The sequence below is a fragment of the Panicum hallii genome, chromosome 7 (assembly GCF_002211085.1).
Source record: "Panicum hallii strain FIL2 chromosome 7, PHallii_v3.1, whole genome shotgun sequence".
Taxonomy (NCBI): Eukaryota; Viridiplantae; Streptophyta; class Magnoliopsida; order Poales; family Poaceae; genus Panicum; species Panicum hallii.
In genome coordinates this window covers 32291597-32363398 of record NC_038048.1, presented here as the reverse complement: position 1 = coordinate 32363398, position 71802 = coordinate 32291597, and the positions used below count along the sequence as shown (strand labels likewise).

The following is a 71802-nucleotide window of genomic DNA, read 5'->3' as shown; positions in this document are numbered from 1 at the left end:
ATGGATCTCCAAGATCCGAGACTACCTGAAAGACAACATCCTTTCTGAAGACCATGTATTCGCTGAGCGCATAGTGCGATTGGCTAAGCGATACGTGGTGGTAGAAGGGGATCTCTACCGCCGTGGCGCCAATGGCATCCTCATGCGGTGCATCATCCAGGAAGAGGGCTGTGACTTGCTCGCAGAGATCCATGGAGGCGAGTGCGGAAGTCATTCTTCATCCCGCACGCTGGTCGGTAAGGCCTTCCGGCATGGCTTTTACTGGCCGACAGCGCTCCAGGATGCAGCTGACCTGGTGAAGTCCTGCAAACCATGCCAGTTCCATGCAAAGAAGATACACACTCCAGCTCAGGCTCTGCAAATAATTCCACCCTCTTGGCCTTTCGCTGTATGAGGGTTGGATATCTTGGGACCTTTCCCCAGGGCCGTCGGTACCTGTATGTTGCCATCGACAAGTTTACCAAGTGGCCGGAAGCTACCCCTATGGTCAACATCACCAAAGCATCTGCTATCGCATTCCTCAAGTCAATTGTGTGTCGGTTCAGGGTCCCGTACCGAATCATCACCGATAATGGGACCTAGTTCAAGAGCCGGCACTTTTAAGAATATTGCGAGGACATTGGCATCCAGCCCTGCTTCACTTCTGTGCACACCCCAGAAGCAATGGCTAAGTAGAGCGAGCTAATGCTGAGATACTCAGGGGACTCAAGATTCGCACCTACAACGATCTTGAAAAGCATGGCGCGAAATGGGTCGACCAGCTTCCGAGCGTACTATGGGAAACTGGACCACACCCAGCCGAGCAACCAGGGAGACCCCTTTCTTCCTGGTCTACGGGGCCGAAGCATGCCTTCCCCTGGAGATCACTATGGGCTCGCAACGAGTCCAAGCTTTTGATGAGGAATTGCAGGAGCGGCAGCGCCATCAAGATGTAGACCTCGTCGATGAGCGAAGATGGCAAGCAGCGGTCCGAAATGCATGGTATAGCCAAGGGCTCCGGCGTCACCATCAATGGTTTGTGCATAGTAGGGAGCTTCGGGTCGGGGACCTAGTCCTGCGGCGAATCCTAAACAGAGAGGGGCTCCACAAGCTCTCCCCCAGCTGGGAGGGCCCCTTTAAGGTGTCAAAGGTGTGCCGACCCGGTTATGTTCGCTTAGCTACAGAGGAGGGCGTGCAACTACCCAACCCATGGAACATTGAGCACCTCCGTAAGTTTTATCCTTAGGGGCTTAGCCTAGAAATGTTTTTTCCTTTATAATATGGTAGCACCTCCGTGCGGACCAGGATGGTGGAGGTCCACCCTCGTAAACCTGGCCCCTGGCGTTCATCGCACATTCTATCTGTACCAACTTATCAAGGAAAATTTATTCTCAATCTGTCTTTGAGGTTGATGCAATTCAGTTCTTTTTCTTGCCTCCCGCTTACCTTAACCCCCACGTGGTCCCTTATTCCTGTGCTGTGCTTGAGCCCCAAATTGAGTTGCTGGCTTGTATCTCCGCCCAAGACCCCTCCTTCACAGGAAGGAGGGGTCCGGTCTTCTGGGGACCAGCTTCGGGGAAGCGTACTTGTCCTTGGGGGGTGGGGGGGCGGAGTCATGTGGCCGCTTAGCCTAGTTCTGTACTCTAAGTCTGCACACTCTACCTCCCTAGGATAAGCACCGTAGTAACTAGAACTATGGATCCGAAAGTCCGGATCCCTTTGATCCTAAAGGATGGGTCCTGGCGCTCTGATTCACTAAGTCCAGTTTTACATCTCAAAGGACTCTTGCTACAGCGAGATCCGGGATCCCGTGGGAATGTTGCTAAGCGCCGATCCTAAGTCATGTGCAGGACTAAACCTCATTTTCGTGGTAGCTAGCCCCAATCCCTTACCACTACCTCCCAGGGGGCCAAGGGACCTCGGATCAAGAGAGCACATGACAGAAGGGAGAATAAGCTAATGGAAAAACAGCTAAGTTTTTTATATTACATATCATACACAGAATATTACATATCATATAATGTGTACAAAAACTACTCTTATTCCTTCGGCAGTCTGGAGGGGCCTTCTCCCTTTACAGGTCTAGCTCCACGTTTCGCTCGAAGCGGGAGGCCATGATCTTGTAACACTCGTGTTTTTATCTTATTTAAATTGTATTACCAATCACTTGCTTAAAAATCTTTTAAACCTTTTCCGCCGCTCGAGCTCCCGAAGCCCATCTCCCAATTTTCCGCCGTCCCGACATCGCGCAGTCTCTTCCTCTTTTTCCACGGAGCCGCCGGTCCCTTTTCCTTTTCCACCGGCCCCGCCATCCCGTCGCATCACCATCATGTCGCGGTCGGCTGCATGCGCCAGCCCGGCCGCGATCGTCGGTGCCGCGTGCGTATCCCCTCTTTTCTTTTCTCATATTTTGTTCAGATCCATTTTATTTCTCTCTTCTAATTCTTCCGCTTGTTTATTTAAATTGTTGAGTAACGCAACAATTAAAATTTTATATCTTTGCTTATTTAAATTGTTGAGCTACTGTGTAAAAATTAAAAAAAAATCTTTTTCTTTTTTCTTATTTAAATGAGCACATGCGTGCTGCCTGCTCGAGCTGTAGCCCGCTTCTTGCGCGCACGCACGGGCCAGCGCACGACTCGCCGCTGCCCCCATTGCTGGCTGTGCACGCGCGCTCGCATCGCGCGCCCGCGTCACGCCACGGCCGCCGCGGCCGCCGCTGCTCGCTGTGCTGCTGCGTGCTTGCTGCCCGTGCACGCCAAACCGACGTGCGACCCGCTGCTGCGCCGGCCCATCTCCGTCGTGTCCCCTCGCTCTCGCAGCTTGCACCTTGTCCCCGAGCATCCCGGCCGCCATTAATGGCAAGGTTTCTGTACTTCCCGTGACCCTCCCATGCCGGCCATCTCCCCTCTCCCTCTTGGCCTATAAATCAGCCCCCGAGCCGCCCCTCACTCCGCCCACGCCGCCCCAGCACCTCCCCTCCGCTACCTCGCGCTGCAGCTTGACGCCGCCACTCACCATTGTCAGCCACCACCCATCTCCGTGGACAGCCCTCCGTAGACCGTCTCCGCACGAGGTGAGGGCCGGAATCGGACCCCCTCGGCCTCCTCTCCGGGCGTCGCCATGCACCAGGGGGCCGGCGCCCATTGCCTGCCCCCCCATCCTACCGTTCCCCTCCCCCTCCTGTTCTGTCTCGAGGAGAAAGAAAAGGCAGACTTGTGCATAACCCCCTCCATTTTCCCTTCTTATGCAATCCGCAGCCCTCCACCTCCCTCTCTCAAAGATTTAATCAGAGCTCTTTCTATCTCTTTATTTCATTACAAATAGGTCCTCGTCCTTTTAAACTACTCCCTAAATGACCTTTAACTCATCAGTTCATACGACATTTTGTTCTGAATCGATTCCAAACTCCACCACGCATCATCTCCAAATATTTTCTCCAAGTCTCAGGATCCACATTCGACAAATATAATAGTCTTCTATATTTTTTTTATCAAAGTTCTCTATTTTCCTCTCTTTTCTAAGCTCATCGGCGAACTTTATTTTTATTGTGTGATTATTTGTGTGTCGTAGCCGACGGTGTGACCGAGGAGGAGCAGTACCGCGAGCTGGATCCCGAAGACCATACCTCGAGGAGGAGCTTCTGGAAGGCTTTGAGGACGGCAAGTCCAATTCCATTCTTTGATGCATATTTATCCTAATTTTATAAAAACAACCTATTGCCCTGTTTTATAAAATGCATTGTTTTATTGCAAGATATGGTTGGATAGCCACCCCTTGATTGCTATGACTATTCCTTGATGACTTAGGTTAATATCTATATAGGATTTGCTCTGTTGGATGTTAACTACTGCTAGAGATGGTTAGAACCTTTTATTCCGTTTATTATATTTTAATCATGACCACAACGCGCTTTATCGAAAATAAAGGTGTGAGTGTTTTAAAAGATAAAACGGGATTTTAGGAAAATAAAAGAAAGATATAACCTGATGAGATGGATGGTGTTTCCTGTGTGAAATGCCACTGGTGAGCTTGTACCTTTGTGGTTGAGCATGGTTGGGAGATGCCCGTCTTGTTAATATAAGGATGAACTGAGGTGTCATCTTGCCTAACCCACTTATCGTACAACCACTCGACCGTTGTGTGGGCAACGGCTTAGCTTAAACCCCACTAGTTGTTCTGCTAGCCAAAAGGAGAGCTGGTGAGCAACGAGAGATCATGGAGAGAGAATACGATCTGTGTGAGTTATATTCCGGTTATGACTTTGTTGACATGTCATTAACCCCATAGTTGCTTCCGTGTTGGCTAGTTAGATTCAGCTAAGGTGGGTAATGGCTTTGTTAGGATCCGCAGTGACACTAAGGTGTTCGTAGTGCGGTACCCTACTTGTGGGTAAAGTGTACAACCTCTGCAGAGTGTAAAATCTATTCAAATAGCCATATCCACGGTATCGTACGAGTTACGGCATGGTCACTTCAATAGATATTTTGGGAAGGTTGGTTTTGTGGCATGAGTTGTTTTGAAAGTGTCCGGCAGTTGCACCGTGAGCTACTGTGGATGTGGAGTTCGGTAGCATTAAAAATTGGATCCTTTGTGTAGAATCAACCACACTTATTATTCGATTATTACAGAACTGTTTTGAGAAAACTCTTTTATTAAATGAACCCTTGCATGTGTAAAACCTTATTTTATCGCAAATGAACCCTAGCCTTAGCCTTGATATATCCTGTGCATGATCTTTATTATCCCCCTCCGTGGGTGTGGTTGGACTTGTTGAGTACGTATGTACTCGCTCTTGCTTAGTTTTTATAGTGGAGGATCCGAACTTCGTTCCTAAAGACATCGAGTAGGTCGTCGTCCTGCACCCAACCTTGCCTGTGGTTTAGGGCCTCCACAGGAAGCTTACCATGGCGCAAGACTCTGATGTTATCATAGATTTTGTTGGCACTTTAGTTTGGCTTTTAGTCCTTATGTTGTCTCTCGTGATAGTGGTGCTTCAGTGCTCGCTACCTCGACGGTTTGTACGGTAATGAACCATCTGATGTAATAAATGTGTTATCAGTCTCCTGGGAGTGATATTTGTATCACATTTAGTCACCTCTAATGAGGGGACGCTTCAGATCTCCACCACCTCTTGTACTCCCTCCCGGGTGGCGGCCTCCGCTTCTGGCACTGGGCCCTCGAGGACTGGAGTTATGGAGATGGCGGGGTCGTGGCTCCAAAAGCAGGTCAGGCCGTGGCCTACCACTATCTGAGCAAGCTCCCGCCCTTCGGCCTCAAGGTGTGCAACCAGGGTGGACTCTAGGCATTGCAGACGCTCAGCAGCGGAGTCCAGCGCTGGAAGAACGGAGCCGATGGAAGAAGGGGCCTCTGCAACCTGGATGGGACTTAGCGCAAGGGGTTCCAGGGTGGTACTTGCTTCACCGATCCACTTGGCAATCCGCTGGACCCCGGTGTGCTGCTCTTCCAGGAGCCCCTCTACCTCGGCCTCGTGGCGCTTGAGGACCTCAAGCCGTTGGGAGAGGGATCGGCTCTCCTCTTCCTGGCATAGTCGCTGGCCCTCGAGGGCTCGGGATCGGGCCTCCAAGTCTGTCCGGAGGGCTGAGAGGCGGTCATCTTCCTCCTTGACGGCCACCTCCTGAAGGGATAGGTTCTGCTCTCGGTGGTTGAGGGCGGCCTGCTCGTCGTCGATTGTCTTTGCCATGGCCTTGGCAGCGTCAATGGTGTGATGAGCCGTCCGCCCCTTTAGCTCCACCTCATTCTCTTTCCGGGCCACCGCCCTTTCCCGGAAGGCGACCGTGACCTCCCGGTCAAAGGTCCTACCGATCTTCTTGTGGAGGGCCTCACGCTCCTGCTCGAGCTTGGCCCGTTCCTCGGTGGCGCGGGAGGACACCACCTGGATGCGGTTCCCCAGCTGTCGCTCCCAGTCAGAGAGCCGAAGACGCTCCCCCTCGAGCTTCTCCCACTCCCGCCGGAAGCCCGCTTCGGCCTCCTCCATCACCCGATGGGCCTTGACCAGGAGGCGGGGAAGAGGTCGGGCTCGGGAGGAGGTGCCTTCCATGCACCACCTCCGGCTCATCCCCCTAAATGGACTGGGGGGCGGAGCTGGGAGCGCCCGCGTCGAGTCTCCGACCACTTGCTTCCTCGACCTCTGCTGCGGCTGCCCCCACAGTAGACACCTCCAGTGGCGTCTCCGCGACGAACTCCTCCACAGCTGGCTCTACAAAGGGCGCCCCCACCGTGGCTCCCACTGGAGCTGCCAGAGCAGCCTCTCCGCCCGTCGTGGCTGGAGGGGTCGCCTCCATTCGTGGTGTGGTCTCAGCCACTGAAGCTCCGGCCTGAACCTCCGCGGCCGCGGGCGGGGCTGGAGGTGCTGTCGGTGGAGTTGCCAATGCCCCAACAATGGTTGTGGAAGAAGCCTGCTGGGGGCCGGACCTGCCGGCCGAGGAGTCGCCGATGGAAGGAGAAGATGAGGCAGGGCGAGTAGTCCTAGCAAGCATAATCAAGATAAGGATTTAAAAAAAAAAGAAGAGGACAAGGGGAATTAACCACTCACGTGGAGCTCTGCACCCCCCATCCGGTCTAGAAGATTGGGGATTGCCTCCTCCCTGAGGCTGGCACCCCGGGCGACTGGCGGGGTAGCTCCACCATCAGCGTCTCCGGTGGCGGTGGCGGGGCCTGCTGGGGCGGTGGTGGCGGTGGGGCCTACTGCTGCCGCTGGGGCGGTGGCGGTGGCGGCACCTGGCGCTGCTGTGGGGGCTGAGGCGGCGGTGGCAGTGGTCGCTGCTGTGGCGGAAACCGCCGCGGCTCCTCAGGCCTCCCCTGCGGCTGCTGCTGGCGATGGGGTGGCGGTGGTGGAGCCCGGGAGCTACTCTGCCCCCTGACTCCGTTGTCTTCTGGCGCTTGGGGGCCGGCTCCCCCACAAAGGATCCGTCGCCGCGGCGGAGCCTCCGCGACCTATCCTCCTCGCGGTCCCGGGTGCTCTGAGAGCTTGCCGCCTCTGGCTCCTTCCCTGTGCCGGAGGTTGTCGGGGCTTCATGGCTGGACTGGCCGGGGCTTGGATCGGTGCGCCGGGGGCTGTCGGGCGAGGCGCCAAGGATTCGGATGCCGCGATTGGGGTCACCCCTCACCTGCCGAACCGCCAAGCCACCATCGTCGAGGGTAGGCAGTGATGCCAGGATCGCCGTCCGCATCCCCTGGTCTTCACACAGAGCACTGGTCCCTCTTGGGAGCACTAGCAGCTCCGGGGCATACGCCTCGCCGGTCATCCCCCGGATCAGGATCTCCAGCTCCGCGTCAGACAGATCTGTGCCGGCCCCGCGCTCAATCCTGCTGCAGTCGTTCACCCCGGTGAACATGCAGGCCATCCTGGATCGCTGTTGCAGGGGAGCGATGCGGCGCCTCAGGAAGTCGCCCAGCACCATCATTGATGTAAGGCCGCCCCTCGCTAGAACCTTGACCCGGTCCAGTACTGGGTCAAGCTCTGCCGGTAGGGATGGCCTGGCTTTTCAGCTGTTGCGGTCAAGGAGGAGCCCTCCGGTTGGTAGCTCGAGGCGGTCGTTGGCGTCGGTCATGGCGAACCAGTCCGTGCGCCAGTCCTCCCACTTGGCGCTAGAGAAGGCACTGATGTAGGAGCTAGACATCCCATGCCATAGCTGGAAATAGTAGGTGCCGATGGCGCACCTGCTCCTCCCAGACCCGACCAGGGCGTAGAAATGCTTGAAGATGGTGACGCAGGGGCGGACCCCCACGTACATCTCCATGAAGTGGAAGCACACCGACACGAGGAGAATGGAGTGGGGGGTGAGGTACTGCAGCTGAAGCCCGAAATCCTCCAGAAGTAAAAGGAAGAAGGAGGAGATCGGAGGGGCCAGTCCGCAGGTGATGTACGAGTTGAAGAGGACGAATTCCCCCGCGACCAGGTCGTTGAGGGAACTCAAACATGCCCGGATCTTCCCGACATGTCAGTACATACAGACAGGGGTACCTCCTACTAGTGTACCCAGCCCGAGGGGTGCGAGGTTATCCGTAACCTCGCACAAAGCTTCTAGGCGACAGGGCGTAAGGCCCGGGCCTGACACCTGGGGGCACAGTGTCCGGACCTCCCCCCACGTACTAGCAGGTCCGGTACCTCCACGTGCCCGCAAGGACAAAGTGCTCATGAACGGCTACCATGGGCCCGGACCACCGCGGGATGGTCTTGGGCCTCCACGTGTAGAAGTCGGACCCCCAGGGGGCCTGAGCGCCTGGGCCAGTCAGGGGGGCCCGGACCACCCATCCCACCTGGGAGGGGGTCCGGTGCCGCCACGTGCCCCTGAGGAAGCGGCCGCTAAACCAGCACCACCACATGTCCGGTGGATTCCAGCCTTCTGTAAGAAGCCAGCATAACTACCACATTAAATGCGGGTGGTTGGGGTGCGCGCGCCCAAGACAGGGCATGGGCTGCCCTCTAACACGTTGGGCAGGTATGGGCGACACCACGGTAAGCCCGCCAGTTACCGAGGCGGCACGTCACATCACAGTGCCGCGTGCGTGGGCAAGGGACGTATGGTCACATCACAGCGCCGCGCGCATGAGCGAAGAGTTATTATGACCTGCTGCAGGAAGGCCACAACGTGCGCTGCTACAGTGCGCAAAGGCTACATCACGGCAGGTCAGTATAGCCTCTTCGCCTATCAGCGGGAGCTGACTCTACATCGACGGCACGACTCCCTCCACGCATGTCAATGGCAGCAGACCCTATGCTAGCAAGACAGCACAAGACCATATCTAGACGGAGGATATGCACGAAGGCTGATGAGAAAGATCTCCGGATCTGAGTCATTTAAGGTTCTGATGTGTACACTATTTAATATTTCGCCGGGTCCACCTGTCGGGGCCCCGCTCAGTGTACGCGCTCCCCTTGAGCCTATAAAAGGGAGAGCGCGCACGTTAGAATACAAGTTTTACGGACGCAGAAACTCACACACACAAAGGTTCACACCCACGCAAGGTCAGGAGTTCCTCCTCCAAACCTACAAGCTATACATCACACAGTGGACATAGGGTATTACGCTCCGGCGGCCTGAACCACTCTAAACCTGTGTGTGCTTCTCGTGTTCATACGACTCTAGATTGATCATTCCTTGGCTACCCCCAAACTCATCCGAAGTTAGGATTAGGCGGGTGCACTCTGCCACCCGGCTGGAGAAATCCTCCGACCAGGCTCTTCATTAATTCTATAGTTTACGCTTTAACTACGTATGGCAATGCCTAATTCACCGCCAATTAGATATCAAAATAAGATGCATCGTATAAACTACAGTCTTACATAGCTCTTCATAATTCCGAAGTTCACACTTCAACAACACATGGAGGCCATTATTCACTCGTACCCAGGTCGCTAAACATCCTTAGTTTCCACATTTCCTTTTGGTAACAGCTGCCGAAGGCCTCTACGCGCGCACGGCTACTTGCACAAGTGCACGCCGCCCGGTTCCACAGTTATGCCAACTCAGGCATGTTGTCAGTTGAGACCCAATGTAGGCCCGACACAAAACCTGATCATTTGTGGGATCGGATCGATCGATTCGAATTGGGTCAAGGAATACCCGTGGTTTCTTCCTTCGGTCCGAACCTGATCCAACCCAACCCGACCTGACCATGAGGTCAGATTTTGTGGTCAGCCCAATAGATCTTTTAGGCTGAATCCGGCCTGACATCTGGTCAGCTCGGACATGTTTATTTAGATCGGGTAGGGTAAAATTTTAAAAGGGGAGAGGGTGAATTAGGCAATTCTAAAATTTTTAATCTATGACTCAAACTAGTTAGCATAAAATATAAGCTAAAATATATTATCTACATGTGCAACTAGGGTTCAACTAGTGTAAAAATCTCATCCTAAAAAATTTTGCAATCTATAGTCAATCTAAAAAAATACTACACTAAGAATGTAAAGGCACATAAGATTGCAATGATAATTGCGGAAACTTAATGGAAGGGGATAAGGGGAAGCAAACTCTCGATACGAAAATTTATCCCATGGTATCTGTAGGCAGAAAGCCACTCTTAGTCCACGTTGTTGAAGCACTCACTAAGAGTATTGCTTCCCGGTGATCGAATTTCTTTCGGGACTCTTCTTGACTCGCCACCAAAGCTCTCGCCAAGTCCCCGGTCATCTAGATGCCATCTCCGCTAAGAAGTTTCTCCATGAAGGAAAGAGGTCTCCACGTCCTCCACACAAAGCCGTCGTCGCCACTCCACACCAAGCCGTAGGGTCGATGATTTGCCGGCGAGCCACCAAGACTCCAAGGGGCCGGCACACCGATATACAAGCTTTGGTTCACTCAAGAACCAGCACACAAGGCAATTACACCTTGCACTCTCACTCTAACTAGAGTTAGCCTAGCACTCTCACTTTCAAAGCTTGTGCTAAACCTAAGAATGTGATCAGTGAGCTCTTTGGTTGGCTTGAAAAATTTCTTAAGAGTATGGTGCTTCACACGAACTCCAGCCGCCTCAAATAATCTGGGGTGAGGCCTTATATAGCCTAGAGATCCACTCCTAGCCGTTACTTACTTTTCTGCCAAAAAGCTTAAAGCATCGGTTAACTGGTCACAGCCGTCGGTTTAACCGGTCATTCTAAACTTGCATACGAGCCGTTGCTCTCCTGTCTGTCACGCCTGTTTTTGCTTGCATCATTACACCGACGTATGCATCGACACACCGTCGGTTCAACCAGTGCTGAAGACCTTCTTGCCCCTTCAGCTCCAAAATCTCTCGGGCAAACTAAACGACCATTGCACTGACAATCTATACCATAGCATCGGTTCAACCGGTGCTTCTGGCACTTCTCCACTTGATCGACATGCCTTCTCCTCATTGCACCTTCGTATTCCTTCTTATAACATCGGTTCAACCGGTGCTACTAAATCTTCTTCACTTGATCGGTGTTGCGACTACCAATGCACCGACACGTTATATTATAAGACCGTCGGTTTAACCGGTCCTTTAAATATTTTTGCCACTAGTCCAAATCATCGCTACGATCATTTGGACACCCCAAATATATTCTTATCCAAATCATCTCTGCACTTTAACTTCAACTTGGACACCTTGACAGTGAATTGGACCATTTGGTATATGGATTGGACTCCATCAATTGGACCTAAAAATCCTAAAAACTTGAGCTCACAAACTCGTTAGTCCCATTTACTATGTTGTCACACAATCAGCAAAATCACAACCATAGCCTAATGGGGCCATGTTTTTTATAATCTTCCTATTTTTGTGATTGATGACAACACAATCAAAGCAAGAATAAAATTGTAAGAATTGACAAATTGAACCACTTACACTTCCTTGGATGCTTACCGCCATCCAATTTTGAACTTGGCCTCCCCCTAAGGTCATGATTTCCCCCTTTGCTTCTCCCAACTTTTTTAATTTGGTATTGGGCTTATTTGTTGGATTTCTTGTACCCCAAACCTTTCTTGGTGGCTACTTCTCCTCCATATTTACCCTATAATTGCTTTGATTCACTTCTCCCCCTTTGGAATCAAATCACCTAAAAGAGTCTAGTAAAACAATATAGCTCAAAGGGAAAATTAATAGCCTAGGGAGTTAGCTCCATGAATCATGATCCAAATAATATGATATCAATGAAGATACCATTTCGAAGCTCACTAGGGTGGATCACAAAATTATGAAACTAGCATGACATGAGCTAAGCTCTCCACAAATGTGTGCACGAAATGATAATGTGAAAATCAAGTGCACAACTAGATATTTGAAACAAGAAAGCTTAGATCATATCATGCACGGATGTAGCTCTAAAAGATTAAAGAATTGACAATGATACCATTGGAAAGAGTTTGAACCTTGCATACCTCCGGGGTAGAAGTTACCTTGATTGTATCACTTGAAAGAAGTTGGGTGGGAAGCACTTTGTACACCAAGGTGAGTAAATGTATGAGTACATAGTCTATGAACTTAGATATAGAATTTAAGTTCGATAGAGAATGACTCAATATGCATATGCATATGCATGAAAGCACAAAGATTACTCTTATCACGCCTACAAAGTTGTTAATTCACATTGAGAGTGAACAATACTCTCTTGGTGTGATTGCACTGGAAAGACGCCGTTGAGAGACTACAAAGGATAAGCTTTTAAACTCGATAATCTCCAAAATCACGAACCATAGAATGAACTCCTCCTAAATGTGTGCATTTAGTGTTTGAATCACCAATCAAAAGTATGCAAATTGTTTTTGACAATAATGGGAAGCTTACCCTATAGCTTGTGTTCATGGTAAAAAATGAAATACAAACCTCATGAAGTCCATGTACCATGAAAGCAAACACCGTGTAGTTTTTCTATACACTTATCAAACCATGTAGGTTGCTCATGGGTTAAAGTAAGATACAAGCAACTACCACATGTAGATAACACTAGGAAATGCAACGCATGCATACAGTCTAGCCAAGGCAATGGAACTACATGATGCTTGAATTGGAACTAGCTACCATTACCTTATGAAGGATTTGGGCAACGAATGTCCAATCTTGTGAGCTTGAGTTCTTTGCTTGATTCTTCTCATCATCTTGTAAGCCAAGCCTCCAAATCCCCCGTTGCCGATCTTCGGGCTTCAAGTGTCTTTTGGAACCCACACCATTTGAGGCCCCTTCATGTTGGTGATGACTTCTTTGGAGCGGTTCCAACTCCAATCTTTCTTCCCAACCTTGTGGGCAACCACCTTGCCATTGCTCTTCTTCTTGATGACATAGGAGGTGCTTTTGCTCTTGTTTCTCCTATTGGACTTGGTGTAGATAAGAGAACTCTTGATGGTGAAGCTCTTCTTGTTCTTCTATCCGGAACCATCTTCTTATGTTGAGGACACTTGTAGGACTTGTGGCCTTCTTGATGGCACTTGAAGCATGTCACGGTTGCTCCCTTCTCAAGCTTCTTCACCATGTCTTCACGGTTATGTTGAGAAGGGTGGACAATGCTCTTGCCCTACAATCATGCCAAGTTCCTCATGAGCCTTTCTACTTCTTGCTTGAGCTCATCATTCTTCTTGGCAATGAGATCATCACATGATTTTACAACAACATTCTCATAGCATTTCTCATTGCAAGGGTTAGAGCAAGATTCATCAATTAAATAAATGCAAGAAGTTGAAGCATTTACCTTGAAGATAGGAATTGCACAAGGGATAGATTGCTCCATTTTCAAAGAGTCATTAGTTTCATTCTTAATGCTCTCAATTTTTAATTTGAGCTCTTCATGCTCCTTGCTAAGCAATTTGAATTTGCACAACAAATCATCATAATTTGTAGCAAGAGAAGCATTAAGATCATTGAAAGCATTAAGTTGTTTAATTTCTTAAGCTTGCCTTTTCATGACTTCTTGTTGCTTATGAATCAAGTCAAAAAGTTCATCAAAGGAGGGAGAGTCAGAGTCATCATCATTTACATCGCTTTCATTTTCCATACCTTTAGCCATAAGACACATGTTTGATAATGATAATGCTCTGATATTGGTGCGGATGGTAAATCTCTTGATCGACTCATCGCTTGAGCCTGTGCTTGATTCTTCACCACCACTCACCCACTCTTCGAAGATAGCAAGAGTTTCATGCTTAGGCTTCTTCTCCTTCTTTTCTAGCTTTTTCTTGTTGTACTTGATCCTCTCAACCTTTATGAGTTGATGGTGAGCCCATCTTTGAGGAAGACCATGTACCCCATCATGTTGATCTTTTTGAAGCTCTCGGTCAAGATCTTGGGTTGCTTGAGAAGCTTAGGGTCCATCTCTTCTTTTTCATCACTTGAAGAGCTCTTGGCCGCATCCTCTTCTACCTCTTCACTTGATCGCCGTTGTAACTACCATTGCACCAATCCGTTATTGCTGAACCTTATCCAAATATCTCTGCACTTTAACTTCAACTTGGACACCTTGACAGCGAATTGGACCATCTATATAGATTGGACTCCATCCATAGGATCTAAAAATCCTACAAACTTGAGCTCATAAACTCGTTAGTCTTATTACCTATATTGTCATACAATCATCAAAATCACAACTATAATTTAATGGAGCCATATGTGTGGAGGGGGGGGGGTTGTTGTCCATCGCAGCGCAAGGATCATCGTGTTATGCACCCGATATGACGAGGCGACGTCGCGAAATTAAAGGGGAGGTTGGCACGAGCATCTCTGCAAGTGGCCCATTGGAACTGGCAATGTCAGGCAGCATGCCAACATGTTACAACGGTGATGAGACGTGACCGTGGACGCATGTCGACGCGGTTGAGTACCGGCCGGACTGTGTAAACTTCGGTTGAGAACACGCGGCCTAATATGCTGTGCATGCATGTTGTCGCCTTCTAGCGCTGAAACATCTCGGCGTCCAAGGCAAAGCACCTGACAATTAGAAGAGTCACTTGATTAGCCAACAGCTCTCTGAAAAATTGATAGACACCATCCAGCAGGACCGATTTGTTAATTAGCCCTACAAGTTCTATAACAAATAATTCAAAGAGATTACAATTACAATTTAGGGCCTGTTTGCATTGATCTGTTTTAATTTGTGGAAGGTGGCATTTAAATTTGTAGGATTATAAAAGCTAGATTGTAAAAGATGGATCGAACCTGGTCAAAGCTGGATTGTGAAAGCTGAAGCTAAAGCTGGAATGTTGGACTACAAGCTGGACTATGGAAGTTGATACGATCCAAATGGGTGCTCTCTCAAAATCGTGTGCCATAGTGTGGGCCTCGACATGGATGAATTACCAATTGTATCAAAATTCGCACTCTTGTACAAACCTAGAGTAAAATTTGAAGGAAAAAACACCCAAGTGGTAAACAAAGTTACCGGAATATATATTTACCTCCGTAACCAATTGTACCAAGATTTGCCAATTTTTTGTTATTTTCAGCCAAAATTTTGAAGGCTGTATTAGATCAGATTTTCGCCTGTTTTCAGCAATTTTCGGCTGAAAGTGTGAACCTGTATTAGATTAATATACATCAGAAGAGAAGTGCAATCTCAAGATCCTCATATATTCCAAGAGAAGTATCACTACAACATAGAACAACACCACATGAGCTAAATACAACGAAGCAAAGATGATGTTTAGTCATGGAAGCTAGGTACATAAATACGCACCCCTGCTAGTCAGTAGTACCTATTTGCTACAAACATCATCATATTATGGATGCTATACTAACGCTAGAGAAAGTTGCCCTTTCCTCATCTGATGGCTTTTGCAACAGCCACCCGAGGCCCCAGCGCGCGCACGGCCACCCTGCCAGCGGACGCCGCGAGCACGATCGGCCCCACCATCTTGCTACGCTCAGGTGGTGCGGGATTCCTAGCTAGGACTCCAAAGACGACCTGGAGAAATTAAAGGTCTAGAGCTAATAGCTGCTGGACTCCTGGAGCTCTCGAGTTTCTCCTTTCTCGACGTGCCCTTGTATGATCCACTGGTCGTCGTTTTACAGAGAAACGCTTCAAGGGCACCGGCGCCGGCGCCGCCGCCGCCGCCGCACGCCACGACAGGGCGGCCGTCTTCGCCGCGGAAGGGGAGGTTGGCAGCACGCGCGTCTGTGCAGTTAAGCCGTTTCGCTGGGCAAAGGAGGCAAGATTTTGGCGCGCAGCGCAGCACCCGCAAGCAAGTTGGGCGGGCACAGCTAGCTGATCCCCGTTTGGCGGTACATGCATGCATGCTGTCCGCTTGTGCTAATGCACAAGGATACACGCAACACTCTTACCATTGGCAAATGGCCAAATTATTGTTGTTTTGGTTATCGTGTCGCTGTACTAAACAAAAGTTAGTTGACTGGATATACTAAGATCGTTTAGCTCTTGCCAAGCAGCTAGCTTGGCGCAAGGGGGAGAGATCATGAATTTAAAAAAAAAAGTTAAAAAATTAAAATTCGAAAAAGGGGTGCTGGCTTAGAACAATTGGAAAAATGGGTGCCTCCCGCCCAATCAACGGGCGGGATGAGACATCCCGCCCATCCAACGGGCGGGGGGCCGAAAAGTTTTTCGCAGAGGCCTCTTCGGATCGAAAATTTTTTCGCAGGGACCTCTTCGCGAAAGTTACAGGCCATCCCACCCTTCCAACGGGCGGGGGGTCTTCCAAGGGGCCTCCCGCCCGTTGGAGGGCGGGAGGTTCCCCCGAGGGACATCCCCCCCCAATGGGTGGGAGGTTCTCCCGAGGGGCATCCCGCCCTCCCAACAGGCGGGATGTCCCTCCCCCTATTTAAGCCCCCCACCCACCCCTAATTCTCATAATATTCATCAAAAATCAATAAAAAAAGAAAAGGAGGAGAGGAAGAGAGGAGAGGAGAGGAAGCTGCGAAGCCCTGTCCACACGCCGGTTTGGAGGTATATTCTCGTTATAATCGTATAATTAATAATTATTTTTACGAATATTTGTTAGGGTAGTTATACGTAGAATAGTTTTCAGTATTTTCAATAGTTTTTAGAAATATTTGTTAGGGTAGTTCTATTTTAATTAGTTTTGAGTATTTTAATTAGTTTTTAGATATATTTCTTAGGGTAGTTATATTTTGAATAGTTTTTATAATTGCAATAGTTTTCAGATATATTTCTTAGGGTAGCTTTATTTCGAATAGTTTTCAGTATTTTTAATAGCTTTTAGATATATTTCTTAGGGTAGTTATATTTTGAATAGTTTTTATAATTTTAATAGTTTTCAGATATATTTCTTAGGGTAGTAATATTTTGAATAGTTTTCAGTATTTTTAATAGCTTTTAGAAATATTTGTTAGGGTAGTTCTATTCTAAATAGTTTTTAGTATTTTCAATAGTTTTTAGATATATTTCTTAGGGTAGTTATATTTTGAATAGTTTTTATAATTCCAATAGTTTCCAGATATATTTTTAGGGTAGTTATATTTTGAATAGTTTTTAGTATTTTTAATAGCTTTTAGAAATATTTGTTAGGGTAGTTCTATTATAAATAGTTTTAAGTATTTTCAATTGTTTGCAGGAATATATCTTACGGTACTTATATTTTTCATGCAGATATGGCGCAGACACCGGAGCTCCTTGCCGCGAACGTCGACGAACGGCACAGGTCGTACCTGGCAGCGGTGGAGGGGCAGGAGCTTCACGAGTTGCGCCCTCGTGTAGCAAAGGAGTTGTTGCACCTGGACGACCGCTGGCTTGACAGGTGATACTTTGTATTTTTTTACGAAACTAATGTATACCTTGTACGATAATTGTAACCACAATGCAAAATATACAGGTTACGTGAGGCTGGTTTGCTGCCACTCGCACGTATGCTTCAGGCCGGCGACGGCCAAGATGGTGGCGCCAAGAAGCGGATGCAGATGGACCGCTCTCTACTTGCAGCGTTGGCGGACAGGTGGCGTCCGGAGACGCACACGTTCCACTTGCCGTGCGGGGAGATGGCCCCCACGTTGCAGGACGTGTCGTACCTACTCGGGCTTCCCATTGCGGGTGAAGTTGTTGGCCCGGTTGCTGTGCCACCTACCTGGAGGGCGGAGCTGCAGGAGCGGTTTGCTCCAGCGAACCCGCCACTTGTTGTGAACGTACCTGATTTGCCCGGCCCCGCCAAGAGTTGGGTAATACAATTTAGCGTATGTCCAATTATTTTTTAATTAATTTAATTGAATCATATGTGACTACGTCTAAGTATTGAACAAATATATTTCAGGCTCAGGATCTGCACCCTCTGGCTGGGCAGTACGAGGTATCGCGATGCCTGGAGTCATATCTGTTGTGGTTGTTCGGCTGGACTCTTTTCTACAACTCTACCGGCAATTATGTGGACAAGGTGCTCATGCAATACGCGCGCGCGATTGCGGATGCGGAGCTGGGCCAGGTACCTGGGTGGAGCTGGGGATCGGCAGTGCTTGCTGCCACGTACCGAGGCCTTTACCAGGCCTGTTTGAAGACGGAGAGGACCGCCATCATCACAGGCTGCCCACTTCTGCTGCAGCTATGGTCGTACGAGCGATTCGCCATAGCACGCCCCCTAATCAGCGAGTAGCCTTATCCGCCCGAGATGTATGGGATGTGGGACGAGGATAGCCCCACGATGGGTTCGCTTTGGACTGATCGACGGGTAAGCTCTTTAATTTACTGTTGTACGTTTCTGTATATGCAAAGTACCGATGCAGTTGTGTAATTTTGCAGATGAGTTGGGCACATCGGCATGTTCGAAAAGCATACCCGCAGTTCGTGTCCGAATTCGATCGGATGCGGCCACAGGATGCCATCTAGACCCCGTACACCGCTGCGGCTATCCAGACACGTGCGCCGCACGGGTTGTCTTCCCTCTGCATGCGTGACGAGGAGTACTGGCTCACAAAGGTGAACCTAATGTTCGATATTCTCGTCGAGCCGTACTGCGTCGAGCGAGTGATGAGGCAGTTCGGGCGATGACAACACTTTCCTCTTCTACCTCGAGCGTTCCAGGCCGTGCCGCGCAACGTACACGAGTAAGTTTGTGATAACTCATTTTGTATTAATTATATAATCGTTATGATAAAGTAATGTTGTCTTTCAAATGTTTGCAATAGATATTCGCGCAGGGGATATCATGCCAATGAGGTTAACTGGGTCGTCAAGCTGCAGCAGTACGTAGAAGGGTGGCTTAATGCACGTGACGATGTGTGGGACGAGGGGCAGCCACACACGGAGGCGTCATACGGTGCATACCTCTGCTGGTACCTCCCTCGCACGCGTCCGTACGTCACTCTTTCACGTATTGATGACGCGGAGCATCAGCACCAGCCGACCATCTCGGACACGTATCCCTCATACCGTGATCAGGCGCAGCGCGGCGCGGTACGTCTTTCGCAACTTGAATTATTAAATCTTTTTTTATAAAAGATCGATAACAATATTACTCTGCATCCCATTACGTATGCAGATCAATCTGATCAACTTCGCGAAGGTGGAAGCTACATCTCAGATCACGTTGCTTGAACGTGGAGTACGTGTACCGGAGGCACGGTACAAAGACAGCTTGCGTAAGATTCAAGACAACTTGACGCAAGCGTTACGTGCACTGACGTGGCGCGGCAGAGACGACGTGGGGGCCTCCAGTTCATCTCATGCATCCGCCCACGTGTACACAGCTGGCCCGTCGACCTCTGCAGCACCGCACGCAGCGTCCAGCGGTACTGCCGCTAGTTCAAGCTGTAAGTCCTTTATAATTGTCATTTCGATCACCTTTGATTTACACGACTAATTTCGTTTCTTTTTATAGTCATGCACTCGACGGCAATGGGACCTCCTCCTCCTGTAAGAATGGAGCCTCAGACGTTTGGCGCGTATGCTCCAGGAACGTCTCTCCCGCCGTGTTCGATGCCAGCTGCACCGTACTCTTAGGGCTATGCTCAGCATGCATGGTCGATGGGAGCTCCTGCATACGGTGGTCCATTCAGTGTGCCGGACTGGGACGACTGGGAGGGCGGCTCCGCCACTTGGTCGGAGTTGGTGGGCGGCGGCGCCGAGCCTGACATCATTGGTCCATCCCAGACGTATGACGCTCCAGGTGCACAGTCCCAGGATGACCCGTTCACACCTGCACCTCCTCCGCCTCGTCCTCACCGTGCTCGAGATGCATTTACGTACTCGGAGGACCACATACGCTAACGGGCTAGGACTAGGGGGAGGACCAAGAGAGCGCGAGGTCTGGGACAGTCGGGGTAGATACTCCTAATTCGGAGGACTTTTTATATTTAAACTGTTTTTGTATGATACTATTTTCTTTTTAATTGGTTGATGTATCGTACTATCGTAATATTTGGATTCTACGTTGCAAAACGTTATCGTTTAACCATCTTCATACGAGTTTTAGATACAACAATCTTCTTCGTAAAATTAAATTAAAATTTTATATGTATATAAAAGAGTATGGCGAATAAATATTGTATTTGAAAATAGTCTGAATTTCAAATAGTTTGTAAATCATAAATTCTAACAAAAAAAAATAAGCAGTGAACATCCCGCCCACTGGCCGGGCGGGATGCCTCCCGCCCTTTGGTTGGGCGGGATTCCTGCTTCAGGGACCTCTTCAAATAAGAAACTTTCTTATTCACGAAAAGGCCCTCGGGAGAGGCCTGCAAATATTTTTTGGAACATCCCGCCCCCGCTCGATCAACGGGCGGGAGGCACCCATTTTTCAAATTGTTCCCAAGTGGCACCCCTTTTTCGAATTTTAATTTTTTTTAAACCCTTTTTTTTTAAAAAAAACTCAGAGATCATTGGGGCCTAAATCTGGATGCGCACTACGACCTCAACTCAAGTGGCCCAACTACAGCTCTTGGATGAGCCGAGCCCATACAGGAAGAACGTTCCCCGCTCAAAAGCCATCCACGCATGTGTGAGATGGCTCAGGGACCGGGACGCATACCGGACTTGTATACATTCTAAGGAATCAGTTTCTGGTATGGTTGAGAATTTGACAGCATATGATGAGCTAATGTTCACAGGTGAAAGTACCACGGCCGAGAAGGAAAAGGGGAAGATCCTCCTGATGAAACAAAAAGGTGGAGGAAAAAAAAAGCAAACTAGTGAAGGTGTGAACATGCATCCAGGTTGCAATGGAAGTTCAATTTTCTGAGTCAATGACAGAAGTTGGAAGTTACGAAATCCGGCTTAAAAACTTGTTTGGTTTTTTCATTAGTTACTACTTACTGTAGGATAGTGAATAAGCTAACTGGCAAGTGTTCATTTTCTACGCAATGTGAAAATGCTCGTCTTCAATTAGGATACAATAAACTGCTAGCACTTCTCGTTAAACGCAGATAGAACCATAAATTTTATGTGTGTCTGATCATAGAAACACACGCTAGTCAAGACACATCTTCAGAGCAGGTAGGAAAACGTGGGGAGAGAACATCCGTAGACGACAAAATGTGCCGTAACAGCCTCGTGCTAGACTTGGGGAGCTTGCATTGCCACCCCCATCGACATGATGTCGCAATCGAGCCTAACTGAATGAACTGAATGCACACAAGGATACGAGCCAATCCAAGCGCAGTGTCCAGATAGAGCAAGCGGGCTTCCCTTCCAGCACCTTCCGGGGCATCCATGGACATGGCGCGGCAGGGCAGCCACTTGCGTCATGGCGCACTGCTGACTACACGTGGACAACCGAACATGATGATCATATACATTGAGCTTCGTCTTGCAGGTCAGATTCACCTTCATGCTTTTACGGGGACGATTCTCGACCCGGTCCTGTGTGAACTAAAAAAAAAGTAAAGAAAAAGAAAGATCATGGTTTCATGTAACTTTCCTAGCATCCAAGCTATTGCATCAAAGATCATATGGGGTCCAAAAGGGCAGGCTGGGTTCAGTGTAGTGACAGTTGTGACCAGTAGAGAAAGTTTAGCATGGAGTCTCTTCGAATAGAACCCGGAAGAAGCCTGGCAATTTCCGCAGCTAGCCCATTTTCCACTGGTGGGAGAAGAATCTTACCTTCCACTGCATTCTAAAAGGTGATTCAGATAATGATCTAGAAAGGCGACGTGACAACTCCTCTGGAAAATTTAAAAAAGGAACCCTCAGTGGTTCATATTTCGGTCCCCCAAGCATGGATCCACACAGGAATGTATCGCCTTCACCTGGTGGACAAGTTGTCATTTGCGTAAGATGGGATTGAGAGCTAGAGTGAGTGTGACAGGACCGTGTGGCCATTTTAAGGAGGAAGGGAGAGGTGAATTCTTTCGGTTTAATAAAAGAAATACAATAGGGATTATGACAATTTTATTCAGAATAGTATGCAACCAACTACACCGACAAAGAAAATGATGGTTTCTAGATGCAGCCTTGTTATTTAGTTATAGACAAGCACTTAATCAAAGGTCAGATGAATTATTCTCAAATCCTTTGTAAGGGGCAACTTTTTATTACCGTAAACATGATCAGGATTTACACCTACTCGTTCGTAATTCCACCGTTTACAGAATCACAATATCTTCTCAACCACTGAAGAAATTCCAATTTGTCCAATGGGCGTCCTTTAACAAGCTTGTTGACCTTAATGTTCTGCAAGAAAAAAATAGTCATCTAGCAGAGCAAGAAAGAACTTCTATGCTGCAAAATGACTAGAAATGACAACAGCATGACACAGATGAAGCACTCTTGGCTCTTGTGTTAGAAAAAAAGCCGTAAATCAGTTAACATTCTGTTGGCATAAATTTGTTATTGATTCTTTTGTGGAAGTTGAAAAAGGTAGTGTCCATGTTACTGTAGTGACATATAAAAGGGAAACAACCCCTACAATTGTCCATTTTATCTGCAGACACTCATATTTCCATGTTGCACAAACTACCCCTTTCTTATTTCTCCCTTTCTTGATCCACGCCAGCCGCGCTCTCTCACGCTGCCCGCCACCTCCGCGAGCTACACTCGCCTGCACTGTCGCCATGAGTGGATCACGGTAGCGCTGGCGACCGGTCGCGAGCACGGAGGGGACCCGTGACTGCGAGCACGAACGCCGGCAGTAATGATAAAGACTGGACGTGCATAGCACCATACACATTGCTACCTTTGACTATGAGAAATCTAACAACCATGATTCTTTTCCATTTTTTAGCCATCTAGCCAAAATCAATTTCCCATTCTCTTTCCATCTAATCGATGGAAGCATCTGACCAAAATGCTCCCAACTAAGCACTAAACAAGCAAGCAGCAAGCATATACCTCTATCATTTATTCTTTCTCCACTCACTTCTACATGAGCACAGCAAGCTAGCACCTCCCTACACCCTCTGCATCTGGGCAAATTTCTCTCTTTCTCTGTGCTACTTATTCATCACGAGCATATCAACATCAGGCCAGAAGTAGAAGCTCGCACTTCTCCCTCCGCTATCTATTTTTTCCCAAAATCAGATGAAGCATCCAAGCTACAGCAGTCCAGAAGCTAGCAGCTACAGCACTACGAGCTCATATCTGGCCGACCGACCTATGATTCCATCCCTCCCCAGGCCGCTCCGCGCCCCACACAAATTAAAGCCCAAACCTCCGAGCATCCTCACCGGCCGGCAGGAGCTCGCTCGACTACCAGTGCCATCGCTGTTCCACCAACATACGCCTCAAGAACAAGAAACGTGAGGACCGGAGAGGGAGAGGAAGAGAGGGCGGCGCCTTACTGGCGAGAAGGTGGCGGAGACGGTGGACGTTGGATGGGAGATGGCCGCCGTCGAAGCTGTGCCACGCCGCCGCGCTCGTCGACTCGCGCCGCCGCCAACTGCGTCGTCGCCTCAACCCCAGCCGTCGCTCGCAAGGCCTCCAGGATCCGATCCGGAGGGTAAGACACGAGGCTATGATCCGTGCCGTGGAGTGTAGGGGAAGGCCAAGCCGGGCCAGTTTTCTTTCCAGGCCAACCAAAACGAACAATCATTCCAATTCATATCTGGATTGAAAACGGGCCGCAACAATCCACCCGGAACGGGTCAATCCTACACAAACGAACGAGGCCTAAGCAGGCCTCGGTCTTTCAATCCCTCGCCAGCTGCGGGCACACGTTAGCGTCAGCCCCGAAGGGGATCGGATCGGTTTCAGGGGCGCAACGGCTGGGAACAATGCGCTGTCGATGCCGGAGCGTGTTCCACGGCTAAGGCTCTGTTTAGATCACATCCAAATTCCAACTTTTTATACTCTCTTTTCATCACATCAATTTTGGGACACATGCATGGAGCAGTAAATGTATGTAAAAAAAAACTAATTGCACAGTTTAATCGTACATCACGAGACGAATCCTTTGAGCCTAGTTAGTCCATAATTAGATAAAATTGTCAAATACAAACGAAAACGAAAGTGCTACAGTGGCACTCTTGCAAATTTTTTGCAATCTAAACGGGGCCTAAGTAAGCTGCAGGTGGATCAGAGAGGCGATGATTGCGTCTTGACGCTACGGCACCGATCCGTGAGCTCGAGGTCGCAAAGGCCTCTTGATCCGTACATGTTCGAGTTCATGAGTGGAGGTTCAGAGGAGATCGCTATGTTCTCTTAGTGTTGATTCATGTCGTGTTTTTGCTCATGTCTAGGGACAGATGATAAGATTTGATGGGTCTCCGATCGAGGAGCTTGTTTGATTCGCTTCTTCTTTTTTTGTGCAAGAATTTGCAGTAACGTCACCTTTTGGAGGGAGATGTGGGAGGTGAGATCCTCATCTAATGGTGTCGCTAGCTAGTGTAGCCGGGCGCACAGATGTGAACGGGTTCCATTGCGATTCGCGCGTTCACACGGCACACACCTAGCTTGTTAGCTTCCTCTCACTGTCCGTCCCCTCTGCGCTGCATGGATCGATTCAGTTTGGTACTCTGCTTGCTTAGCGCTGCAGCAGCAGTTCATCAAACGAACTCGCCGCTCGCTGCAGAAATTCGCCATGGTTTGTGATACGTTTGGGAGAGAGATGAAGATCCCCAGGCTCTGGTGCTTTTGTTTCTAAATTCCTTCGAAGAGCCTTGAGAAGGTGGAGATCTCGACATCGACCGTATGCCTGCCGAGATCTTGGCAGGCAGATCAGGTTAAATCTTGGCATGAAGCAAAGCGAACATAAGAGGATTGGAGACGATGAGAGGCGAGCTGTTTGGAATCAACCTTGCTATGCAAAGATATATTGATCAAGTCGCTAATCTAGTGTACTATAACTTTTATGTTACAAAATTTTTCTCTAAATTTTTTCCCAGCTGGAAAAGGATTAAAGCAAGAAGAAACAAGCCGACGCCGTGGTTTCTCTGTCTCTCCCGGCAGGTTGCCGCACAGAGGACAGAGCCTTCATCCATGATCCGGGAGCCGGGTCGAGGAGAGGCCAAGAGGCGAGGAGGCGTCGCCGCGACGGGGTCGGGTCGTGTCATCTCATCGGGCGGCCCTGGCGGTCGGGGCCGCGCGCGCGGAGGTGGCGACCCGCACGGGCGCGCGCCGCCCGGTCCCGGACCCGCCGCAGCTCCGGCACGGCGCCCGGCGCGTGCCCGCGCACGCCCCGCACCCGGACCGGCGGCTCCCCCTGGCCCCGGCGTCGGACCAGCGCGCGCACAGGCGGCACTCCTCCTTGCCCGAGCCGCCGCACGCCTCGCACCGCGGCGCGCCCCCGCCGCCCCACCGCAGCGCGGCCGGGCCGGGCCTCCACTGCGCGGCTCCCTCCGACGAGGACGAGGGCGACCTGCTGGCCATCGCGACGCCCGCCAGCATCCCCAGGCCCGCCGAGGCCACCGCGATCGCCGCCACCATCTCCGCCGCCGTCTTGCTGCTGATCGGAGCCCGGGATCGAGAACGAGAGGGGCGAGCGCGCGTCCTTCTTGGCCTTCGGCTGGCTCTGGTGCTAGCTCCGGCCTCTGGCGTCGCGGTGGAGTGGAGGTGGCGTGGTCAGCTGGGGGGCGAGCAGGCGGACAGGTTTTATAGCTGGCGCGCGGGGGTGAGGCGAGGTGAGCCGCGCCGTCCCGGCCGGCCTGCCGACGACCCGTCAAGGCGAGGCTGCTGGCGGTCGCGGGCGGGTGGGTGGGTTTTGGCGATTAGCGGGGAGTGATTAGCAGACGGAGAGAGAGAATTAATGGTGGTGGTAGTGGCATGGCCCGGTGGGGGAGGTCAGTGTCAGTGTCGGCAGCGTCGCTTTCCCAGTTGCCCGCCATGGTCGCCCACCTCCCCGTCCCCGGCGTGGTGGCGGTGGCCCCACCCGGAGGCCCAGCTCTGTCCTACCGGCGCATTTCACCTCACCGGCTTCCCTGCCCATCACGCCGGGCAAATGAAGTTGGTGGGAGCAACTCGTGTGATGTTACCGCTTCCGTCCAAGCAGTACACCGCAGTGGAGCACGTGAAAATTGATCATGCGCTTGCGTATTCCGTTCTTAACTAAAATTAAGGTGTACCAGTGGTTCTTAAACTTGTTCTGGTTGTCATCTAGATCCCTAAATTTGTTTCAAGGTGTCACGTATTCAAGGTGTCATGTAAGTTCCTAAGGTGTCACGTAAGTTTCTAATCTCTCAAAATGCACTTTTAGGTGCATAAATTTATCCCGCGGTGTCGTGCAGGTCCCTAAACTCTCAAGATGCTATTTTTAATTTGATATAAATGTTGTTTTGCTATTGTAAGTTAATGAGAAATTCTTTTGCTACTTTAAGTTTAATAAAATCAGCATTGATATCTCCATGTTAAACGAGAAAACTATAATATCCACCCATTGATATCAAATGATCTAGATTAACCCATGACATATGATTAATAAGCAGCTAATTCAGAATTAAAATGGTCTTATTGGTAAGATTTCTAAATGAAGCGGCTGAAAAAATAGTTTAATAAACAGTCCATTTTGAATATAATTAATTAATGGCAATTTTTAGGGATATGAAAAATTCACCTTGAGAGTTTAGGGCCGAAATAACACACCGAGACAAGTTTGGGAATCTGAAAGATGCATCTTGAGAGTTTAGGATCCGAATAACACCTTCGGACGAGTTTAAAGATTTAAAAATGTATTTTGAGAGTTTAGGGATCCAGGTGATTTCTCGAGACAAGATCGAGGACTGCTCATGTACTTTACTCTCAAAATTAAGGGAGTAATCATATTGTTGACGCACGAGCAAATTGTCCATTGTTATTAGTCGGTCTACTAGCATGTAACTCAATATACATCTTTTTTTTTCTCTTAATACCATAGAGAAAGCATCGGAACAAAGACTATTCCTCCATTGAAAAAGTTGAAGAGCACACCGCTATCATTCTGTACCTCGATCTACTTTTGACCGCAGCGCTAGGTAGCGTCATAATTTTCCAAGCGGAGTGAGCAACCGCGACGAGATGGATGCTCGGACTTGGACGGAAGAGCGACAGCGACGCCATCGGAGGAGAAATTGCGGGCGTATTTGCCTACGGATCGGAGCAACGCAATCCGCCGAGGAAGCTTCTCTTTGGCCCCCCACGCAAGCAAGCTGGCAGGAACAGGTTGGTGCATGCATCCAGAAGAAACAATCTTGATTTTTTCTTCTCTCTTTGGCCCCCACGCAAGCGAGCAGGATCGACCTGGGCGCACACGAGCTTGATTATTGTAAGCTGAGGTTTGTGACTCCTCGTAATGATCTAGAGGGAAAGGTAACTAGGGTTAACTGCGGCAGGTTAGGGTCTCGCTTGCTAGGCCTCAGCCCCCAGACGGTGCGGTGGACGGCTGCGTGCCTGCCTGCCGTGGCGACTCAACCACCAGGACCGGTCAGCCGTCGTGGAGTGAGCGAGGGCACGGCCAGCGGCACGTGCTCACCCGCCCGTTGAAGGTTCAACGGCTGGGCTGCTGGCTCGGAAGTTGGAACCCTTCCCCGCTTTCTCCGGCAGTCCTCGGTCAGACCAGAAATTCGCCGAATCATTAGATTATCTTATCTATTATATTTATATATATATATATATACATGTATCATAGCTTATATAATATCTATCTTTTTGACCGGGTGTTTTAACTATGACGCGTTGATTCCGTCACGACGGATTCTGTTGGCCTTCGGGTGGTCAGCACGGCAGGCTCTGTGAGCTCGCGACTGAACTGAGGTGTGCCAGCACGCAGCTGGCAGCGCCTGGTGCTCCGGCGCTTGCCTCTTGCCGGCGGGCCGGGCGGGCTCGATCCATCGCCCCCAAGCACGCAGGTCGGCTGGAAGCGTTGTTGCACAGGGCGCACGCGCTCGCGGGGCGGCGCCCACTTGGTGAGCTCTCCCGGCCGGCCACCGCTGGCAGCTCGCTGTCGCCTGTCGGAATGAATAAACTGGTCGGGCTCAGGCGCGTAGCCGCCGCGCCGTGTCCGGCCGGCATCAGGTGCGGGTGCGTGGTGGCTGGCGACCGCTGCCATGGCGAGCATGCCATTGCCAGCCGACGACGTCGCAGCCAAGCCGTGCGCGGCACAGCTAGGATTGTTTTACTAGCCGGTTATACTTCGCTAAATACCGTAATAGCAGCTCTGCTATACTTTGCTAAATACCATAATAGTAGCCCTGCTGCTAAACGTCTTAGCCGGAGAATCGGAATCGTGCTGGGGCCGCCGAACGATCTACACGTGACATTCCAGAAAATCTGGTCAAAACCTTTCAGTAAATAAAAATGCTAATTGCATCGTAAGCCAGTGTGTGTGTACTGAAACTAAAGAGGAAACAAAGAATCGCTGTGTGAATGCTAGCTAGTATGTTCGCCCGTCCAAGCAGGGCAGGGATAGTGGGGTGAACTGACGGGACGCGGTCAAGAGGGGGCGGGGCACCACCGGGCGTGTTGGGTTGGTCTCCGTCGTCGCATGGGTCCGATGGATGGAGACCGTCTCCCTTTCCCGACGGTCGCATCGTTTTCTCCGTTAGCGAAAGGACGAGAGCACCCGAGGGGAGCAGGCAGGCAGTCCGAAGGGGTGGGGGGAGCTGCTGGACCGGGCAATGTGACCCGTCCCGAAAGTCGAAAGGAGAGGAGGAAAGGAAATGGACTGCCACTGGCGAGCAGGCCGGTTGCAAATCATGCGCCAAGACCTTTTCTTTTCTCCTCCATTCCATGGGGACTCGTTCCATCGATCTTGCTAGCCTTAGATTTTTCTTCCTTAAGAAAACGGTAGTGCTCCTTGATCTTGCTGGTGACCTTTTCTAGAAGGATCGATACTGGAAAGCGGAGAATCTTTCGGCCCTGCCAAAGATTTTTCTGGAAGGTTCCGCCGCCGAGTTTTCTGGAAGGATCTGCCGTGTCGTGCGAAGGAGGTGCGTTGCGTCCCATGTAAGGGACTACTTTATCGGAGATTCAGAGGATCGCCGCTGGATTTGGGATCCAGGGTGCACAGCCAACTTGCCAAGAACAAATTCTTCGCATGGTCACTGCAGTTAAGTAAAAGATTCTAACAGCAACAGCAGACAGATAGATTTGCACAGAGACATTGGCAGTGCAAACCAACCTGCCCCTTCTGTGACCATGCACCCCGAAACGGCAGCACAAACTGGCGTGTTCGACAGCCAGGTCTATAGGAACATAGGGTGGGACTCAAGTCAAGGCGGCAAGACTGCCGAGAGCCACGGATTGATATGTTTCAAGCTATCTCTTCATCTTCAAATCATGTGACAACAATCAATGTAATTATGTAAACCAGCCATGCTTTCTCTATCTTAAACAAGATTGCAGTGCTCCTGCCGGTTATTCAACAGAAAAAAAAAACATGCAACTTTACCCCGTAGCGCCCATAAAAACGCAGAAACGCTGTTGCTGTGTAGACCCACGAACGAACAAGGCATGCGAAAACTCCATTGCCCGGTGCATTTACATAGCCGGAAGAAAATACGTGAAAAGTTGCTTAACAACCTCGTAGGTAACGTGACTCATTCAGCATATCCCTTTTCAACTTTCAACTAATATTAGCGCTCAGTGGTAGAACCAGTAGAAACTCAATTATCTCTTCCAAAGTCCACACAACAAATACAACCAACTTGCTCGGAACATATCATTCACACGGATAACCTGATCGACTAAACCAAACCCACCCCATGTTCAAAACCATCTGAATAAGGCAGTGTATTCCATACAATCACCCAGAGGGGCTCACAAAAGACCAATGCAACACGTGAATATCATGAAGGCAGGTGAAAAGGTAAACATCTTTATGCAAACAAATTTTTTTCCAGACTTTTGCAGTTCGTTCTATCATTAGCAGATTCCAAATTCTCAACACAAATAACACACATGGTAACGGAACCAGATGGCCACACCGTTAGATTAAATTCCAGACTTGACCAGAATAATATTTTAGCATATTGTTTCCAAAGATCCCAAAAACCGTGATCAATAAAACGGACATACAAAATAATACAGGTTCCAACAAGCAAATGACAGTCACACAGCAAGCATAAATTAACTGCTCCAGACAGCCCTGCCAAATTAACTGCTACTAATGCTATGCTCAAACAGACATGAACAGGACATCTCATCTGCCACAACAAAATAATCTACAATGATTCTCCTCAGTTCCAAGCACCATATATCACACACCAAGAGAAAAAAAAAACAGACCACATACACACCTAGATTGATTCCTTACGGCTAAGCTACCTTTTCCATATTGAAAAATAGTGGGACAGTCACACATTGTTAAAGAAAGAAATCAGATGCCACAAGACTAAAATAATTCCAATTTATTTTGAGTTCACTATCAGTTTTTAAAAGCTACAATCTGAAACTGTTCAAAAGAATTCCAGTAAGAACTATATTAGTCCATTCTACCAGTCAATCGAGGTTGGTTCAAGGTTCTGATACATGAAACCAGAGAAAAATAAAACCAACAGGTGCAGTTCATGTTCCACTTGCAAATAATAGATGAAAGCCTAAATAAAAAAATTTAGTGCAAATTGAGGTGGCTAATGCCCAGACTCAAGATCACATCAAATTGCATATGCAAGTCAATATCTATAGTACTGTTGGAGCAATAACTGTGAGGTTGTGTACTAGCTCACATAACAACGTTGAAGAAACATCGATCACCAAAAATTAAATAAAAATAACCACTACTCACAGTAAAACCACCATCTAAAACTAGCTAGGCTCACCTTAAAAGGGCAAAGGAAAGGATAAAGGTAGCAAATAGAAAATAAAAAACTGTACCATTAATCCTTACACATCTTTCCGTCTACAGCACACTGGGAAAAAAAGCTTTGAAAAGACATGGGAAAATAGAGCAGATAACACCTACAAAACTATGGAGCAATGCCAGCTAGATGGCATAACTGCAACGTGATATTGGTAGCTAATGCTAATTGTGATGACTGACTATCACATCCTTTGACTAGGATAAGAATATAATATAATAATATCCTACTTCCTTCCAATACATCATGAAAAACCTAATCTCAGCTAACTACCATCCAAAGCTTCAGATGAATAATATGCACTTGAGCACAGTCCAGACTAAATCCTGCATGCCGGCATGTCCTACTTGAACCACAAACAGAAATTTCAACAATGTTAAGAATATTAGCAATATAAAAAATATATATCTGTAAGTTCTGCGCCGAAGATTTCCAGCATGGTATGTAATGCTTTGATAGCCTAATGCACACATCAACTACCAACAGTAAGAAAATCAGTACTGCATTTGTCAGTTGGAAATGTAAGAAGAAAACAAATTATAAGTGTTAGGTTCAACAGAACAATTCACACCATCTCCATTATACCTGATATTCATCAAGCACTAAAAACTCAGGCTGCCTGTGCCAATCTGTCACAAAAACTGCCAAACAACTTAGGCAAAGACGTAAGATAGAAATCTTGATAGATTCATCAGATGCCAAACATGCATTTCAAAGTCATATACTCATATACCAACCAGCAAGGGGCAGCAAGCTTTTCTCCTCCTGATATTGAGGATTGCTAGCACTTACCAAATGAAGGGAAGAACGAAATATATGAACAATAGAGTGAGAATAACACTTATAAGGGTCATCAAACAATAGAGCATTAAGTAACATCACAAGGTAATCCCAAATAATGACAAGAAATATCATAACAAAAACATTAGTAAAAGGTTCCTTAAAACAGTTCCAGAAGGAACTAGCAAATATTCCGATGCCTGCTGAGCCAGTAATGCTTCATGCTTTCTTAAGCATGCAACCTCTGCAATGGTCACAACAGCACACAGCAAGGTTAAGATGTGAGTCCCAAACTTCCAACAAGAAATAAATCAGGTCGGTATAAGCTCCAAGAAAGATCAAGCCTGTCAAAAAAGTTGAGACAACATAGAAAAGGTTGGTCTAGTTAGTAAATCATTGCACATGGAAAAAAAGGGGAGAAGCAGAAAGCAAGCATCTAATCTATTAAAAAAATTCTTTATATACTACAGTGCGTAAGAGAGTGCATTATATCATGTCCTACAAAAATATCCAGATGGAGTTCCTTCCTAGATAAAAAAACTGAGAATATCATATACTATCAAAACTCAATGTTGTCTTGCAAAGAGTTTTTACTGACTAACTAACCATCCTAGAGACAAGCAATGAGCATGTTAGTCCTAGCCTCATTCTAAACATCAAGGGCAATATATTTTGATAAAAAAAACATTTTTGGCAATATGGTTTAATAAAAATCAACATCTCAAAAATTATCCTCACTAAACAAAAAAGAGTAGAAATCTTGCATGACTTCACTGTGCATAATTAGTTCACACCATGTAGAGACTCAGGGAATTTTTGCCGTGCAAATTCGTCGAGTCGAACCAAACATTGGATAACATATAACTATATAGCCTGTTAGTCTTAATAGCACAATGGCCAAATGTATTATAATTGTATAATGAAAAACATAAAATAACTGAAACACGGTCCTCCTGGTGAAATAAATAGCAAATCATACCACACTGTACCTTGTGCAACTAATAGAAAAAAAAGGATCATGTTATGTTACCTTTTGCCCTTTGTTGAGCGAAGAATCACCCAAGCTTGGCTCATATCACTTCATCTCTGACATAAACTTGTCATACTCTGCATCAGCACCATAGGAAGCTGGCTGGTTGGTGGTGGAGGACAAAGGTGGCGGTGGTGGCGGTGCTGCATTGTGGGTGGCCCAAGGTGCAGTTGCAATACTCTGAGAGGGATCGACACTAGCTGCTGGTGGTGGTGGTGGAGGCGGTGGCTGATATGTAGGATAGTATGGGGAATAACTATATGATGGTGGAGGGTACATTGGTGGTGCATTTGGTGTGCCGGAGGATGCATACACTGGAGTTGGGGCAGGGTGAGTGGGTGCACCAGAACTCGGTGGTGTTATGCCAGGGGGATAATTCTGAGCTGCATCACTTGATGGAGCAGTTCCTGGTGGAGGGATCGGAGCTGCTGGGGGCGGTGGTGGAGGTGGATACTGCACACCATATGGAGGTGGGGCTGTATGACCTGGTGCAGGGGGTGCAGGATTGTAGACGCTAGAGCCTGGTGGTGGCGGAGGATATGAAGCATATGGTGGTGGGTTCCCCCATGGAACTGGAGCATAACTCCCTGGTGGAGGAGGTGGTGGTGGTGCTCCCATGTAGGATTGGGAGGAATAGCCACCAGAAGCAGGATCTGTAGGAGGATATGATGGTGGTGCTGACACTGGCGGCGCTGACTGTGGAGGCTTGCCTGCAACTCTAACTGCAATAACTCTGCCTTCCAGATGGTGACCATTCATTGCAGCAATCGCTGCATTAGCCTGTGAAACGTCTGAATACTTGACAAATCCATATCCTTTGCTATGCCCAGTGTTTCGATCCTTGATCACCTTAGCCATAACAATATCCCCAAATTGTGAAAACAGACTGATCAGGCCTGCATCATCCATTGTAGGTGGTAAGTACCCAATATACAGATTTGTCTCGTCGTAGTCTTTCTTGATACCATTGGCCCCAGTGGCAGCCGCACCACCACCAGCAGACCAAGGCGGGTTACTCCCACTACCAGCAGAAGCGCCACTGCTACCACCACTTCCTGTAAGGGCCAACATCGGACCACCAGATTTTGTCATGGACTCGGGTGCACTCCCACCACCAAGCTCAGCCAGGAAGTTCTGGTATTCATCATCCATCTTCTTCCCAGCCATGCCCTTGACCGGACAATCAATTGTCGGGTGCCCACCATCACCACAGATCTTGCACTGCACATCACTCTTAAACGTGGTCATCTTATTGGGGCAAGCATACTGCCGGTGACCAGGCTCCCCACATGTCCTACAAAACTCATCGTCCCTAATTGTCCCATTGAGCGCCGCAAGCTCCCGGAGCTGCTGCCGCTTGTGCTCGTTCAGCACCTCATCCACTGGGGTCAGCAGCTTCTCCACCATCCCAGCAGCCGCATCCAACGCGTCCTGAGTCTCAGCCTCAACAAGCACATGGAGGTCCTCATTCTCGCTGGGATCCGGCTTGAGGTCCCTCTTCTGCAACAGCTTCCCTTCCTTGACACTACCCTTCCCCCTGATGACGATCTTGGCACCAGTCTCCTTCTCCATCCGCTTCTGCGTGTTGCCGCGCGGGCCGATGATGAGCCCAATGAAATTGTACCCCGGGTACTCCTTCATAGGGATGTAGAGCTTCTTCTGGAGCTTGGGCGGGCGGTAGTCGGACGGTGGCTTGAAGGCGGGGTTGCGGCGGATGAGCTGGGAGATGATCTCCTGCCTCTCGCGGTTGAGGCGCTCCCGGGCGCGGTACTCGCGGGTGTTGATGCGGATGCCGAGGTTGTCGTAGACGGGCTCGGGCGACGGCGAGCGCGCGCCCTCGGGGCGGTCGTCGAGCGGGAGGCCCGACTGCAGCAGGCGCGAGATCTCGAGGAGGCGCGCGTTGAGGGCGTGCACCTCGGGGTCCATCTCGGCGGCGAAGTCCTTCATGAAGTCCGGGAGCGCGATGGCCGGGCGCGGCTCCTCCTCGGCCCACCGCGTCTTGCGCTTCCGGCCCCCGGCCCCGCCCTCACCGCCGGAGTTGTTGGCGGCGGAGTCGTCGTTGGAATGCTCCCAGCGGCTGCGGCGACGGCGGCGGGAGGAGGAGTCCCCGGCGCCGGAGCCGTGGGGCTCGGAGGAGGCGTCGCGCGGGGGCTCCGACGAGGCGGCGCGGGGCGGGTCGGAGGAGGGGGAGCGTGCTAGGGTTTCGGCGGACGCCATGGCTGCGGCTGCGGAGGGGAGAGGCGTGTCGACTTGTTGGACTCGTTGGTTGGGGAGGGGAGGGAGGGGGTGGTGTAAATCTTTGAAGAATTGGACTATCGATTGGGCCTAATGGGTGTTCGTTCAAAAAGAAAAAAAAAAGGCCTAATGGGTGGGCTGATAATTTTGTAGGCCGGACCGTTAGGCCGGCAAAACCATCTTTCTCAGGCTATGGGCCCATTTGAAAAGTTGCAGCCCACAAGACTACACGGGCCGCTTTGTGGCGCTGAACAGGACACTTGGAGACATGCTTTACTGACTTGTGACATGGCCAAGGTGTGTTTGGGCTCCTGTAGATGAGGAGTTGTCTGAACATATACCATCAACTATGGAGGAGAATCCCAGACTATGGTTATTTTCATTGTTGGATTCCATACGCCACAACTCCTTTACCAAATTGTTGATCACGTGCTGGGCTGTTTGGGGTGCAAGGAGGAAAGCAATTCAGGAGGGAATTCTTCAGAGTCCATGGTCAACATAAACGGTGATGAACAAGATTCCTGAATCCATGAATCTTAATGCAACATGTCGTGCTGATATGAAGTTGGTATGCATCGGTAATGCATGACGGGCGGCACCTCGATCGAATTTCATGAAAATTAATGTTGATGCAGCTGTAGCAAAGATCAGGGGGTTCAGGTGCTGCCGGAGCGATTTGCAGAGATAGTAATGGCTTGTTCATAGCTGCAAGCGCAAGAGTGTTTGACGAAATTTCTGAACCAGCTACTCTGGAAGCACTTGCTTGTAATGTTGATGCAACAGATTGTCTAGAGGTCATTAGAAATTTGGAGGAGAAGAGTTTATGCTCATATAGTGCCATTTTGAATGCAATTCACTTCAGGAAAAATCTTGTTGGTGAGGGTCATTCAAAGTCGAAACTGTAATGGAGAAGCTCATAGTTTAGCTAAGGGTGTGTGTTCTTTTGCCCCTGCGAGATTTATTTGGTTCATCCGCCTACCGGAGTTCCTCCATGTACCTATGAACATCTTTGTAAATGAATAATTGTTCATGTTTTCTTCCTCAAAAAAAAAATATTGTCTCACTCTCACCCATGTTGTGTGCTGTATATATAGATATATAGCTGCCGAATATGTGATCCTGACCTCCAAAGATCTACTTAGGAATATCTATAAATGTGCTAGACGGCTAGTACAACAAGAGTTTCTCTGCATAAGTATTTTTTTGGTAAGCTATATATAATGCCATGCATGCAATGAGTAATGATACTTGATACACCAGTGTCAGCAAAAGAAAAGCCCCAGAAAAGTCTAATCTAGACACAATACTATACTATTAGTACATGATTTATTAGTAATAAAGTAATCGTGCCACTAGTTTATGATGTCATCAAACGCCATGTATATATATCATCTTCCTCCCGAGATGCCGGATATTGTACCAATGCTTATCTTCGATGAATCGTATGACAACGTATGGGTCAAACTCTTCATCCTGCATTAGAGAGAGTAGGCTGAAGCTCATGTGTGTATTTGACTGCTCCGGGAGTGGCAAATCTCCGTCAAGGTACTTCACGACTTGCTACATGTTAAGGGCCTTACATTGGTAAATGGGTGTGAGCATAATAGCCGCCCCAGCTTTAATACCAAGCATGCTTCATCGGCATTATAATGACCTTGTAGCTTGGTGTCTACCATATGAGTTAGAGGAACTTCAGCAATAGCTTCTAAAATAGAATTCCTACTTTTCAAGTAAGAGCTCTCCTTACTTTTTAGGATCTTAGTTTTTACTCATAACTCTAGCAACAACCCTTACTTTTAAGCTCTTACTTTTATTATGACAGATGGGACCCACCCGTCAGTGCTTAGTTTTTACTCATAACTCTAGCAACAACCCTTACTTTTAAGCCCTTACTTTTATTATGACAGATGGGACCCACCCGTCAGTATTTCACGTATTTTTTTTGATTCCCGGAGCCCCTTCTTCTTCCGCGCTTCTTTCTCCCTCCTGTACTCCTTTCCCTCCACCGCCTGGTAGTCTGCTTGTACGGCCGTACCCACTACCGCTCGCCCCTCTGTTGGCCAAAATAGATCGCTTGCCCCTCCACCACCACGTGCCCTCGCGGCAGCGGCGCCGGAGGCTGGCGCCCCCTCCCCCCAAGGCTCATACTCAAGCTCCCCTGCTCGAATTGGCGGAGGATCTCGAGATCCTGGTCTCCGGTGCTGTTCAGGGATGCCGCCCGAAGGGAGCTCAAGCACTGCAGCGTCGCTTGGGGCGAGCTCGGCTGCGGCACTTCAACTTGGGCCGCCACCTGCTCGATCTGATTGGAGCAAGAAGAGGCGAGCTCGGGCGCGGCACCTGGAAACGGCGAGAACTGCCGGGTAGGGGCCTCCCTATGGGTCCGTGGGAGAAGGGGCTCGGGAGTGGGAAGTAGGGGCCTCCTATGGTAGGGATCGAAGTAGGGTCTTTGCTGGAGCAGTTTTTTTCATCTTCAGTCCCTAATTTTTAAGTAGGGGACTCAAGTAGGGAATTTGCTGGAGATGCTCTTAGTGATCCTTTGTGCCAATGCTCAAGTACCCGGTCAACAAGAACCCTTGATTATCCCTTGCGTTGTTGTTCACTGGCCTTTGTCCGCAGGTAACCTCGAGAAGAAATGCACCAAAGGCAAACACATCTGTGAGTGGGGTTGCCTTTCCTGTGTTTATCAACTCTCGGGCTAGGTAACCCATGGTACCAACAACATATGTGGCCTGTAGATCGGTGCCATGGTCATACAGTCTTGCAAGGCTAAGTCACCTAGCTAGGTGTCTGTTCATTTCACTATCAAGAAGCACATTGCTTGCCTTAATATCACGGTGGATTACAAATTTCTCCCACTTCTCATGGAGGTAGAGCAGACCTGTCCCAATGCCTTTGATGATCCGAAACCTCTAAGCCCAAGTCACGGTTGTCGTGTCCTCATCACAGTACAAATACTTATCAAGACTACTGTACCATTTGACATGAAGTCGTATACTAAAAGTAATCACCTTTTCTCCTGCAATAGCCAAGTAATTAAACAAGGTTACGGTATCGAATGCGGCCAATGCTAACAACTTCAGCAATGAACTCCTTTGTACCCTGCCTTGATTCATGGGAAACCTTCTTCACGGCAACTTCCAATCTGGATGAAGGAAGTACACCTTTGTATACTTTCCCGAATCCTCCACACCTAGTAGGTTCTTGCTCTTAAATCCTTTGGTGGCAGGATACAAATCCTTGCATGAGAAACGGTGTAGCCTGAATTCAACTTCCCAATCTTCTTTCAGCTCAGCATATCGTCTTTGCGGCCTCACAAGTGAAATGATACTAACTGGTGCCAAACCAATCAGACAAGGGCCACAGAAGTCAACATCGTCAACTGTTCCTTATTATGGAGTGGATACTAACTGGTGCTTTGACTCCGGATCTACTGATTATATCACCAATGATCTAGAGAAGCTCTTCACACATGAACGGTACTCAGGCAAGGATCATATACACACTGCCAAATGGCAAAGGTATGCGCATCACCCACATTGGTAAATCTGTTTTTCATACCCCCACTCGTGATTTCTCTTTCAACAACATTCTCCACGTTTCTGATTCACAAAAGAATTTGCTATCCGTTCATCAATTTACATCAGATAATGATGTTTTTCTTGAATTTCACCCCTCTTTCTTTTGTGTTAAGGACCTGGCCACGGAGAAACTTATTTTTCAAGGTAGATGTCATGATGGCCTTTACCCCTTGCCGCCCATATCTCAAGTTCATCATGTTTCGGCTCCAACAGCTTCTAGGTGGCACTATGGGTTAGATCATCCTTCGTCTACCATAGTTGATCGAGTCATCAAAGATAACAAGTTGTCTTTTCATCGTGAGTCTCATGACTCTATCTATGATGAGTGTGAAAGGGCTAAAAGCCACCAACTGCCCTACCCTAGGTCTAGTAGTGTCTCATCATTTCCGTTGCAACTTATTTTCTCAGATGTATGGGGTCCTGCTCCAAAGTCCGTTGGCCATTATCAATACTATGTAAGCTTTATTGATGATTTTAGTAAGTTTACATGGATATTTCTTCTCAAAAACCATTCTGATGTGCTTGATGTGTTCATTCAATTCCAACAACTTGTAGAGCGACATTTTAATCGAAAATTTTAACTATGCAAACTGATTGGGAGATATGTATTAGGTTCGGTCTTCTATACCGTATGTACCAAGGACTTAGAGTCCTATCCTTATAGTTGTCCTCTCCTACTAGGAGATGGTCTTGTACCTATTTATGCCTAGGACATATTCTGGGCTATATAATGAACATTATGGCTACCCTCAGGGGTAAGCCTTTCCGCCTAATTCTACATGGTATAAGAGCCAATCCTCCACAAAGAACATCTAGTTGCACATTGCAATTTTTTCATCATCGACGCTCATGGCTTTGACGAGTTCCTCAATGGCTTCAACAATCCTCAACATCCCCATCTCGGAGAAGCTCAACCGAGGCAACTTTCTTGTGTGGCAAGCACAAGTCTTGCCCGCTGTTCGCGGATCACGCCTGATGGCAATTCTAGATGGATCCCTCGCGCAGCCTTCCTCCACAATCCGTGTCAAGAAGGTTGATCAATCTGAAGAAGAAGTTCAAAATCCAGCACATATCACCTAGATTGCTCAAGATCGGCAACTTCTTGCATATCTCCTCTCCTCCATGACCTCAGAGATCTTGGTCCAAGTCTCTTCTCATGAACATGCTGCGCAGCTATGGACGGCCATTAATGAGATGTTCTCATCTCAGTCGCATTCCAAGATTTTGCAGCTTCGTTCTCAGTTATCTCAGGAGAAGAAGGGAGGTGCGTCTACTGCAGCTTACTATAGCAAGATGAAGGGCATCGCCGATAGATGGCGGCTGCTGGCAAGAAGATAGAAGATGATGACCTCATTGGATACATCTTGAACGGATTAGATTCAGAATATAATCCGTTTGTCTCTTCAGTCTCCATCAAGGACACCTTGACACTCAGCGATGTCTATGCACAATTGTTGTCCTATGAGGCTTGACTAGTTCAGCAATGCACGAAGGAGTTCTGGTCGTACTCCTCCACCAACACTGCGTCGAGAGGCTGTGGCCGGGGTAATCCTTGAGGACATGGTCGTGGCTCGGGATCAGGCCATGGCTACAACTCCAATTCCTCAAGTAATTCAAGTGCTCGCACCTCTGGTACTGAAGATCGAGATGAAGGGCCGCTCTACCAATTCTGTGAGAGATATGGGCACACAGTTCATGATTGCTGGTATAGGTCCAACAAAAAGTATGTTCCCCCACGGGATGTAGGTGCCAAACCAACCAATCAAACAACGGCCACAGAAGTCAACATTGTCTGCTGTTCCTTATTATGGAGTTGATACTAACTAGTACTTCGACTCCGGATCTACTGATAATATCACCAAGGATCTAGAGAAGCTCTCAACACGTGAACGGTACTCAGGCAAGGATCAGATATACACCGCCAACAACAAAGGTATGCGCATCACCCACATTGGTAAATCTATTTTTCATACCCCCACTCGTGATTTCTCTTTCAACAACATTCTCCATGTTCTTGATTCACAAAATAATTTGCTATCCGTTCATCAATTTACATCAGATAATGACATTTTTCTTGAATTTCACCCCTCTTTCTTTTGTGTTAAGGACCTGGGCATGAAGAAACTTCTTCTTCAAGGTAGATGTTGTGATGGCCTTTACCCCTTGCCACCCATATCTCAAGTTCATCATGTTTCGGCTCCAACAGCTTCTAGGTGGCACTATAGGTTAGGTCATCCTTCGTTTACCATAGTTGATCGAGTCATCAAAGATAACAAGTTGTCTTTTCATCGTGAGTCTCATGACTCTATCTGCGATGCATGTGAAAGGGCTAAAAGCCACCAACTGCCCTACCCTAGGTCTACTAATGTCTCATTGTTTCCGTTGAATTTTATTTTCTCAGATGTATGGGTCCTGCTCCAAAGTCTGTTGGCCATTATCAATACTATGTAAGCTTTATTGATGATTTTAGTAAGTTTACATGGATATTTCTTCTCAAAAACCGTTTTGATGTGTTTGATGTGTTCATTCAATTCCAACAACTTGTAGAGTGACATTTTAATCGAAAATTTTTAACTATGCAAACTGATTGGGGTGGAGAATATCAACGTCTCAATATATTTTTTAACAAAATCGGCATCACCCCTCATGTATCTTGTCCTCATACTCATCAACAAAATTGCTTGGTTGAGCGTAAACATAGACATATTGTTGAGGTTGGCCTTTCTCTTTTAGCTCAAGCTTCCGTGCCTCTTAAATTTTGGGATGAAGCCTTCCTAACTGCCACTTATCTAATAAATCACATCCCTAGTCGCGTTCTTGATTTTTCCACACCCTTACATCAATTGTTTCAAGAACAACCCAATTATTCCTTTCTTCGTGTGTTTGGTTGCGCATGTTGGCCAAATGTTCGCCCTTACAATAAACACAAAATTGAATTTCAATCAAAACAATGTGTCTTCATTGGGTATTGCAACCTTCATAAAGGGTATAAATGTTTAGATATTTCCATTGGCCGGGTCTACATATCTCGTGATGTTGTCTTTGACGAGAATGTGTTTCCCTTTGTAAAACTCCATCCCGATGTTGGTAATCGCCTACGACAAGAAATTCTTCTTTTGCATCCATCCTTACATTCTTGTGACGATGGGGCTGTGAATTCAGATTTTACTAATGAGTCTGACGCTATACTGGAGCCTTGTGAGTTACTTCTGTTTCAGGTTCAGCTGCTGTGCGTCAAGCGCCAGCAATTGTGGTGTTTCCGTCCTTACCAGAGTCCAACATGACAACGACACGCTGATTGGTGATGATTCTGGCACTGATTCCCTAGTTAGTTCGGTGATAGCGACTGGAGATTTGGTTGGTGATGCAGTACCTGCGGCGGCAGGCTCGACATCTTCGTGTGCACATGATGCAGCCAACCCTAACTCGCCATCTGTCCCATCTGAATCTGACCCGCCTCTAATGTTCCGGGATCTTCTGCGGACTCTTCTACAACACCCGGTGGTTCATAGGGATCTGATGCGTCAGCTCCAGGATCTTCTGTGCCAGCGTTGTCTGTGGCTCAGGGCAGTCCTCGATGTATTCCACCGCCGCCTCCTGGTCCTTCTCGTCCAGTTTATGGACCGGTGCGTATATTGCCAAATTGTCCTCGTACAAGGTTGCAGGATAATATTCGTAAACCTAAGTCTTATACAGATGGGACTGTGCGCTATGGTTTACTTGCTCAAGTCAAGGAACCTTCCTCTCTTAACGAAGCACTTGATGATGAAAATTGGCGGTCTGCTTGGATGCTGAGTACTCTGCTCTGTTGCGTAATAACACTTGGCATCTTGTTCCTTTTGCCCCGGGTCAAAATTTGATTGATTGCAAATGGGTGTATAAAGTAAAGCCATGTTCTGATGGTAGTATTGATAGATACAAAGCTCGCCTTGTTGCAAAAGGTTTCAAGCAAAGGTATGGCCTTGATTATGAAGATACTTTTAGTCCGGTTGTTAAAGCGGCAACTATTCTCCTTGTTCTATCTTTGGCTGTATCTCAAAATTGGGGTATTCAACAACTAGATGTTCAGAATGCGTTCTTGCGTGGTGTTGTGAAGGAGAGAAAGATGTTTACGTGAAGCAGCCACTTGGGTATACAAATTCAAGCTTTCCCAATTATGTGTATAAGCTTGATAAATCTTTATATGGTCTTAAGCAAGCACCTCATGCTTGGTATTCTCGTTTGAGCAATAAGTTGCATGAACTTGGTTTTCAAGGTTCCAAGACTGATACGTCTTTGTTCTTCTTCAATCAAGGAGGTATTACTATTTATTTTTTGGTCTATGTGGATGACATCATTGTTGTTAGTTCGGATGCTGCGGCTGTTGATAGATTACTGGATAAGCTCCGTTGTGACTTTGCTCTCAAGGATCTTGGTCTGCTCCATTATTTTCTTGGCATAGAAGTTTCGGCTCCATCTTGTGGGCTCCTGTTAACCCAACGCAAGTATGCGCAAGAATTAATTCTTAAAGCTGGCCTTAAAGATTGCAAAGCTACTCCTACTCCATTATCTGTATCGGAGAAACTTGCTTTAAATATTGGAGAACCTCTTGATGCTAATTCCGTGACACGCTATATGAGTATAGTTGGTGGCTTACAATACTTAACATTGACCAGGCCAGATCTTGCTTTTGCAGTTAATAAGGTTTGTCAATACCTAAAGTGTCCCAATACGGCTCATTGGTCGGCTGTCAAAAGGATCCTTCATTATGTCAGTGGCACCATTGATTTTGGTCTAAAGATTGTGCCTTCATCGTCTACCATGATTAGTGCTTTCTCTGATGTTAATTGGGCTGTATGTTCTGATGATAGGAGATCCACTGGTGGATTTGCTGTGTTTTTGGGTGCTAATCTTGTGTCATGGCAAGCAAATTATAACACTACCGGATCCAGGCACTTTGCCGAGTGTCTGGGACACTCGGCAAAGCCCCGATTACACTCGGCAAAGGTTTTGCCGAGTGTAACACTTGGCAAAGGGCACTCGGCAGCGATTTCGTCGGCAAAGACGTCTTTGCCGAGTGCTTTTTGTCGCGCACTCGGCAAAGGCTTTGCCGAGTGCCAAAAAGTACTCGATAAAAAGAAGCACTCGGCAAAATATAAATTGAAAAAAATTCAAAAAAATAAACAGGAAAAAAAATTATTGGGGAGGCATGCACAGCTAGGTACTGACCTCATGACCTCCTGCACACAAACAACTCCCTCTACCACTGCACCATTGGACCAAGTGTGTCAACATTACGTTTTTATTCTCCACATATTATAATTAACCGAGTATAAATTGTTTGTTTGAGATAGTAAATAAATTCAAATGAAAAGGTTGTTAACTACAAAGTGGCATAACTTTTCGAGATCTACAACTTTTATTTTGGTAGTTTCTTCATCTGAGATCGTTTACAAAATTTGAATTTCAAATTTGAAAACTTGAAACATATTTTAATATGACACAATGATTTCAAATCAAAATGTTGTCAACTACAAACTTTCATAACTTTTTGAGATCTACAACTTTAATTTTGATGGTTTTTCCATTCGAGGTCATTTGTAAAATTCAAATTTTAAATTTTCTAAATTCAGATGTAATTTTTGTTGACAAGATGGCTTCAAATTAAAATGTTGCCAACTGTACAATCTTATAACTTCTCAAGATCTACAAAGTTTATTTTAGTTGTTTTATCATTTCTTCATCTGACATGATAATTCTAATATTGTTCACAAATCTTATATATCTCTCTTATAGTTTCATAAACTACGAGAGATATATATATGTTTTATGAACAAATTTACATTTATTTTGTCAAATAAAGAAATGTCCAAAACAAAAATTGTGCATCTTGATGAGTTATACAACTTTGTAGTTGAAAATATTTTTATTTGAATTAATTTACTACTTCAAAATATAATTTGAAAATTATTTTTACCTAGTGTTCTAAAAAAACACTCGGCAAAGGGACTCTTTGCCGAGTGTCAAAAAAAAGGCACTCGGCAAAGAGCTTCTTTGCTGAGTGTGTAAAAAAGGCACTCGGCAAAGAGATTCCTTGCCGAGTGTCGAAAACTTTGCTGAGTGTCGAAAACGACACTCGGCAAAACACTCGGCAAAGAGGCTCTTTGCCGAGTGCCAAAAAAAAACACTCGGCAAAACACTTGACACTCGGCAAAGATCTTTTTTCCGGTAGTGAAAGAAACAAGCTACTGTCTCTCGCTCTAGTACCGAGGCTGAATATAAATCTCTTGCTAATGCAACTTTAGAAGTTATTTGGGTGCAATCCCTTCTGGATGAGTTGGGTGTTCAACAATCGAAGGTTCCTATTTTATGGTGTGATAATATTAGTGCTACGTACCTATCTGCCAATCCAGTTTTTCATGCCCGCACAAAACACATTGAAGTTGATTTTCACTTCGTTCGTGAAAGAGTTTCTCGAAAGAAGCTTGATATTCATATTATCTCTACACATGATCAAATTGCTGATGGTTTTACCAAGGCACAACCTGTGCGTCAGTTACATGAATTTCGACACAATCTCAACATTGCTAGTGGCTAGTGCTCTTGCAAGTTGTGATTGAGGAGACTGTAGATATATGTATTATGTTAGGTCTTCTACACCGTATGTACCAAGGACTCAGAGTTCTATCCTTATAGTTGTCCTCTCCTACTAGGAGATGGTCTTGTACCTGTTTCTACCTAGAACATATTCCGGGCTATATAGTGAACATCATGGCTACCCTCAGGGGTAAGCCATTCCGCCTAATTCTACAGATGACACCCATAACGATTATGAATGTTGTCGTTGCTATTGGTAGGATAGTTTCCAGAAGTATTGATTGAGGTTTCTGGCCCTGCGGAGGTAGCTTTGGCAGTTTGGCAATATCGACGTGACTGTGGCAGTGTCGTCGACGGTGAGAATAGTACCTGTGAAGGCAAGGTACAAGAGTTGGTCATGGTCAGGAGTTGCACTGAAGGGTGCAAGATCAAGGCCAATGAGAAGGAGGAAGCACAGTAAGAAAATCTTCATGTGAGATGATGTGAGCAAGCTGCAAGGGTGAAGCACTTCATACACCATAGCTAGCAGATTACAATGCTATTTAAATTGATTCGCAGCAAGGGAAAAAAAAGCTGCTCCCGTGATGTCTTTCTTCCACAAGTGTCATTGTCTGGCAGTGTTGACACTTCCTATGAATAAAGTGGTATATATTGGCAAATCAAAATTGTCTTTTCTAATAATGTATGGAGGGAGACCCTCTGCTTCAAAAAAAAAAAAAGCTTGCCTTGCATGATTGAGCACCACAGCTCTCCCGTGTCAAACACTGCATGAACTTCCACCAAGCGTTTTCTTATCTATACCTACCACGAGAAGCGTTTTCTTGGATTGGGAAAAGGAAATAATTTGGGTTATGCCGAGGCAGGAAAGGGTTAGGGTTATGAGACTTCTATCCTTATCCTATGTTTGTTTTTTCGGTTTGGGTTTGGCGGTAGAAAAACAGATTTTTTCTTCTTCTCGGTGCTTCCCGTGTCCTGCTCTTTCCTGCCCCTCCAGCGCCGCAGGCCACGCTAGCCACTAGCTTGGCGAGCTGAGTTCCGTCTTCCGGTGCCTGTGCAGCCTGTGGCTCCAGATGCCCGTGCAGCGAAGCAGATTGCGGCGTCGGCGACCCGTGCCGCCGTGCGGCGAGGCGGCCTGAGGTTCCGGCACGCAGCACGAGGTGAGTGAGCTGCTCGAGCAGGGAGGCTGCCTGCAGATCTGCCGGCGTCCAATGTAGCAAGGCGGCCTGCGGCTTCGGCGGACCGAGCAATGGCGCCGAGTGCGGGAAGCTGCAGCTCGATCCGGGCTGGTCGCGGGCTCGCGGCCGCCCAAATCGATGAAGCTGCAGTGGCATGTCCGCGCAGCATCATGCATTAGAGCGGAGCTGCGGAGGACGTCCTCGAGCTGTCTGAGCACACCTCAAGCAGCCTTCACGCTAGTCGCTAGATTTGGTCACCGGCGTTGGTGTTGGCGGCGGCGGAGAAGGAGACACGAAGTGGGTCCAGCATACGGAGCGGTTCATTTCCCGTTGGGTTAAGAAGGCTGGGAAAAGAGGCTCTCATTTCCTATTCCTTCTCCCCGTTCATTTCCCATTCCTCTAATCCAAATATATGGGATAATATATATATCCACACCTTTATTTTCCTATCCCGCCTCTCATTCCCCAGTATCTAAACGCCATCTGTGTGTACATGAAAGTAGCATTTTCACTATAAAACTCTCGAATATGTGACCTACCCCATTATCTAAACGCCACCTGTGTGCACATAAAAGTAGCATTTTCACTATTAAACTCTCGAATATGTGACTAAAAAGATTGCCTAGCATGAAAGAAACAAGACTGTCAGACGACATACATGGTATTTGATAGCTGCAAACAAATGTTTGAAGTTCAGTAGAAAACTAAGTCCATAGTCTGCTCCAAGAATAATTTTGTCTGGTGGAAACTGAGTTCGTTGCCAGTTGCCTGTATGCTGCCATGGGATTAAGTTCTTCATTTTTGTCGACTTGGATATTCGGACACATCAATAAGCCGCAAACGTGTCAATATAATTTTCAGCAATCTATTAACAATGAATAGTTTACTTTGTAGAAGGTATCAAGATACCGTGCTTTACTTAGATTACCTGTAGCCACTGCAAACGAGTTACTCTCAATCGTTCTCATGACGACTTCCCGTCTTGCCACCTTTGACTATAGAGATTTTATTAATAAACTCCTCAAATAAACAAAATTGTTCGTATCTGACAGCAAGGCCTGGGGCCCGTGGTGGTATCGCAGGATTTCAGTTAATCGGTAAGCTGCCAAATATAAGTTTCTTACTTTTCATGTTTCTTTTGTTATATTTCTTATGTATCAGAGATAAATTTTATTTAGTTTACAAAATGCTTCTTGTGGACAACTCAACTTGTCTATACGTATATTTGAATCATCTTTTCCTAGTTTAAAATATCCTACAGGTATTTTATCCACTCCTTCAGGTAAATCGGCTGTTGCCTTGGACAATATTCTACCTCATTTCCACCCCTACAGGCATTAAAAAAGCAAGCATTATCTACAATGCATGTAGCCTCATGATTTTGCTAGAAAAATTGTGAGCACGAGAGGTGCCTCCTGAGAATAATATTCAATTTCAACTGCTTAACCTTTACAGTTGTATTTCTATAAATATAAGGAGCTCTGTTCCCCTCAACATGCCCATTCTATGTCCCTTATTCTTACAACTTTTATATACACCATTACAAAGTTCATCTTTTCAGAGTAACTAACCAAGCATAAATACAGGCATGCAGCCTTTACTCTGCAGGGCTTACAACACCTGATCTGGTAAAATTGTTCATGTAAATGAGAAACAACCAGGAAATCACAACAATGAGAGGACATGGAAGCCATCTACTCCCTGAGAGATCACAGATTGCACTGCTGCTCGCCATTGTCATCTGGTTTGCTATATTCTCTGGATCAAAACCTTTGTTCTCCATCAAGGAAAGAACGTTGAAGCTCATGTGCATCGGGTTTAGATCCGGTGGTGGCATGTCTCTATTGAGATACTGCATAACCTGCCTCATGGTGGGTCTTAAATTGGTGAAAGGGTGAGAGCACAACAAGCCTAACTTTAGGGTTAGACATGCCTCATCAACATTGTAGTCACCTTGGAGCTTGGTGTCCACCACCTCTAAGAGAAGTCCTGGGCGATAATGATCAAGCACCCAGTCAATCAACATGACTTGATTGCCTTGTAAGTGGAGTTGGCCGATGGGCTTTCTCTCACAAATGACTTCAAGAACAAAGATGCCAAAGGAAAATACATCAGTAAGTGGAGTTGCCTTGCTGGTGCGTGCTAGCTCTGGAGCTAGGTATCCAATTGTGCCAACAACATGTGTGGTTTGAGGGTAAGTACCATGGTCATATCACTACTAGAAAACAAGCCTTCAATACCGGGTAGAAACAGCCTTAGGAACCGGTACTGCGAAGCCGAGACTGTTTAGACTCGACCTTCGTCACCGGATAAAATAACCGGTGCCTAAGGCTTTCTTTAAGTACATGACATCCCGGCCCAACAAGAATGAATTTGAGCCCACTAGTGGCCCAAATGTGAGTGGCATAGCATGTGTAGGGAGTTGTTCCACCTTGCTAGTTGAGGGTGAGCCTCACCAATATATAAACCAAAGTGCCAAGTGCATTTCAACCCCCGGATTAACCCTTTTATGTGAAGTGAGGACGAATGCGTAAGCGGGGTTGGTGCGAGTGCGTATTTTACTCAACGTGCGAGTAGAACTGAGCTATATTTGCAACTGGGGCGTTACAAAGTATTAGGTGAAGGTACCACCCGGTACAAAAGTATTTTTTTTGTTCAAAAAAATTATATTAAACCTGGGAAGAGCCCCGCACCGTGCACCTCTCAAATCACGCGATTTTTTCACGCAAAATATGCACGCGTGCGGTGGCCGGGATTCGGACCCGTGACCTCTTGCCTCGCACGTACCTCGCTTACCATCTCACTACACAGCAATTATGATTGAGAGAGATATGCTTTCCTTTTGAAGTAACCCATGGAGGACCCTTAGGTACCGGATGGTAACGGCTAGATAAAGGAGGTACCGGGTGGTATTACCACATGTTACTAATATGGGTGGAGCCTTTAGTTACCACCCGGTACCTTTGTCTACCCATAGGTACCGGATGGTGTTACTACCCGGTACTAAAAGGTCTGATCCAGCTCAAAAGCACCGGCATGAAGATGACCCGGTACTAATCTAGAATTAGTACCGGGTCATCTTCGTAGTGGTACTTTTGGGGTGGATTTTTAGCGTATTTTTTAATAGTGTATAACCTTGCTAAACCAAAATCACTAGTCTTCCGTTCATCTCATCATCAAGAAGCACATTGCTTGGCTTGATGTCTCGATGGAGTACAAGTCTCTCCCACTCCTCATAGAGATAGGGCAAGGCAGATGCAATGCCTTTGATGATTTGGAACCTTTGGGCCCAATTTAAAGTAGGTTTGTCCTCGAGATCATACAAGCACTTGTCAAGGCTTCCCTTTGACATGTACTCGTAAACTAGGAGAAGCTCACCTTTTCGCCAACAGTACCCATGTAACTGCACTAGATTACGGTGTTGGAGGCGACCAATGCTGACAACCTCCGCAACAAATTCCATCATGCTTTGCTTAGAGTCATGGGAAATTCTCTTCACAGCAATCTCCAATTTGGATGCCGAAAGCAGTCTGTACACCCTTCCAAACCCTCCTATGCGCTATGCCTAGTAGCTAGATTCTTGTTCTTAAACCCTTCTGTAGCATGAAACAAATCCTTATAGGAGAATCTATGTGGCCCAAACTCGATTTCCCAGTTCTCACGTACCTCAGCATACCTTAATGTCCTTTGTATAAGTAGAATGGCAGTGGTGCCCATCACAAGAACATATGCTGCAGTCGCTAATGGTAGTACAATTTCCAAGACTTCGGACCGAGGCTTTGGACCTTCGTGGGGAAGCTTTGGCAGCTTAGTGATGTCAACGGCCGGAGCAGGTTTATTCATGGCAAAACTCCAACCGAGCACATAGTGTCGTGCGACAAATGAACCTGCTGATGATGAGAAGCCAATATATGCCATGTCAGTGAGCACTGTTGAGAGGTCGTAGTTGGTAGAGAGTAATGGTTTAGTGGGTTTGGCCATGTGTATTGGAGCCAAGGTCACATTGATCTGCCTGCGATCCCCATTGTACTCCAGCCACACTTGGATCACCTTGTAGCTTGTGAGGGTAGCACTGTGGAAGGTATTAGGATCTATGTCGTCGTAGTAGCCAGAGGTGCTGGAGTTCACAGAAGTAAGGCCGTTGATGTCGATCCCGACATGATTGTTATTTATGTCGTGGAACAACTCATTTTGATTGGTGTCAAGCTCAATAGCAAAGAAGTGGTTGGATGGATTGCCATTGTTATTGTCATTGATAAGGCCCATGAACTCGCTCTGCAATGCGGTTGAGAAGTTCTTGCTCGCGGAAACAAGGAAGGCGTTGCCATGGCCGCAGATGTTAGGCCGGACACAGTAAATGGCAAATACGTAGGATACAGCAAAGGATTTCACTGTCCCATTGGGTGACTTGCTGAAGCGGAATGGAGTGGGTGGAAGGCATGGCCTTTGAGCCGCGGAGTTCCATTGGTCAATTCAAGGAGGCCATTTGGTGTGACTGTGGCCGCACCATCGAGGGTGAGGTTAATGCCAGTGAAGCCGGAGTAGGCGAATTGGTCTTCACCATTAGCAATGGCTGAAACACATAGCACAATGAAGAATATGACATGTAGGAGCAAGGACAAATGATTCATCTCACCCATGAGCCTAAGCAAAGCAACTCGGTGAATATGCATGGACATCAATCAGTTCCACGGCGCTGGAGCTTGAACTCTATTTGAAGGTATATATTGCGTAAGGACATAGGCAATTTGTTACCTAGGCAGAAGGCATTAGCACAGGCATGACTTGCTTGCTCGGAGTCCTGCAACCTCCTTTTTCAAAGCAATTGTGAGGTGGGAGTATCAACGGCCGGGGTCAAGTAACTAGTATACTGAAAATGATATTTGTTTGATCTGGTTTTCTAAATTGTATCGAATGAATGATTACGGGCTAAAGGTTTTTTTATTCGAAACACAGTATAAACACAGATGCTCGTATACACGTAGGCACACTTACCTCTATAAATAATGTAACTTTGCTTCTATGAGCACCTCCGAGAGTCTGAGCTAGCAGATCTGGAGGTTGACAAAACTGGCACTAAAGACTTTTTAGTAGCAGACAATGCAACAAATACTGAAGATCAATGATTTTAGTCTCAGATTTGCAGTATCAGCTGTGAACATGGTACTAATGGAGGTTACGTACTGGTACATTTTTTTCGCTAGTGTGCTCAGGATTTTATGGCATTCTCTACAAAGTTAAGTGATCTTACGTGACCAAGAGCTTTAAGTTAACGAATGATATTGAGCGTAAGTATGTAGACATATTTGAGATCTGTTGTTGTGGGCTTGTGGCTGGTGGAGATTACCTCGAATTTAGGGGATCGATCTGAGTGGTCAGGATGGATGCCGTGAGGGTTGTGTGTGTGTGACGATAAGCTGTGTTGAATTGTAGAAGTTGATCTTTGACAGTGCAGACAGTAAATGTATAACAGGTTAGAGAGACATAAGAGCATCCGAAACAACCTATTTACATCGTTAGCACACATGGAGTAGAGAGAATGAGCGAGCATTGATAATTTTATTACATATTTCCTCCCTCCTTACTGAAAAAGCTATACCACCACCGTACTGAAAAAGCTGCCTCGATTGTTGAGCGAGGCAATCGCCGAATGAGCCGTTCGCTTCCCATTCCTCTCACCTCCACCGCTCCAAGTAGTCCGGAGTCCAACGTCAACCGGCGTTGTCATCTATTCCTGGGGACGCTCTAGCTTTAAGACACAGGGCTATCTCCAACCGTCGTTCTTTATATCCTTTATTTACAGAATTCTCTACAAAATTCTCTACTCTATATCTCATTTCTCTCCAACAACGTTCTCTAAATCTCGTTCTCTATGCATTAAACCCTACATTAGAAATATATTTTGTTCCAAATTTTTATACGTACGTATTTATCATACCTCAAATGCTATGGACATATTTTATTTTTATTTAATTCAGTGTTTAAAACGTAAAGAAAAAATAGAAAAGAGGAGAGAGAATCTCTATATACAGAGGAAATCTGTAGCGTTCTCTATTTTAGAGGACCATTTAGAGAACGCTGCTGGAGCAATGGAGAACGGAATCTTCTCTATATATAAGGTAGAGAACAGTTTAGAGGGCACCATTGGAGACAGTCAAAACCACACGGACCTTGTCACTTCAGATACGGCTTGCCAGAGACCTTCCATGCGTATTTCTCCACAGATGACAACGGATGTCATGGTCCGCCAGTCTGGGAGCGTGAATGCTAAGTTATTAACAGTACATAGAAGATGATAACTTTTTGGACGTCCGCAGGAATCAAATACTTGAAATTATCCAATCCACATAAAGACAGCAGCATCTCCAGCCATCCGATAAAAGGAGGTATTTTTATTGTAGCAGTTTTGTAGTCATTGCATTGGTCCATGGTGGACGACTAGGGAATTCGGAGACCGACCTTTTACGTCAGGCAGGTGGCCTGACCTTGACTAGCCCAAAACACCACTACAAAAGGCTTTTTAATGGAGGTTTTGAAACCGCCAATACGCATGTGACTATAGAAATGTTGATTAGCTCTGTCGGTTCTGGAACCGCCGGAGATAAGTCATTATTATTGGCGGTTATTGTAAAGAACCTCCAGTAAAAATAGTATCAATACCTGAGGTTACAGGCAGGAACCTCCGTTACATACCATCTATTCCTGAGGTTTGCAACATGAACCTCCAGTAAAAATAGTTTTATGCCTGCCCTATAACACTCTCTTCACAGTGAGTTCTTGTCAACAACCGCCAGTACAAAGTCTAGGCTCTATTCCAAATTGCCTCACACATACGAATTAATTTGGCACACATACAACACAAACACATAACCACAGTTCACATGCACAATACATTAAGGCACAATCAGATAGATTTCAGAAAGTTACAGAAGTTCTATTTGCTCATTTAAGTTACAGCAAGTTTCTACCCAAAATAAATCATGTTCAGCTACTATCATAAAACTCGCCAGTTTTGTTGGTGACCTGACTCATTAGGAAGAAGTACAGCTCGCCTCTGATTTTGACGGGTCTCGCACTGTGAATGAACATGCAAATAGATTTTAATTATTCAATCATTGAGCTAGCAGTTAGGTACAACATGGAAAAAATGGGCAAACATGTGAAATGACAAGTAAAATAGAGCATCATAGTTAGCAGATGCTTCTTTGAAAGCCAAAAAGGCCTCACAGGTAGCCCTGGTTGTACCTATTGAAGCAATATTCCCCAGTTTCTCCAAATTGAGCAAAGAAGGTCAATTATATTATCCAAATTGATACAACCTCTAAATCAAAACATGGCTGGCCATTGACAGTGCTAGAACTCAAATTGACTAGCAACGAATCCATAGTTATATTTTCTGTACAATCCAAATGCATACACAAATGAAAAAGGAATTGCCCGAGGTGCTGCAAAATAATGTTACAAGCATTATATAGTCCTAGCTGTACAGAGCATACACAATTCCTCAACTATTGCAGGTATTTGCTACTAGTCCATACATGGTCCTGACTGTACTTGCATTTTTTTCTTAGATTAGCATAACAGAACTGAAAAGACAGGATAGGTTATAGTGAAAAATCTTAGATTCAAAAGCGGGATCTTCCACAAATTTCCTCATGTAATGGCAAACGTAGTACCCGCATACCACTGTGTTAGGGGGTTTCTTGTGGCACTAAAAAAAATGTTACATAATTATCACACAGTAGCATTGATCACTTAAAATCACAAGCTTATATAAGTGAACATTTACCGGAAAATGTGTACGGACAGTCATTTGTTTCTTTTGTTTGTCATGCAGCCCACCTTTCCTAACGTATTTGGTATAAGCTCTGAATATAAAAAAGTAACTATAAAAATTTTTAATCAAACATTGCAGTATAATGCTTTAAGTCAGTATATAAAGGACTTTGAATTACCTATGGATTATATCTATCAATTCTTGGTAGTCCTCATGATCGTAGTCCAAGGCTTTAACAACAACAACAACAATAACTTAGCCTTTTGTCCCAAGCAAATTGGGGTAGACTAGAGATGAAACCCACAGAAAACAAAAATAAAAACACAGAAAGGGCACAAGCTAAAGGAAGAGTTAGGGGTTAAACAAAAAGTAACAAAGGTCACGGTTCAGGTACGTTAATTGCTAATCTCCAAGCGCTCCTATCCATAGCTAATTCTTTAGCGATATTCCACTCCTTAAGATCTCTCTTAACCGTCTCGTCCCAAGTTAGTCTAGGTCTACCTCTACCTCTCTTTACATTATCGCCCCGCTTTAAAATTCCACTACTGAAAGGATCGATGGACCAAGAGGGGGGGTGAATTGGGCCTTTTTCAATTTCTAAAACAAGATAAAGCAACCTTAACCTATGCAAAAAGCTAGAAAGGCACCAATTCACCAACCGGATAACTAAACAACTTACACAAGCTAGATAAGATGAAAGGAGATAAAGCCTAGCAAGGTAGAGCTAACTAGTGATCCCTAAATCAAGCACATGAATGAATTGCATGAAAGATAATGCTTGAGAAAGTAAAGTGGACAAGGGACAACCGGATTTTTCTCGTGGTGTCGATGTGTTGGCACACACCCCTAATCCACGTTGTGACACTCACAAAGAGTATTGTCACCTCCCAAGTCACCAAGACGAGGGCGCTCACTAAGAGTCTCCGTTCACCATCCCGGTGTGGTGGAGATCAAGCCACGTACAAATCTCTTCTCCGGGCTTCCACAATTCTTGGCAAGCTCCGCGAGAATCACCTCGATCACCAAGATCGCCTAGGTGATGCCAATCACCAAGAGTAACAAGCTAAGTCTTTCACTTGAGCAGGAACCAATCACCAAGAATGGATGCACACAAGTTTCTCTCTACTCAAGTCCTTAATCTTGCTTCTTGAATGATTGAAAGAACAAGTGTATGAAATGTTGAAGCTCAAGGTGGCTCTTGACTATAGTATGTGTGTTTGGGTGTTGCCTGGTGTCAAGAGTAGTAGAATGACCCATTGGAGGGGTATATATGGGCAGCTCACACGAATAGAGCCGTTGGAGAAAAAGCTGCCAGAAAAACTGCGTAGCGCCGGTTAATCCGACGTCCCTCCAATAGTCATCGTCGGTTTAACCGGTGAATGTAAACTGCCTCTTCTGAAAACTAGCCGTTACGGCTTGGGCAGATTAACCGTCGTTGCATCGGTTTAACCGGTGAGTGTAGTCATCCATTGATCAACTGAAATACCAAGTCACTGGACAACTGCACCGACGTCCAATTTCAAATAGCGTCGGTTTAACCGGTGAGTGTAGTTGTCCACTGATCAACTGAAAACCGAGTCTCTGGACAACTGCACCGACGTCCAATTTCAAATAACGTCGGTTTAACCGGTGTATTGACTTGTCCTGACCTGTAGACCATGTTTAACCGACGTATAGAAAACTTGAGGCGTCGGTTAATCCGGTGATAAGGATTTTTCTAATTTTGCCTTTTCTGACTTGAGTCTTGAATGAAATCCAAATATTTCTTGAGATAAAAGTTAAGAACCACTTATTTGAGCTTCTAGAAACCTGAGTGACCATTGTGTGTATCCATTTTCAAATGACCATGTCCATGCTCAAGTTACTAAGCCTAAACCCCTCTTAATAGTGCGATCACTACAAAACTATAAAACCTATACTAACCTAAGTGTCCTGCTCAACCTTATGACACTTAGGACTAGAAAGATACTTAGTCTTGACATATTATTGAGTTGAATGCCGAGATCGCCTTTTTGAATAATGAAAATTAGGGGCCTCTTTTGACATATAACCAAATGAGCGATAATGATCTATAAAGCTGCACAAACTCATTAGTCACAATAATGGTTGTCATTAATCACCGAAACATACCTTGAGGGCCTAGATGCTTACAATCTCCCCCTTTTTGGTGATTGATGACAACATAAACATAGATAACGAGAGAGCGAGAAAGATAAGGCACGAATAAACACAAGCAAACTCGAAAAGCGAGAATCAAAGAACTCAATGGCTCAAACGAAATCCATAGATATGTCTCAAAAGCTCAGCATGCTCAAATGACAAATGTACATATCCATAAACTAACACCAAATATAATACAATAAGAAACATCAAAGGTCCTGATCACGAGCTCTCTCTAGTGCTACCCTCCCCCTGACTCTCACTCCCTCTCCCCCTTTGGCATCAAAGCACAAAAAGGATAGCTACTGATCTGGCTGACGAGGGACGGCGAGGAAGCGATCCGGGTCATCATCATCGTCGTCGTCAGACGGAGGATCCTCGGTGACGGAAGGGAGCTGCTGATCTGAGCTGCCGGCAGGTGCTGAGCTGACTGGAGGTGTAGCTGTCGTCGAGGCTCTGGTGCTAGCACTGCCGGGGAGAGGATCCGTGGAGGTAGTAGCCGGCTCAGCAGAAGATGTGTCAACATCTGAAGTAGTAAGAGCTGATGCTGCCGGCTGTGACGACTGCTGAACTAAGGACACCTCTCCGCCTCCCCCTGAAGGTAGTGGCTGTGGTACGACGGGGAGGCCAACTGACTGCACTGCAGAAGGTGACTCCTGGAAGAGTGAGGTCGCAGGCAGTGGAGAGAAGAGAGGACGACTCGCAGACCCAAGTAATGCTGACAATGAGAACATGATCTCCGGGTCGCGGAAGAGGCTGGAGCAGTGGAGGCTGGAGCTGGTGTAACTGCAAGTGGTGGTGCTCCAGCACTCTGAAGGCCTGTCTGTCCTGGCTGCTGTGGGGCGAGTCCGGTGTGAGAATATAGCTGTGAAATCATCCCGAACATCGCCATCATGCCCTGCTGCATCTGCTGAAACTGAGCGTCTGTCCTCTGAGATACTCGGTCAATAAGGCCGACAAAACGCTCCTCTGTAGCAGCTCGCTCTCAGGCGGCCTCCCTCTGAATCTCTGCAAGCTGGGCCTCGTAGGCTCTCCTGGCCTCCTCCTGAGCACGGCGATCCTCCCTCTGCTGTGTGACCAGCTGCTGCAAAAGTGCGGTGAGCTCAGACGGCTGAGACACCTGAGACTCGGAAACTGTGGTAGCTGCAGCAGCTGACACTGGAGCTGGCTCTCCGGAACCTCCTGCCTCGTGATCATGACTCGCTGGAGCAGGTGCAGGGAAGTACTCCTCATCCTCGGAGGAGTCTGACTCTAAGTCTGACCAATGAATCTCATCATCTCCTCCGGGAAGCTGTGCCTCTGCGGCTAGCAGTGCCTCGTCCTCCTGGGCAACACGGGCCTGAACCTCAGGTGACAGCCGTGCCATGGCAGCACGATCTGCCTGTCTCCCTCTCCTCCTGTCTGAGGGTGCTGTCGGTCGGTAAACTGGAAACCAGGGGACCTCGTCCTGCCGGTATACAGCACTGACCGGTGACTCAGCTGGCACAATCATAGAGCAGATAAAACTGATCCAGTGAGCATATGGAAACTGACGCACGACCCCCATCCCATCAGTGATAACATCCTCAATCTCAGCCAAGATAAAATCAACTATGTCAAAAGGCTCATGAGTGAGTATGTGAAGAAGTAGTAGCTGCTGCAGACCTGTGAACCCCTCTGGGTAGCCACTCCTCGGGAGTAACGTCCTCCGGAGTGCCATGTGAACAGCATATGCTTCGGGGTCAGCAGGCTGGGGACTCTGGCGTAGGAGGCTGGAAAGGGCTGGCGGAAGCACTGTGAGATTGCCTCGTGAGAAGGTGCAATTCCGCCAATCATGGCTCTGCGCGGTGGATCTGCATCACCATATACCATCTCGTGCAGGGAGACGTCAACAAGGTCAACTCCAAGAATCCCAGCGAGAGTCGCTCTGGACAAACCAAACACCTGCCCCCCAAACATGAAGTGAACAGCTCTGCGCTCTGGGGCTATCCAAGCTGTGGCATAGAAAACCCTGACCCAATCCTCAATGTATCTGTTCCTCTCAATCGAGAGCAACCTGGGCAGACCCCTGAAGTGATCAAAGTGTTCCCTGACATCGGCTCCCCCTGCAGCTGTCCTCAGTGAAACCCAGTCTAGTACTCTGTGAGGAAAGATCCTGTGGCCTCGCCTCTGATAGGTCTCGTAGAAACTGGCCTGAAGGAGCGTTCAGAATCTGCGATCAACCCTGCTGTCTCGTGTCACCGGGAACCACTCCTCCTCCTGTACACTCCACCTGAGCCTCTTGACCTTCGCCGCATTGGCCTTGGTCAAGTTCTGGAGCAGCACACCTGGCTCCAGACGCACGACAGTGTCCATGCGGAACACTGCGCGCTCGGCCGCTAGGGCCTCGGCTCGACGAGCTGCTGCAGCTGCTGCTGTGGACCTGCGAGGCTCCTGGGGCTGGTGACCTCCTCGTGTCCTCGGTCCAGTGCGACGCTCGGTCGCTGGTGAAGTGTCCTCTACGGGGACGTCTGCCGGGTGCGGCCAGAACGTCGTAGAGCTGGTGACTGCTGTGTATCCTGCCCCTGAGACTGCTCAGACTGCCCTATCTCTGAATCTGAATCAGACTCTGCCGCTGAAGGTGACTGCTCTGACTCTGCTGCTGCTGCGGCTGTGGCTCTGGTGGCCCTGGCACCTCTGACTCGGCCCATCCCTCTGCCTCTGCCTCTGCCCCTGGCTGGCGTGTCCCTGATAGCGAACGGACGAGCACGGCCTGACGCCTGCTCCTCGGCGGCCTTAGCCACCATCTCGCCCTCTCGGCCTCTCTCGCTGCGCGAGTCCGCTTGCGAGCGGGCTCCTCGACCACTATCTCCTTCCCCTTCCTCTTGTCACGACCCATCTCGACAAGCAACGGAATCAAGAAAGCGGAGCGGTGAGCGAGGGCTAGCGCGATGGTTCGAGCAAAATGCCGAACACGTGGCGTGCGAGGCGTGTATGCGTGTATGTGGTGCAATGCGCGGGCAGTGGCACGGTGGAGGTGCAGGTCGTGCAAGCGACGGCGTGGATTGCACTGGCAATGGGACGGTGGAGCTTGGGCGGCGCTGTGGTGGTGGCGACGGCGCGGTGGCACACGGGCGCAAGCGTGCGGGGCGGTGTGCGTGTGCGCGGGCGGCAGGTGACGGCGGCGGCGCGGGAATGCGGCGGGCGGCGATGAGCGGACGGCGAGCAGCGGTGGATGGCGACGGCGGTGGACGGTGATGGCGGCGGACGACGGCGGCGGTGACGGGAGCGAGGGCGAAGACGAGGGACGAGCAAAACACGAGCGGGAGTGAGAAGTCGTGACCGGTCAAGAGAGAAATATGACATGTGGCCCCCGCAGTTTTTCTTATCGCCGGTTGATCCGACGCTTAGGTTTTGAACACCGGTTGATTGCGTCGGTGTAGTTTACCAGAAACTCTGCCAAATCTGCATCAGTACGCCGGTTGAACCGATGATCTGAAAAGTGAACTCGTCGGTTGAACGATGCAAATATCAGTTGATTTTCAGGTCGGAAGCATGTTATGTTCACCGGTTGATCCGATGATGCAAACTTTGTATACACCGGTTGAACGTCTGAAATGACTGAGCTGAGGCTGACACTTAGTATCGCCGGTTAAACCGATGGGTATAGATCCATTGAACGTCGGTTTAACCGGTGAACCCAAAAACCCTCTCAGCTCACTTTTCTATGCTAAGTCCAATGAACTATAAGATTCAACTAAACTCAAGTTAATGACTTGCATAGGCGACTTTACCCCTCAAAGTAATTAGAATAGCTTAATAACTTAAATAGTTTTTCTTTTCAAAATCAAGGATAAGTCGCAAGAGAGACAAAGCGCCAAATTAAAATGTATGAGCCATGTCATAGGAATATTGAAGGAGGAAGGCTTCAAACTCACCATGACATTGCTCACTAGGCAATAACGCACCTAACACTTTACTCTTTTCACTTCTCATGAATTAAGATCTTGCACGTAAAACAAGTCTCATTTTCATCAAGTGATCTCCTTTGTGACCCTTACGCATGCAATGATAATGCAAACTACAACCACATGCGAAGGAAAGGTAAACATGAAGTGCACAACTATATGACAAAAATGCATAGCGAGAATTTAAAATCTACTTGTCAAGTTTGATCCCACGGAAGCTTCATCATGATGAGCTTTTCTACAAGCCTAGAGGAAAAAAGTGGCCACCACCTCTAGCTAAAACCTTGCTCATCACTATCTTACCATGGTTAGACAAGTTCTATATGTATGCATTTTCTATATGACATGGCAACTTACATGACGTTTGCCGCATCTAATACATTAAGCTCATTTCTTAGCCCTAACAAAGGTACTCTCGTCTAAAGGTTTTGTGAAAATATCCGCCAATTGCTCCTCGGATCTCACACCTTGAAGGGAAATGTCCCCCTTGGCTTCGTGATCACGCAAAAGTGATGGCGAATATCAATGTGCTTTGTGCGAGAGTGTTGAACCGGATTCTTGGCAATTTTTACGGCACTTTCATTGTCACAAAGGAGTGGTATTCTTCTAGTTTCACACCAAAGTCCAAAAGGTTTGCTTCATATATAGGAATTTGGGCACAACATGCACCGGCTGCTATATATTCCGCTTCCGCGGTGGACAAAGCCACGAAATTTTGCTTCTTACTCGACCAAGAAACTAGAGAACGCCCAAGCAAGTGACAACCCCCGGAGGTACTCTTGCGATCGACACGGCTTCCGGCAAAATCCGAATCCGAGTATCCCAAGAGATCTAAGCTAGCGCCTTTGGGGTACCACAAGACTATGCTAGGGGTGTGCTTGAGATACCGAAGGATTCTATTCACAGCCGAAAGATGTGATTCGTTAGGGTTAGCTTGAAAACGGGCACACAAGCACACGCTAAACATTATATCGGGCCTAGATGCGGTAAGGTAAAGCAAAGACCCTATCATTGAACGATAGAGGGATTGATCAACAGGTTTACCGTCCACATCCAAGTCGAGATGCCCATTTGTAGCCATAGGAGTCTTAATTGGCTTACATTCATCCATCTTGAACTTCTTCAAGATATCTCTAGTATATTTTTCTTGATAGATGAATGTCCCTTCCTTCATTTGTTTGACTTGAAAACCAAGGAAGAAAGTCAATTCACCAATCATGGACATCTCGAATTCCCTAGACATCATGGTAGCAAACTCATGGCTTAGTAAATCATTAGTTGAGCCAAAGATAATATCGTCAACATAAATTTGACAAATGAAAAGGTCCCCGTTGACGTCTTTTGTGAACAAAGTGGTGTCCACCCTCCCGATCTTGAAACCTTGCATGATTAGGAAGTCACGAAGCCTCTCATACCAAGCCCTTGGTGCTTGTTTGAGTCCATAGAGTGCCTTGTGCAACCTATAAATATGGTTAGGATTCCTCGGATCTACAAACCCGGGAGGTTGCTCAACATAAACAAGTTCGTTAATAAAGCCATTTAAGAAAGCACTTTTCACATCCATTTGATATAACTTGATATTATGATATGAAGAGTAAGTAAGAAGAATGCGTATAGCTTCAAGTCTTGCGACCGGAGCAAAAGTTTCACCAAAATCCAAACCTTCGACTTGAGAAAACCCTTTTGCCACAAGTCTTGCTTTGTTGCGTACCACCACCCCATGTTCATCTTGCTTGTTTCGAAAGACCCACTTTGTGCCGATGATGTTTTTGTCTTTCGGAGGAGCTTCGAGGACCCATACTTCATTGCGGGTGAAATTATTCAACTCTTCTTGCATGGCCATCACCCAATCTGAGTCCTCAAGTGCTTCCTCTATGCTAGTGGGTTCAATACAAGAAACAAACGAGTGATGTTCGCAAAATGAAGCATGCTTAGAACGAGTTCTTACTCCTTTGGAAGGACTACCAATGATTTGACCGATTGGATGATTCTTGGAGATGCGACCATGCTTCACTAGCGGTATTTGCGCGGATGCTTGTTGGGGTGGATCATGAGTGACTTGTGCTTGTGGTGGAACATTTTGCTCTTCTTGTTCTTGGACTTGGGGTGTTGGCGTTGACACATTTTCTTGAGGTAGTGGATCAACTTTATCTTGATCTTCGTTCACTTGGGGTGCCGTGGAGGTGTTTGGCAAAGATGAGGAAGTTCCTCCCCCTTGATCATTGTCTTCATGTACCTCCTCCGGCTTGATATCCCCAATGGACATTTTCTTTAAGGCTTCTTCAATCTCTTCATCCCCTACATTTTCATAGCCAACAAACTCCTCTTGGGAGCCATTAGATTCATCAAACTCCACATCACATGTTTCTTCAACTAACCCGGAGGTTTGATTGAATACTCTATATGCTTTGGAGTTTGATGCATAACCAAGAAAGAAACCTTCATCACATCTACTTTCAAACTTACCGAGCCTTTTCTTCTTATAAATGAAGCATTTGCAACCAAAGACCCGAAAGTATGATATATTTGGTTTCTTCCCGGTGATGAGCTCATATGGAGTTTTCTTGAGGAGTCGGTGAGGATACACACGGTTGGATGCATGACACGCCGTGTTGATTGCTTCCGCCCAGAACTTCTCGGACGTGCCATAATCATCCAACATTGCTCTTGCTAGGGTGATGAGTGTCTTGTTCTTTCTTTCCACCACTCCATTTTGTTGAGGCGTGTAGGTGGCGGAAAACTCATGTTTGACTCCTTCTTCATCGCACCATTCTTCAATCTTCATATTTTTGAACTCGGTGCCGTTGTCACTCCGAATCTTCACGATTGGGGAATTATATTCCCTTTGAGCTTTTCTTGCAAATGACTTGAAGATTTCCGGAGTTTCACCCTTATCGCCTAGAAACATGACCCAAGTGTAACGTGAAAAATCATCAACGATTACTAGGCAATAGAGGTTACCACCAATGCTCTTGTATGAAGTTGGACCAAAGAGATCCATGTGTAGTAGCTCGAGCGGCTTGGAGGTAGACAACATCGTCTTGATAGGATGATGAGTTGCAACTTGCTTCCCGGCTTGACATGCTTTGCATAGCTTGTTCTTGTCAAAAGTGACATCGTTTATGCCGGTGATCATCCCTCTCTTGTGGGCTTTCTTGAGGTTGCTCATGCCAATATGAGCAATTCTTCTATGCCAAAGCCACCCAAGAGACGACTTGGTGAAGAGGCAAGTCATGGTGCTTGTTTGCTTTGAAGAGAAATCCACCAAATAGATATTGCCATGACTAAACCCCGTGAATACCAATGACTTGTCTTTTTCATGAGTCACTACAACACCATTCTTGTCAAAGGCACACGTTAGTCCAAGATCACATAGTTGTGCAATAGAGATGAGATTAAAACTAAGTGCTTCTACAAACAAAACATTTGAAATGGATAAATCTTTTGAAATTGCAATTCTACCCAAACCTAAGACTTTCCCCTTTGAGTTATCACCATAGGTGACATGTTCATGATCGCCGGGGTCTTCAAGTGAGGTGAACATGCTAACATTGCCGGTCATGTGTTGAGAGCAACCGCTATCAAGTACCCAATGTTTTCCACCGGCTTTGTAGTTCACCTACACACATAAGAATTTATTTTTGAGTTTTCGGAACCCAAACAAGCTTTGGGCCTTGCACATGTGTGACAAGAGCTTTTGGGACCCAAAGTTGCTTGGGGAGATTCTTCTTCGACTCCTTAGCAATTTTGCCAATGAACTTGGTCTTCACCTTGCCCTTCACTTTACTTAAGAGAAAATGATTATTTTGGAACATTGATGAGTAATTCTTGGGTAATTTGGGAAGAGGACGTGATGGTAAAGTGCACTCCCTAGTGTGGTGCCCGGTGACTTGGCAATGTTGGCAATATGAGCCAACTTCCTTGATGAAGCTTGTCTTGATCTCCGGAGAAGGAGTTGTAGCCATGTTTGGCTCTGAAAATGAACCAAGACCTCTCTTACCATAGTCACGGGCATTGTTGAAGAGAATCTCCTTGTGGATGTATTCTCCCCTTGAGAGTTTCTCCACACTACTCTTGAGACTTGCCACTTGATCCATCAATTCCTTTTACCTAGAAGAGGCAAGCTTGGGCACAACATTAGTGGCATATGCATCAATGAGTAGGTCATCACATGAAGTAGAAGCATTGACTTTTTCATGAACAACTTTCTCAAGACTTGGGTCAATTACTTCATAAGCAAATTCAAGTTCTTGATACTTGTGAGCCAACTCCCTATGCTCTTGTTTGAGCTTTTTGTGGCTCTCTTCAACTTGCTTAGCAAGTACAAGTGACTCATTGTGCTTTTTGAGCAAGTCATTGTACTTACTAAGTAAGTCGGAGTGGGCAAGCTCTAACTTGGCATGAGTGCTCTCAAGAATTTTAACTTTGCCCTTTTCCCTCTTGATGACGGATGTATACTCATTGATGAGGTTAGTAAATTCATTTGGATCAAGCTCTTCATCACTATCATCTTCACTATCTACCTCACATACCTTGGTGTTACCTTTTGCCATGAGGCACATAGGAGGCGGAGGTAGAGATGGTTCTTCATTGGTGAGGGCGATGGTGACAATGTCTTCTTCATCACTTGAGTCTTCGCTTGATGAGACATCGGTCACCCACTCTTGTTTCTCCACCAAGAAACTTTTCTTGGTATGCCCTTTCTTCTTTGGGAAGAGCTTGGTCTTCTTGTCATGGGTCTTCTTCTTCCCAAATCTCTTGTTTTTGTTCTTCCTCTCCTCTTCTTCATCATCGCTTGAATCATGGCGATGCTTACTCTTGTTGTCCTTGCTTCTTTTGTCTGGCTTGGGGCAATTTGGACGGATGTGTCCTTTTTCGCCACAATTGTAGCAAATCTTGTTCTTGACATCCATTGGCCGGAACATTCCCTTCTTGGAGTCAAAGTTGAAGCCCTTCTTCTTGATCTTCTCATTCAAGCGTGTGAACTTTCTCATCATGAGAGCAAGTTCTCCATCATCTTCAACATCGGATGAGCTCTCATGATGATCATCTTCTTCATTGCTTGAGCTTGAGTCTTGTTTGACCATTTTGAGCTTGCGGGATTTGTTTGTCTTGGTCTTTAGAGCAATTGACTTGCTTGATGTTGGCTCTTCAGTCATACCAAGAATGCTCATTTCATGAGCGCGAATTTCGCCCACAAGTTCTCCTACTTCCATTGTGGCGAGATCCTCCTTTTGAAGCATAGCATTGATAATGTTATACTTGGGCTTCGGGAGGAGCATGAGGATCTTGCGGTTGATGGATGCACTGTCAATTTTGGATATTTCAAGTGCATTAATGTCCTTGACAATGACATTCAAGCGAGAATACATATCATTGCAATTTTCATGAGCTAGCATTTTGAAGGAATCATACTTAGCTCTAAACAAGTGATATTTTTGCTCACGTACTTTGGTGGAACCTTCATGAATCTCAATGAGCTCCTTCCAAATATCACTTGCTAGGTCCATGCCATTAACTCTAGCAAACACCTCCTCACTAATAGCTTCGAAAATTGCATTTCTAGCTCTAGCATTCCATTTTAATTGGTCGGGGGTGGGATCTCCGGTGAACCCGACTTTAGTTGCCAACCATACTTCGGGGGCAATCGCATCAAGGTATGCGGCCATGCGAACTTTCCAATAGGCAAAGTTCTTGCCCTCGAAGTGAGGCGGCGAACCACCCATCTTGGCCATAGCTCTAGGCGGTGAAGCCTAATGATCCAAATGAGCAACGAGGCTCTGATACCAATTGAAAGGATCGATGGACCAAGAGGGGGGGTGAATTGGTCGTTTTTCAATTTCTAAAACAAGATAAAGCAAACTTAACCTATGCAAAAAGCTAGAAAGGCACCAATTCACCAACCGGATAACTAAACAACTTACACAAGCTAGATAAGATGAAAGGAGATAAAGCCTAGTAAGGTAGAGCTAACTAGTGATCCCTAAATCAAGCACATGAATGAATTGCATGAAAGATAATGCTTGAGAAAGTAAAGTGGACAAGGGACAACCGGATTTTTCCCGTGGTGTCGATGTGTTGGCACACACCCCTAATCCACGTTGTGACACTCACAAAGAGTATTGTCACCTCCCAAGTCACCAAGACGAGGGCGCTCACTAAGAGTCTCCGTTCACCATCCCGGTGTGGTGGAGATCAAGCCACGTACAAATCTCTTCTCCGGGCTTCCACAATTCTTGGCAAGCTCCGCGAGAATCACCTCGATCACCAAGATCGCCTAGGTGATGCCAATCACCAAGAGTAACAAGCTAAGGCCTTCACTTGAGCAGGAACCAATCACCAAGAATGGATGCACACAAGCTTCTCTCTACTCAAGTCCTTAATCTTGCTTCTTGAATGATTGAAAGAACAAGTATATGAAATGTTGAAGCTCAAGGTGGCTCTTGACTATAGTATGTGTGTTTGGGTGTTGCCTGGTGTCAAGAGTAGTAGAATGACCCATTGGAGGGGTATATATGGGCAGCTCACACGAATAGAGCCGTTGGAGAAAAAGCTGCCAGAAAAACTGCGTAGCGCCGGTTAATCCGACGTCCCTTCAATAGTCATCGTCGGTTTAACCGGTGAATGTAAACTGACTCTTCTGAAAACTAGCCGTTACGGCTTGGGCAGATTAACCGTCGTTGCATCGGTTTAACCGGTGAGTGTAGTCATCCATTGATCAACTGAAATACCAAGTCACTGGACAACTGCACCGACGTCCAATTTCAAATAGTGTCGGTTTAACCGGTGAGTGTAGTTGTCCACTGATCAACTGAAAACCGAGTCTCTGGACAACTGCACCGACGTCCAATTTCAAATAACGTCGGTTTAACCGGTGTATTGACTTGTCCTGACCTGTAGACCATGTTTAACCGACGTATAGAAAACTTGAGGCGTCGGTTAATCCGGTGATAAGGATTTTTCTGATTTTGCCTTTTCTGACTTGAGTCTTGAATGAAATCCAAATATTTCTTGAGATATAAGTTAAGAACCACTTATTTGAGCTTCTAGAAATCTGAGTGACCATTGTGTGCATCCATTTTCAAATGACCATGTCCATGCTCAAGTTACTAAGCCTAAACCCCTCTTACTAGTGCGATCACTACAAAACTATAAAACCTATACTAATCTAAGTGTCCTGCTCAACCTTATGACACTTAGGACTAGAAAGATACTTAGTCTTGACATATTATTGAGTTGAATGCCGAGATCGCCTTTTTGAATAATGAAAATTAGGGGTCTCTTTTGACATATAACCAAATGAGCGATAATGATCTATAAAGCTGCACAAACTCATTAGTCACAATAATGGTTGTCATTAATCACCGAAACATACCTTGAGGGTCTAGATGCTTACAACTACACACCGGCGCCTCGGAGGCCTCCGTTGTACATGTCCAAACCATCTCAACCGATGTTGAATCACCTTCTCCTCGATAGGTGCCACCCCTACCCTATCTCAAATCTCTTCGTTCCGGACTCTATCCCTTCTTGTATGCCCGCAGAACCAACGCAGCATACGCATCTCTGCTACACTCAGTTGCTGGACATGTCGCCTTTTTGTAGGCCAACATTCAGCACCGTATAGCATCGCCGGGCGAATCGCCGTCCTATAGAACTTACCTTTTAGCCTCTGTGGCACCTTCTTGTCACAGAGGATGCCCGAAGCCTGCCGCCACTTCAACCAACCGGCTGAAATTCTATGTCTAACATCTTCATCAATGTCTCCATCTTTCTGAAGCATTGATCCTAGATAACGGAAAGTATACTTCTTGGCCACCACTTGACCTTCGAGGTTAACGTCCCCATCCTCATGCCTAGTCGGGCTAAAGTCGCACATCATATACTCGGTCTTGGTCCTACTCAGTCTGAACCCCCTCGACTCTAGCATGTGTCTCCACAGCTCTAACTTCATATTAACCCCTGCCCTACTCTCGTCAACTAGCACCACATCATCAGCAAAGAGCATACACCAGGGGATATCACCCTGAATGTCCCTTGTGACCTCATCCATCACCAAAGTAAATAGATAAGGGCTCAATGCTGACCTCTGATGTAGCCCTATTTTAATTGGAAAGTCACTGGTATCGCCATCACATGTTCGAACACAAGTCATCGCATCCTTGTACATATCCTTGATGAGGGTAATATACTTAGTTGGTACTTTATGTTTTTCCAAGGCCCACCACATGACGTCTCTCGGTACTTTGTCATACGACTTTTCTAGATCAATAAAGACCATGTGTAAGTCCTTCTTCTCCTCTCTATATCTCTCCATCAACTGTCATACTAAGAAAATCGCCTCCATGGTCGACCTCTCAGGCATGAACCCAAACTGGTTTTGGGTCACCCTTGTCAATCTTTTTAGGCGATGCTCGATAACCCTCTCCCAAAGCTTCATCGTATGGCTCATCAGCTTAATTTCCCGGTAGTTAATACAACTTTGAACATCTCCCTTGTTCTTGAAGATCGGTACTAATATACTTATCCTCCATTCCTCCGGCATCTTGTTTGACCGGAAAATTAGGTTAAAAAGCTTAGTTAACCATACTACCGCCCTCTCGCCCAGTCATCTCCACACCTCAATGGGGATGCCATCGGGGCCCATCGCTTTACCTCCCTTCATCCTCTTCAAAGCCTCCCCGATCTCTGCCTCCTGAATCCTCCTCACAAAGCGTCTGTTGGTATCATCAAATGAGTGGTCCAACACGAAGGTAGGACCCTCATTTTCTCCATTAAACAACTTGTCGAAGTATTCTCGCCATCTGTCCTTGATCTCCTCATCCTTCACCAGAAGTCGATCTGTCCTATCCTTGATGCATTTGATTTGGTTTATGTCCCTTGTCTTCCTCTCGCGGGTCCTAGCTATCCTATAAATGTCCTTCTCTCCTTTCTTCGTACCTAGCCATTGATAAAGGTCATCAAAAGCCTGACCTTTCACTACACTTACAGCTCGCTTTGCAGACCTCTTCGCTAATCTATAGCCCTCGATGTTGGTTGCGCTCTTGTCGAGGTGAAGGCGTTTGAAACACTCCTTCTTCTCCGTAATAGCCCTTTGCACCTCGTTATTCCATCACCAAGTCTCTTTCACTTCCTGCTTGCCTCCCCTACTCACACCAAACACTTCTGAGGCCACCTTCCGAACACATGTCGCCATCTTTAGCCACATATCATCTACATCTGCTCCTTCTTCCCAAGGCCCTCGCCTAGCATCCTCTCCTTAAACGTTTGTGCCTCTTCCCCTCTAAGCTTCCACCACTTCGTTCTCGCAATCTTGGCACGTTTGTCCCGGTGGGTACGTACCCAAAAATGAAAATCCACCACCACAAGCTTGTGTTGGGGGACAACACACTCCCCAGGTATCACCTTACAATCTAAGCAGGCATGTCTATCCTCTCTCCTGGCAAGGATAAAATTGATTTGGTTCGAGTATTGTCCACTATGGAAGGTCACTAGATGGGACTCCCTCTTTCTAAAGAGAGTATTCGCTAACAGCAGGTCGTAGGCCAATGCAAAATTCAAAACATCCCCCCCTCGTTCCTACTACCATACCCGAAACCCCCGTGTACTCGCTCATATCCTACATTAGTCGCGCCCACATGGCCATTGAGGTCTCCTCCTATGAAGAGCTTCTCACTGATAGGCACGGTACTAACCATGCTATCAAGATCTTCCCAGAACTGACTCTTGGAGCTCTCACTAAGACCTACCTGAAATGCATAGCCACTGATCACATTCAGAACCAAATCTCCAATAACCAACCGCACTAGGATAATCCGGTCGCCTTGCCTCCTAACATCTACAACTCCATCCTTAAGGCTCTTATCGATCAAGATGCCTATACCATTCCTACCCGAAGTTGTCCCCGTGTACCAAAGCTTGAAGCCAGAACCCTCCACCTCCTTCGCCTTCTGGCCCTTCCATTTAGTCTCCTGCACGAATAGAATATTTACACACCTCGTAATTGCTACATCGACTAGTTCTCTTAACTTACCTACTAGAGACCCTACGTTCCAACTATCTAGATGAATCCTAGTTGGCTCGGCTAGCTTCCTTACCCTTCGCACCCGTCGAGAGAAATGCAAAGACCCTTGCTCATTTTCCACTACACCCGGGCGCAGATGTAGCGCGCCACAGAGGCCGCGACGACCCAACCCTTGCTCACTTATCATCGTACCCGGATCACGATACGACGCGCCCCTGAGGGGATGACGACCCGGCCCTTGCCCATTTAACACCACACCCGGGTTCCGATGTAGCGCGTCGCTAAGAGGGTTACGCCCCAACGAATTTCTTATGGGTTTCATTTCCATTAGAGTGGCTGATTTTTACACTGGTTCGCCAAACCTAACACAACCCTCCACATTTTCTCATCGCGGGCTTGGGACCGGCAACGGCAGTGTTAGTCCAAGGCTTTAAGTCAGTATATAAAGGACATTGAATTACCTTTGGATTATAAATAGCTGAAATGAAGAGGAAATTAACACTGATCTATCCTTTTTTGTGTGGCTTAATTATTCGGACAAAAATCACTGTCACCAGCTGAAATGAGAAGTCCTAGTCATTCAAATCATTTGCATTGCACATGTATAGCAAGCACCGACTGAACAACAGCCTACTGAATGAACATGGGCACCAACTTAAAATCCTAGACATTTAGATCATTAGCACTGCACATATATACTGTAGTAAGTACTGACTGCTACCATGAATTTACAGTGATGATTACATCAACCACACGCTATCAATTCCACCACACCAAGCGTCTGGGAGTGTCAATGCTAATTTGACATGCTAAGCACGTACTACTAGTAGTATTGAACATTCCCTAATCAACCTGATTTCAGCTGCTTGCTAAACCCCCAACCCAACACCAGAAGGAAAAGAAAAATGGGGGGTGGGGGTGGGGTGGGGGGGGGGGCGGGCGGGGAGATCAAGGATAGAGAGCATGAAGACAAGGCCTGCTAGGTGGCCATGGATCAGAACTCACTATCAAAATGATTTGCCCTGCTGAGCTATCGCACCCTTCGATCATGGCCACTAGCTAGCGGTACTATCCTAATCGATCTTGCTGGGACTCACCTCAGGGCCATGGTGAAGATGGGAGAGTGGCCGTCGGAGTCGCGGCAGCGCCGCGCCGGTCCTCGTAGTCAGAGTCGGGGCAGCGCCGCGGCAGTCCTCGGAGTCGGAGTCGGGGCAGCACCGGTCCTCGATGGGAGGGGAGGTGCCTGTCTTGGGGAGCGGCAGCATGTAAAAATCTACTAGTATTAGCGGTTGAAACTAGAAAACCTCCGGTATAAATCTCTAACTACACCAGTTCTGACAGAGGCTACGCTAGTTCTTAACAGCTTATCTCAGCTTAACTACAGAATGTTGGAGTTATGGACTTGGCCCATTCATTCTAATCAATACATTAAAAGAATTTAAACCCTACTATTAAATGCTAGGGAATCAATAGCTTAATTCCGTACCGGGAATTGAGGAGGATCTTAACCGACTTAAAGGGTGGACCTCGTGTACACCACTTGTGAAGCCGGTAAGAGGAGAATGGTGAACCACACGCGCGCGTGCGCTCGCTCGCCTCGCCGAGCCGTGGCTGGACGGTGCACGGCCGGACGTGACGTGCAGGTGCGACGTGCTGAGATGAGAAGGACGTTTTGCTGTAAAGAGCACTAAAACAGAGAATTAATGCATAATAACTACCGCTCATCAAAATCATTTATGACGTCCAGGTTCGTTGAACCTGAGGCACAATAACTGCCGCTCATCAAAGTCATTTATGACGTCCAGGTTCGTGAACCTGAGGCACCTCACGCCTATATAAACCACCGCCCCCTCCTCCCATCCTCACTCACCTCAGCACTCATCCAGGTTCTTCTGCTTAGGAGACCTCTCCCTCCTCCGTCAGCTGCTTTCTGCCATTCCCATCGCTAGTGCTGCGCGCACAGCTCTAGCGAGAGCAGGCCTCCGGGACCTC

The 71802-nt window shown here is 47.0% G+C and overlaps 2 protein-coding genes, 2 long non-coding RNA genes, 1 other non-coding gene and 2 pseudogenes across 7 annotated transcripts; 1 reads left to right on the top strand and 6 right to left on the bottom strand.

Moving 5' to 3' along the window:
- Nucleotides 1–20737: 20737 nt before the first annotated feature.
- On the bottom strand, nt 20738–23528 carry LOC112900459. Of its 3 annotated transcripts, none has more exons than XR_003230200.1 (3): nt 23125–23528; nt 21449–22018; nt 20738–21217 (listed from the first exon to the last, which is right to left on the bottom strand). It is a non-coding gene; the product is annotated as an uncharacterized LOC112900459 (long non-coding RNA). The 3 variants fall into 3 exon arrangements; XR_003230201.1 differs by having other exon boundaries at nt 20738–21208; XR_003230199.1 differs by having other exon boundaries at nt 20738–22018; nt 23125–23517.
- A 1035-nt stretch (nt 23529–24563) lies between these two features.
- LOC112900458 lies at nt 24564–25459 on the bottom strand. The gene has a single exon (XM_025969323.1). It carries the CDS (start codon nt 25205–25207, stop codon nt 24836–24838), a length of 372 nt encoding a protein of 123 aa, XP_025825108.1. The 5' UTR covers nt 25208–25459; the 3' UTR covers nt 24564–24835.
- A 5065-nt stretch (nt 25460–30524) lies between these two features.
- On the bottom strand, nt 30525–34647 carry LOC112899414 (splicing factor-like protein 1). Its single transcript, XM_025967869.1, has 2 exons — nt 32360–34647; nt 30525–31673 (listed from the first exon to the last, which is right to left on the bottom strand). Exon 1 carries the CDS (start codon nt 34574–34576, stop codon nt 32405–32407), a length of 2172 nt encoding a protein of 723 aa, XP_025823654.1. The 5' UTR covers nt 34577–34647; the 3' UTR covers nt 30525–31673; nt 32360–32404.
- A 603-nt stretch (nt 34648–35250) lies between these two features.
- Nucleotides 35251–46079, bottom strand: LOC112900650 (annotated as a pseudogene).
- Nucleotides 39504–39636, top strand: LOC112901758. Its single transcript, XR_003230347.1, has one exon. It is a non-coding gene; the product is annotated as a small nucleolar RNA Z247 (small nucleolar RNA).
- On the bottom strand, nt 45850–50563 carry LOC112900649 (annotated as a pseudogene).
- A 3149-nt stretch (nt 50564–53712) lies between these two features.
- Nucleotides 53713–71114, bottom strand: LOC112901563. The gene is made up of 3 exons (XR_003230323.1): nt 70908–71114; nt 53879–53930; nt 53713–53791 (listed from the first exon to the last, which is right to left on the bottom strand). It is a non-coding gene; the product is annotated as an uncharacterized LOC112901563 (long non-coding RNA).
- Nucleotides 71115–71802: the final 688 nt, after the last annotated feature.

What these genes read in the sequence shown, in the direction of transcription:
- LOC112899414 (XM_025967869.1), bottom strand. Translation starts at nt 34,576, where the DNA reads ATGGCGTCCGCCGAAACCCTAGCACGCTCCCCCTCCTCCGACCCGCCC.
- LOC112900458 (XM_025969323.1), bottom strand. Translation starts at nt 25,207, where the DNA reads ATGGTGGCGGCGATCGCGGTGGCCTCGGCGGGCCTGGGGATGCTGGCG.